Source organism: Magnolia sinica, chromosome 7 (assembly GCF_029962835.1).
Source record: "Magnolia sinica isolate HGM2019 chromosome 7, MsV1, whole genome shotgun sequence".
Classification (NCBI taxonomy): domain Eukaryota; kingdom Viridiplantae; phylum Streptophyta; class Magnoliopsida; order Magnoliales; family Magnoliaceae; genus Magnolia; species Magnolia sinica.
This window is the reverse complement of record NC_080579.1, coordinates 68,267,736-68,339,824: the sequence shown is the minus strand read 5'-3', so window position 1 is coordinate 68,339,824 and position 72,089 is coordinate 68,267,736. Positions and strand designations below refer to the sequence as shown.

At 39.9% G+C, this 72,089-nt stretch overlaps 1 protein-coding gene across 6 annotated transcripts; it reads right to left on the bottom strand.

Moving 5' to 3' along the window:
• Positions 1-37,398: 37,398 nt before the first annotated feature.
• Positions 37,399-65,149, bottom strand: LOC131251421 (uncharacterized). 6 transcript variants are annotated; one of them, XM_058252104.1, is made up of 18 exons: positions 64,912-65,149; positions 64,759-64,824; positions 64,008-64,178; positions 58,257-58,331; positions 58,050-58,176; positions 57,873-57,937; positions 57,715-57,788; positions 57,456-57,565; positions 57,108-57,145; positions 56,046-56,202; positions 55,754-55,963; positions 55,639-55,668; positions 55,391-55,471; positions 55,233-55,312; positions 55,005-55,058; positions 54,842-54,926; positions 38,004-38,311; positions 37,399-37,914 (listed from the first exon to the last, which is right to left on the bottom strand). In XM_058252104.1, exons 1-18 carry the CDS (start codon positions 65,134-65,136, stop codon positions 37,777-37,779), a joined length of 2,094 nt encoding a protein of 697 aa, XP_058108087.1. In that variant the 5' UTR covers positions 65,137-65,149; the 3' UTR covers positions 37,399-37,776. The 6 variants fall into 6 exon arrangements, with proteins under 6 accessions (XP_058108087.1, XP_058108089.1, XP_058108090.1 ...); XM_058252106.1 differs by having other exon boundaries at positions 55,233-55,297; XM_058252107.1 differs by lacking the exon at positions 64,008-64,178.
• Positions 65,150-72,089: the final 6,940 nt, after the last annotated feature.

The following is a 72,089-nucleotide window of genomic DNA, read 5'->3' as shown; positions in this document are numbered from 1 at the left end:
CGGCTAAATTTGGGGTGACCTCCTGGTCCGAGGTGACCCATCAAATGCATGGTGTCGATGTTCGAAACGCATCACGGTGGGGCCTGGCGCACAGTGCAGTAGCGCTTGCTGCACGCGTCAGCGACAGCAGGTGATTCTGCTTATAGTCAGCTGCTGCTACTTGTTTTTTAAAAAAAAAAAACATGAAATTCCATGGTTTTTCCCCTGCAGGGCCCACATCAGATGAATCCATTCCAACCATTAGATTCCACGGTCCAAGACCGACCAAATGAGTCCAATATGCAGCCTGTTTTTGGCAAATAGAAGGATCAAGGTGCGTTTCAATGGTAATACCGCTATTTCCGATGGTATGGCCCGCCCGAGAATCAGATTGGTCCCAAATTTTGGCTCAACGCCTAAAATGATCTGAGGAGAAGGATGGACGGCTTGGATTGAGCACATACATCAAGGTGGGGCCTGCATGAGTGGCCAAAAAAATATATTATTATTTTTTTAAAAAGCTGGCTTATGCACCAGCATCAGTTCACACGTCTCTGTTTGCTACACCACGTCCAGCGTCCAGAGATGCTGGACGGTCTACATATAGCACAAGCAATGTGGTGGGTCCCACTTGGACGTGGCCCACCTATATGTACATATATATATATATATATATATATATATATATATATATATATATATATATATATATATATATATATAATATGACATATACCCTTAGTCTAGTGTGGGGATCTCCACATTCCCAAATAATGGATGGTGTGGACCACCACCTATAACAGGATGGGCCACACCATTTGATGGACATCTATAACACACATTTGTGGGGCCCACTCCCATCATAATAGCTAGAGAGAGAGAGACGCGAAGGGAGAGGGACCTCGCCACTAATGGGCCCTCCCTTGTATAATGCATACATCATTTAGGTCTCACAACAAGTGGCCCTTAAAATCGAAAACAACGGTAGATCACCCACCTTTAGGCCTTCTCCTTGCTCCCTTAGGCTCCTAAGCTCCTTGCCTTCAACTTTAATGGAGGTTGATGGGGTTTTGATGGTGGGGATGAGAGATGAGAGGGTGGGCCACACTTGGAGTTGAGAGAGAGTGTTGGACGTGTGGAATTTCTCATGGGATTTGGATATTTGCTAGAGAATGAGAGAGGGAGATAGAAATAATGGGTGTAAGGATGGATGGAGTGGTGTTGTAAGGATGGGAGATGGATGGGTATAGGTGAGTTTTGAAAATTTGTAAAAGGAGTACGGTTATGTTTGAAAATTGTAAAAAGGAGGAATGGTGAGGGGAGAGAGGTTTGACTTGTGGGAAAAGGGAGAGAGGCCACTTGTACTTATTGTTGGGTGAGGTGGCATGGAGGTAAGGTGGTGTACTTGTCTTGATTTGATGTGACATTCCGTATAGATTCCCTCGAAGTCTGCAACGCGCAGCATTTCTTCGAAATAGACGCAGGCCCACATCTCCTGGCCTAGGTATCGGTTCGGTGCGCGAGTCACGGCATTGGAACTGCGGCAACAATGCAGTCACTATGATACAAGTTTCGGTTCGAGCCAACTTCGGTATGCGAGACCCGGTTTAGGATCACAGGCAAATGTCAGATATGGTGCAAAGGTTGCCGGAATTCGATCGAAAGGACCGCGGAAGCTAATGGAACGGTACGGACTAGGACACAGGTCTTACACTAGATATATCATACATTAAGGTGGCCCACAACAAGGAAAGAAAGAGAGAGAGAGAGAGAGACGACGTGCGATGGAGGGACCCTGACACTATGGGCCCTCCCTTCCATGCATTTTAAAACATACATCAAGTGGGTCCATCAAAATCAATGATGGAGATCCCTTTCCACTATTAAATGCAAGGTCTAGATGACCATTTACAATGGGAAAATAAACATCATGATGGGGTTCATGGAGAATGGCCTCATCATGGGATGATCATACGAATCATGGTGGGCCATTAGCCACACCTAGGGTCCAAAGTGAGATCTATACCATTAATTGGTAGGCCCCACTTGGCCCATCATTAAAAAATGAAAATATAATCATATAAACACCCACCGATTTCTAATCTTCTTGGTCCCTTGGCTTCCTTAGCTCCTTGGCTTCTTCTTTAATAGTGAAAGATGAGAATTGAAGGGTTAGATGGTGAGATGAGGGGGTGGGAAGATGGGTCCTCTCTTAGCTATTTTCTCTCCTTAGGATTTTCTCTCATAGAAGCTTAGGAAATGGTGGTGAGAATGAGAGAGGAGAGGGTGTTGTAAGAAAGATGGGATGGGAGGAATGGATGTTGTAAGAAAGGGAGGGTGGAGAGAGAGAGAGAGAGAGAGAGAGAGTTGACTTTGGGAATGGGAGAGAGATGGGTAGGGTATGGGTGTTGTAAGGGGAGTGATGGGATGTGTACTTGACTTGAGGTAATTGATTGATGTGATGGGTTATAGAGATTCTCTCAGAATTCGCAACGCGCAGTGTTTCTTCAAAATGAAAGTGAGCCCACAACTCCTAGCCTAGTTATAGAATCGCGAGCAAGACACGACATTGGAACCTCTGTGACGGCACGGTCACTAGGGTACAAGTCTCAAGTCGAGTCGACTCGAGATGACAAGGTGCGAATTGGGTCATGCGCAAATGCCGATTACAAGTTGCGGGTTGCCAGAATTGGACAAGGATGATCGCAAAAGTCCACGGAACGGTACGGACTAGGATACGGGCCTTACAGTCTGCCACTATATTTTCTAATCCTTTCTTATCTCAAATTCCAAGGTCGAACTCATGGAGTGGAAGGATCCATCTTAACAAACAAGGCTTAACATCCTTTTTAGAAAGAATATACCTCAACGCCACATTTTCAATGAATATAATGATCTTGGATTTATCAAGTAGGATCTAAACTTGTCTAAAGCAAACACTACACTAGGAATTCCTTTTTTGTAGTGGAATAGTTCACTTGGGAAGAGTTTAGAGTTCTACTCGCATAATAGATGACATAGGGCTTCTTCTCTTTTCTTTGTCCTAGTACCGCCCTAATTGCATAATCTCTCACATCGCACATAATTTCAAAAGGTAAACTCTAATCAAGTAGTTGCATGATAGGAGCGGTAGTCAACATGCCCTTAAGCTTAGTGAAAGATTTTTAGCATTCCTCATTCCACTTAAAAGGAGTATCCTTCTGAAGAAGGTTACACAAAAATGAGAGATGAGACTAAAGTCCTTTATGAACCTTTGATAAAATTCGACGTGTCCTAAGGAGGATTGCATGTTACGTATATTCTTGGGTGGAGGTAGGTTAGAGATTAAGTCGATTTTGGCTTTGTCTACCTCAATTTTGTTGAATGATATGATGTGTCTAAGGACTATCCCTTTTTAAACCATGAAATGAGAACTTTCCAAATTCAACATAAGGTTCTTTTGTTTGCATCTCTTCAACACCAATTTTAAATGCTCAAGTCACTCGCTAAAGGATAAACCAAAGACAGATAGGTCATTAATGAAGACCTCTAAAAATTTTCCCACCATGTAAGAAAAATACTCAACATATATCACTAGAATGTGTAAGGGGTATTACATAGTCCAAATGGCATCCTTTGGTATGTGAAAGTATCAAAAGAACATATAAATGTGGTCTTCTCTTGGGCTTTAAGGGATATCTCTAACTGGTTGTAGTTGAATACCCATTAAGGAAACAGTAGTAGGAATGACCCACCCATTAACTTTTCTAAGATCTTATCAACAAAATGTAAAGGAAAATGGTCATTCCTTGTGACAGTATTCAATTTTTTGTAGTCAATGCATATTCTCCACCTAGTTGTGACTCTGGTAGGCACGAGTTCATTATCCGCATTAGCTACAATGGTGATCTCAGACTTTTTGGGTACCACCTGAGTTAGACTCACCCATTAGTTATCGTATATAGAGTATATGATACCCACATCTAACAACTTAACGCCTCGGCTTTAACCACTTCTTTTATGTTTGGATTTAATCGACGTTGTGGTTGTCTAGATATTTTCACATTATCTTCAAAGTAAATGTGATGAGTACAAATCAAAGGATTGATTCCCTTGAGGTCCGCAATCGTGCACCCAAGGGTTCCTTTATGTTCTTTGATAGTAGAAATAAGCATACTCTATTATTCTTCATCTAAGTGGAAAGAAATCACTACTGTATATGTTTCATCTTGATCCAAATAGGCATATTTAAGATTAGTAGGCAATAGTTTTAGGTCAAGCTTTGGTGCCTTGATACTAAACGATAGAGGCTTTACATCAGTTTGGGGTAATCTTTCAAATTCAGGCCTTCACTAGTTAGTTTCAACTACCAACGTGGCATCAAGTAAGGCATCCATCTCCTTAATAATGCCATCATCTAAATTAGTGGAGTGGACCAAGTACATCTCTACAGTGTCGGAGTACAAAGTCAAAAGTGACTTATCTTCCACAAATGAGTTCGATCACATTTATTTCATGGACATCATCACCATCCTTCGGCTATTTGCACATGTTAAATATGTTCAACTCAAGTGTCATGTTCCCAAAGGATAGTTTCATAATCCCATTCCTACAATTGATTATGGCGTTTGATGTGACTAAGAATGGTCAGCCAAGGATGATAGGAATTTGAGAAAGTGATACAATCACAAGAAAGCCATGATGTTCTCAAATAATAAATGAATCAAATTGTTAATCAGATCTATTTGTGTGTCAATGATCTTGGTCATCCATATTAAAGACCATTGATCGAATTGAATGATATTTTTTAGATTGATGTCATGCTTACATGGTTGCCCATGAAATGTGAGTTGGACCTAATTAACAGTGAGATTAAAGGATTGGATAGTCGAAATGTCCCAATGTAACAACTATATACAAGTTCAAGCACAATAGCTCGTAATGTGTGTGCATGTGCGCCTGTGGACCTAGGTGTGTGCATGTGGACCTGCTAATGTGTGGTTGTATCGTGCATGCACAAGTGCGTGCGAGTGCATGCTTGCTTTCCATTTCTTCCTTCCAAATTAAACTATTTATTGTATATATAGTTATGTTTTCATTTTTCCTCTTTTTATATTTACAACAACAAAGCTATCTCGTCAGAAAAGGAAGGTTGCTTGTGATGACATGCCATCATCTATCCCTGCTATAACTTCGAATCCATACTCTATAAGTGCTACTAAGAAGGCGAAGTGTAGATCAGTGACTGCACAAAAGGTCAAGCCTAGTAAGTTTAGAACAGCAGATCCAAGACCTGAGTCAAATGGCTGTGCGCGAACGTCCATCAATGGCTGGGAATGGCATCGTTGGTCACGGAGTGCATGTCCTGCAGACAGAGCTCGTGTGAGGGGAACCCACTTTGTTTACCCTCAATATTTAGGTTGTGAAATTAATTCAGCTCAGTGTTCCAATGCCAAAGGACTTTCTGCAAGAACAAACAAAGTTAAGCTTTGAAACCTACTAGTTGCTACGAAAGGTGCTGAACTGCTCAAATCCACATAGTTGAAGGTAAGCAATTCATGGTTTTGAGTTATATGGACTTTTTACTTTTTGTTTGCTTGGACTATTAGTTTAAGACATTCCGTCATTTCTTTCCAGGCAAGGAAAAAGTGCCTACGCTTTCAAAGAAGAAAGATTCATGATTAGTTGTAGCCCTAGTTCAGGAAGGCATTATTATTATTATTATTATTATTATTATTATTATTATTATTATTATTATTATTATATAAAGATAGTGGCTACGGATATTGGCCGTAGCCCTAGTTCTGGAAACCATAGTTGTTGTAAAATTCAGCCTACTGCTACGGATCTCGTTCTACTTTTACCTACAAATATTATCCATAGTTGTATGTATGTTTCGCTACAGAATGTATGGCTACGGATCTAATTCGTAGCCATTGATTCTATAACTATGGATTTAATCTGTAGCCATTGCTTTAAAAGCAACAGCTATGGTACCAATGGCTACGGTCATGTTACAAACTATAACCATAGCCATAGATCTTTAGCTACGGCTTTTATCTATAACCTTTTACCCTTTTTTGGTAGTTGAGCCAAGGGTACCTAGATCGCAAAATTTTCTTTATCATCATGTGTCCATTCATGTGTAGCAAACACCATCATGGACTTCTATTATGATCTTAGCTACCTCTATTTCATCCATGCATCACAACAAAATTTCATTGAAAGATTGTTTGTATAGGACACCGCCACTGATAGTAAACTGTGTGGTTAATCATTGAATAGTGTGGCAATCAGCAAGCATTGCATCTTTAAGGTACGTCCAGTCTTCCACATATCACTTGATATCAACATGCATGAGAGATTATCAGGAAACGACTTAGTTCGATTTTCTAGGTATCTGTAAGACCCGTATCCAAGCCCGTACTGTTCCGTCAACTCCCGTGATCCTTCCCAATGAATTTCGGCAATCCGTGACTTATAATCGACGTTTGCACGTGACCCTAAGTCATATCCTGTAGAATTGAGTCGACTTAATCCGAGACTTGTACCATTGCGACCGCACTGTCGCCGCGGTTCCAACGCTGCGTCTCACGCAGCGATCCGATACCCAAGTCAGAAGGTGCGAGCTCGCATTTATTTCGAGGAAACACCGCACTTTTGCGATCCTAAGAGAATCTCTACAACATATCCCATCAATCAATCAATCAATCAATCAATCACCTCATGTCAAGTAAAAAGCAACCCATGCTTTCTTTCTCCACAAGTCAAGCAACCACCAAGTCAACCCTCTCTCACCCTCTCTCTTACACACCCATACACGTCAAGTACACCATCACCTCACCCATCACTCACATCCATCATTCTCTCTCCTTACAACTCTATCTCTCTCTCTCTCTCATTTCTCAACACAACTCCCAAGCTAGCAAGAGCATCACACGTCCAAGCTCTTCCATGAGAGAAAAGTGCATGTGTGTGGCCCACTTTCCATCCCAAAAATCCATCATCCTAGTCCTTCATTGCTCATCCTCTCCATCAAAGTGAGACACAAGGAGACCGACGTCTCAACGGACTGAGAAGATCAAATGGTGGGTGCTTTTATAGGCTTAGATTTTATTTTTTAGATGAAGGGCCAAGGGAGGCCTACCGATTGATGGTATGGATCTCACTTTGGACCCTAAGTGTGGCCGATGGCCCACCTTGATCCTCATGATCATTCCATGATGGGGCCATTCTCCATGGACCCCATCATGATGTTTGTTTTCCTTATATGGATAGGATCATCTAGACCTTACATTTGGTGGAGAAAGGATCTCCACCGTTGATTTTCGATTTGATGGGCCCATGTGTAATGGGACCCACTTGATGTACAAATGCTTGCAAGGGAGGATTCATAGTGGCGGAGCCCTCCATCTCACGTGTCCCACTCTCTTTCTCTCTCTCTCTCATCCCCTCTCTTTTTCATATATATATTTTTTGTGTGATGATGTGGTCGTGTGGCCCACTTGGATGGACCCCACCTTGGTGTATGTCTTATCCTCACCATCCATGCATTTGGTGGCCCACCTGAGCAAGGCTCACCTTGTACATGCGTTATGCCCAGACCGTCCACGTCCAGGGACGTCCTTGGACGTGAAATGAAAACACAAATATGAGCTTGTTTCAAGCTCTTAGGAAGAGCGACTTACATAGGCCCCATCTTGATGTATGTTTGTAATCCAAGCCGCCCATTTCATTCCTTAGATCATTTTAGGCATTGAGCCAAAAAATGAAGCTGATCCGAATTTCTGATGGGCCATAGCATAGCAAATAGTGTTTTCCACCATTGAAATTCACCCTGATATTTTTATACGCTGAAACACATCAGATATTGGGCTCGTTTGGATGGTCATGAGCCATAGAGTGCAATGGATGGGTTGGATTTAGCTGATGCGGGCCCCACGTATGAAAAATCCCGGGATATCAGTTTTTTTCAAAATAAAAATAAAAATAAAACATACAACAGCAGCATTGCTGCTGATGCTATCAGAGGTACATGCAGCGCCTGCTGCTGATAAGCGAATGAGCAGGGACCCATGGTCCCAGCCGTGGGCCCCACCATGATGTGTGTATGTCATCCAAACCATTCATTAGGTGGGCCCCTGCTTCAAGTGGGCCCCCTCCAAAAATCAGTCGCATCCAAAGCTCAGGTGGCCCACATCAGAGGAAATGATGGAATTGAACGTCTGCCCTTGAAACCCTTTCCTGGGCCATAGAAGTTTTGGATCAAGATGAAATTTGTTTTTCCTATTCAACTAGGTCCTTGCGACCTTATTAACGGGTTGGATTGCGTATAAACATAATGGTGGGCCCCACGTGGGACTCACAAGGATGTATGTATTTGTTTCCCACCATCCAGGCAGACGGTGGAGCCCACAATGATATATGTGTTTTATTCCCACCATCAAGCGGATGGTGGAGCCCACAATGATATATGTGTTTATTCACACTGTCCTCTGTTTGGACAGTGGGACCCACCCTTGATGCATGTGTTGCATTCAAACCATCCCACCACTTGGCGAGCTTATCTTAACCGGCTTAAGACTAAAAATAAGTTAGATCCAAAGTTCAAGTGGACCCCACCATTTAAAGCAACGATCAATGACGTCCACCGTTCAAAATTTCTAAGGGCCATAGTAGCTCCCTATAAAGCTGATATTTGTTTCCACTTCATCTAGCACTATGTTAATTCATGAACAGTTTGGATGGAAAATATATGTAATGGTGGGCCTTAGGAATTTTAATGGTGGAAATTATTATCATCACTTTATTTGGGTGTGGCCCATTTGAGGTACATATGGGGCTCATATTGATGTATTTGTGGCCGTTAGTGTGGCCCATCTGATATACATAAGGCCCATGTTATGAGGACCATGGTAATGTATTTCAAAGGCCCATTGATGCGGCCCACTTGATTTATAAAAGGCCCATATGATGTGGCCCATTTGATGTATCCAAGACCCAATGGTCGAGGCCCAATGGGATGTCCTTAAGGTCCATTGCAATGTGTGATTCCCCCATGATTTATGTAACGATATTTATGGCGAGCCGTGCCTAGGAAACAATGTTGGTTTGACGTGCACATTATAAGTACAATGTTGGTTAAATATCCGCATTGTAACTCTCCTTAGGGCCCATTGATAGGCCCATACTTATTGATAATTCATCACTTTATAACATGCTTAGTATAGCTCCATGATTCATGCCCATACGCATCATATGTATGCTTGATATGAGGAATGTTTGATCATAGCATAAGTCGTTGGGCTGAGACATTTATAGAACTCCTTATGAGACGGAGTACCCCCACACGAGTGTGTGGTACGTGCAGGATTGTTGCATAATTGTACGGTGTGACTCATGCATCTCCCACATGTGTGACTTGATCATTGCACGCCCTAACGACATCAGGGTCGTAGCCTCCACAGACACATTGTGGATGGTCGTATTGGATATTGGAAATATTGGCTCTAGCAATGTGGGTACTTAGGATGTCCTTGGGTGAAAATCCTAGAACCTTTTTGGTACTAGGAGTTGCTTCAACGTCTAGACCGAGTGGATACACGAGCACCCGAGTGCCGAATACCAGTAGGTTGTGTCTCTTATTGTGTCATGGTCGGTTGGAAGGGGGTGTGGCCTTATCCGCCTGAGTGAGGGGGCTATAAACTAGGCTGAGTTTGACCAGCTCGCAAATGAGTCCGCTATCAACGAGCCGGGTAAGTATTAGCAGACTACTGGTCAGGTGGATAGTATGGTCTCTTCCACTTGCTTGGCTGTGCAGCTAGGGAGGAGGCAGTCAGTGTGAGTGTACTAGACCCCGGTGATATCCAGAGAGGAACTGTACTGATATGTGTACTTGATGAGTACTGGCACGCTTGCTTTGCATCTCACATATAACATTTGGCTACATAGGCCTCGCATCGCATGTCCTGGTATGGCCGATAGCATTCATGCCTTGCAGCACATAGCTTTGGTATAAGTGATAGTATTCATGGACTTACCGCATATTTCTGCATTACTCTGATATTATACACTTGGCACTCGCCTTACACACACTTTCACCACCCTCTAAGCTTTCTATAAGCTTATGCACGATGGATGCATGCAGGCGGCGTTAGATTGCAGCAGCGTTGAGCTCGGAGCGTGTAGCCGAGTTTCTGGAGTTTTTATTACTTTCATTATATTGCATTTCCCTTTCATACTCATTGTACTTAAAGTTTTTGATATAATGGATATGTGGTGATGTTGTTTTGTGACTTGATTATGCTTGTGGTTATGCTCCATTACAAAAAAAATCATATTGAAAATTCTCCTTATAGAATCCCAGGATCGGAATCTGGCATGTAAGTGTCGGAATCCGAGAATGGGGCACTACGGATGCTGTAGGTGCCAGATTTGGCGATCGAAAATTTTATGAGCCCGTTTTTCGAGTTTAGGCTTGACAGAAGTTGGTATCAGAGCATAACTTGGAAATACCTGAGATCACATCACATATTTGCTATAAACTTGGAGTGGATAGGTTCCGAGTTTGAATAACTTAGCGATTTTCTGACATAGACCCTTAACATTTATGCCTTCGAGAATTCTCAAGGCTGATAGGCCCTTATTCCTTCCTATAGGATGTAATGGCTAAAAGAGCGACCCGAGCGAATCCCGCTCCACCACCTGCGACTCCCGCTCTACCACTGGATATTCCTGCTTTCCAGCCCGAGGATGCTACTCATTTACCTGAGACCGATGTGGATCCGACCGTACCTGTGAGTGTCACCCAGGTGCAGCAGATGCTTAGGCGATGACCGCTATTCTTCAGGAGCAGAGTAGGCGTCCCACTGTTACACCAGCCGAGGCCGAGCAGGAGTGTGTGAGCGCCCTTCTCAAGGACTTCCGACAGCACGATCCTCCGCATTTTCAGGGCGAGCTAGACCCTATTGCAGCAGAGATATGGTGCTCCAAGGTGGAGAAGATATTCGACACCATGAGATGTACGACCCAACAGCGAGTTCCATTAGCTGTATTCCTTCTCCAGGGTGAGGCTCAGTATTAGTGGGCATATGTTGCCCCATCGGTAGCGACTGATTTTGAGTTGACCTGGGAGGACTTTGTAGACCAGTTTGACCGAAAGTTCTTTCTCGAGCATGTGCGACAGCAGTGCGCATTAGAGTTTGAGACTTTAGTCCAGGGAGACATGACGGTATCCCAGTATGAGGCACATTTCATCGCACTGTCGAGATTCACGACATACCTTGTTGATAATGAGGGGCAGAAGGCCCACCGTTTTGAGAACAGTTTGCGTTCTGCCCTCAGGAGTCGTGTGATCGGACACATGCTTCCGACATTTGAGCAGATCGTGGAGAGGGACAAATCTAAGAGTCAGATTGGGCCAGTTTGCAGAGAGCCCGTGACCTAAGGGGAGATTAGAAGAGGAAGGAGCCCTCCAGTAGCTCCCAGCCACAGCAACATCATCCACAGCAGTGACACATGACCCGCCCAGCATTCTGAGCACTAGTGGCACCCCCAGCACCACCTTTGGGACTGTTCGCAAATACCTGCTTTGGATGCGGTAGGTCAGGACATCGCATGCATGAGTGTCCCCATCTACAGTAACAGCAGTCGAGGTCACCACATCCACTTCCGCGACAGCCACCATAGGTGCAGCAACGACCGCAGCACCAGCCTCCGGGACCTCCCCCGCAACAGCAGAGACCTCAAAGGGGACCTGCACCTCCCTAACAGGCCCAGGGCAGATTTTATGCCGCCCAACAGGACCCTCAGTCATCAGGAGCAGTCATCGACGATTCATGTGACTTGGTCCCTACACTGTCTTGCTAGATTGCTCATGAATGATGCGTCTTGGGAGTTAGAGCTTAAGATTCGTGGACATTGTCCCCATCTCTTAAGTATTTGATTATGATGATATGTTGTGTTTTGACTATATATGACATTATGTTCCCTATTCCCTTATGAGTTATGCTTAGTGCGATAGTAGTAAAAATTTTGAGGATGAAATTTTTATTAGGTGGGGAGAGCTGTAAGACCCGTATCCTAGCCGGTACTGTTCTGTCAACTCCTGCGATCCTTCCTGATGAATTTCGACAATCCACGACCTATAATCGACGTTTGCACGTGACCCTAAGTCGTATCCTGTAGAATTGAGTCAGCTTAATCCGAGACTTATACCATTACGACCGCACCATCGCCATGGTTCCAACGCCGCGTCTTGCACACCAATCCGATACCCAGGTCAGAAGGTGTGAGCCGGCGTTTATTTCGAGGAAACACCGCACTTTTGCGAACCCAAGAGAATCTCTACAACATGTCCCATCAATCAATCAATTAATCAATCACCTCATGTCAAGTACAAAGTAACACATGCTTTCTTTCTCCATAAGTCAAGCAACCACCAAGTCAACCCTCTCTCACCCTCTCTTTTACACACCCATACATGTCAAGTACACCATCACCTCACCCATCAGTCACATCTATCACTTTCTCTCCTTACAACTCTATCTCTCTCTCTCTCATTTCTCAACACAACTCCCAAGCTAGCAAGAGCATCACACGTCCAAGCTCTTCCATGAGAGAAAAGTGCATGTGCGTGGCCCACTTTCCATCCCAAAAATCTATCATCCTAGCCCTTCATTTCTCATCCTCTCCATCAAAGTGAGACATAAGGAGATCGACATCCCAACGAACTGAGAAGATCGAACGGTGGGTGCTTTTATAGGCTTAGATTTCATTTTTTAAATGGAGGGCCAAGGGAGGCCTACCGATTGATGGTATGGATCTCACTTTGGACCCTAGGTATGACTGATAGCCCACCTTGATCCTCATGATCATTCTATGATGGGGCCATTCTCCATAAACCCCATCATGATGTTTACTTTCCTTGTATGGATAGGGTCATCTAGACCTTACATTTGATGGAGAAAGGATCTCCACCATTGATTTTCGATTTGATGGGCCCATGTGTAATGGGACCCACTTGATGTATGAATGCTTGTAAGGGAGGACTCATAATGGCGGAGCCCTCCATCTCACGTGTCCCACTCTCTTTCTCTCTCTCTCGCTCTCTCCCCTCTCTTTTTCATATATATATATATATATATATATATATATATATATATATATATATATATATATATATAGATATATATATATATATATTGTGATGATGTGGTCGGGTGGCCCACTTAGATGGACCCCACCTTGGTGTATGTCTTATCCTCACCATCCATTCATTTGGTGGCCCACCTAAGCAAGGCCCACCTTATGCATGCGTTATGCCCAGACCGTCCACATCCAGGGATGTCCCTGGATGTGAAATGAAAACACAAATATAAGCTTGTTTCAAGCTCTTGGGAAGGGCCACTTATATAGGCCCCATCTTGATGTATGTTTGTAATCCAAGCCGTCCATTTCATTCCTTAGATCATTTTAGGCGTTGAGCCGAAAAATGAAGCTGATCCGAATTTTTGATGGCCATAGCATAGCAAACAGTGTTTTCTACCGTTAAAATTCACCCTGATATTTTTATACGCCGAAACACATCAAATATTGGGCTCATTTGGATGGTCATGAGCCATAGAGTGCAATGGATGGGCTGGATTCAGCTGATGCGGGCCCCACGTATGAAAAACCTCAGGATTTTAATTTTTTTCAAAATAAAAATAAAAATAAAACATACAACAGCAACATTGCTGCTGCTGCTGTCAGAGGCATAAGCAGCGCCTTCTGCTGATGGGCGGACGAGCAGGGACCCATGGTCCTAGCCGTGGGCCCCACCATGATGTGTGTATGTCATCCAAACCATTCATTAGGTGGGCCCCTGCTTGAAGTGGGCCCCCTCCAAAAATCAGCCACATCCAAAGCTCAGGTGGCCCACATCAGAGGAAACAATGGAATTGAATGTCTGCTCTTGAAACCCTTTCCTGGGCCATAGAAGTTTTGGATTAAGATGAAATTTTTTTTCCTATTCAGCCAAGTCCTTGCGACCTTATTAACAGGTTGGATTGCGTATAAACATCATTGTGGGCCCTACATGGGACCCACATTGATGTATGTATTTGTTTCCCACCATCCATGCAAACGGTGGAGCCCACGATGATATATGTGTTTTATTCCCACCGTCAAGCGGATGGTGGAGCCCATAATGATATATGTGTTTATTCACACTGTCCATTGTTTGGACTGTGGGACCCACCCTTGATGCATGTGTTGCATTCAAACCATCCAACCACTTGGCGAGTTTGTCTTAACTGGCTTGAGACTAAAAATAAGTTAGATCCAAAGTTCAAGTGGACCCCACCATTTAAAGCAACGATAAATGACGTCCACCGTTCAAAACTTCTAAGGGCCATAGTAGCTCCCTATTAAGCTGATATTTGTTTCCACTTCATCTATCACTATGTTAATTCATAAACAGTTTGGATGGAAAATATATGTTATGGTGGGCCTTAGGAATTTTAATGGTGGAAATCATTATCACCACTTTATTTGGGTGTGGCCCATTTGAGGTACATATGGGGCTCATATTGATGTATTTGTGGTCTTTGGTGTGGCCCATCTGATATACATAAGGCCCATGTTATGAGGCCCATTGTAATGTATTTCAAAGGCCCATGGGATATGGCCCATTGCAATGTACATAAGGCTCATTGATGCAGCCCACTTGATTTATATAAGGCCCATATGATGTGGCCCATTTGATGTATCCAAGACCCATGGGTCGAGGCCTAACGGGATGTCCTTAGGGTCCATTGCAATGTGCGATTCCCCCATGGTTTATGTAACGATATTTATGGCGGGCCGTGCCTAGGGAACAATGTTGGTTTGACATCTACATTGTAAGTACAATGTTGGTTAATGTAACGCCCTGAAATTCGGGGGTTGAGCATAACTCAGCTCCCGAGTTCCAAAACATCACTTATGCAACATATTTAATGAAGGATGTATGTTGACTGTATTAGTGCATAAAACATGGAATAGATTAAGCCAAAACACAGATATGATTCAGGGATAAGTGAATAAAGCAAGCGGAAGACTTATAGTAAAATATGTGTACAAGTGTAAACCCCTGAATTACATATACAAGCCAGATCGTATGAAAGTGTTATTTAACAAAATTATAAGTATCAAGTTACATCATTTGAGTTCCCAAAATAATCCCAGAGATCCCGCGCATCAGATCGAGGCTCGCTAGAACCCGTCTGAAAACTGCATATAGGAGAAGGCAGCCTCGTCGTCATCCAGCTCCCGCTCTGCCTCAGACGTTGCATCCACATCTACAACATCAGAGCCTAAGACAGAGTCTGGTGGGTGTTTAACACCGTCCCAGAAACGTGGGAGTGAGTGATCAACTCAGTGGAACAATAAGGCACTGGTTAACATGTTATCAGTTCAATCAAACAGTAATGATAAAGCAGGACAATTAAATAAATCCTAAGTACTCTTGTTAATGCAAGAATGAATGCAATATGATGCATGCCCTCACACGTACACCCTCAGCGTCTTCATCTTACGTTACGCATGACATCGCCTCAAAGTGCGCCACATCTACAAAGCACATGCAAATGCGGTGCATGGATATGATTACCAAGTTGTTATTAGTCCATTTCACACAGCAGGATTGGGAAGCTAAGATACCTTCCTCATATCATCATCCAAACAGTGATCCATACTAGGGTCGTCAATCCTAGACATCTCATACGGTCATATGTTTGAGGTCGTATCAAAGGGCTCGTCACCAATCAATATACGCCGTTCATGCCTTTACTACCACAGATCGGCTCGTCACCTCATTGCGATATCCAGGTATGCTCGAGGTCACTACAAAGAGCTCGTCACCAATCAATGTAGGCCGACAGCACGAATATAGTGTCCCATACCACCATAATCGGCTCACGAGTTTTGTTGCTCATTGGTCACTACGGGGAGGCTCGTCACCCCAGCGTAGGCCGACAGCTCGACCACGGTGTCCCATACCACCATGTCTGGCTCATGAGTCTTAACGGATCAAGTACCATAGTTAATAGGATGTCACTGGTAAGTTCGGTACCCTAGATTTAAGCAATAGCGTCCATACATGGTAAACATACATTGGACAATCGGGTTACTTGACGAACTCGACTAGCACAAGCGCACGTTGAATTGAACGACATAGAGTGTGCAAACACTCCGCGTGGCCAAACCACTGCCGACAACTCTGATACGACTCGGGTTCGTCCAATACGTCCTACGTGGCGAAAGCAATCTCAACCACGAATATAGGGTCAATTACCGATTTCCTGGACTAAGGCATAGTCCCAAACACCTTACGCTACTATAGATATTTATATGGAATGTAAAACAGTAATGGAACAACAACTCAAATCATGGTACATACGCATCTGAAGAATATCAACTTAACATAAATGTAAGCATAGGAAATGCTTGAATTGAAATAACTTGGAATATAACTGCATAAAGGAAATCATGCGCATCAATAGGAGTGTTGAGAATCACCTCTCAACGCCCACTACTAGTGTAATAAGTTACACTTTAGATCATTCATGCATTTCTACAAACACTTAGCATACATGGAACAACATATATGACGTATGTTGGAATACATGCACTTAGACAATTCCTTTTACCAAGGAGTCGTCATACATGCATCTAGCATACATACATGACAAATAATCATGGCAAACACAAGTGCATAATTTATACGTATACGGTACTTTATAAATACACTTAGAATACACAAATCTCAATATAGCACATGCATATCAGGAAAGCAATGTAAACACAACATTTGGCATGCAGAATCTCATCCATAACAAGAATAAATCATTAACTGGGATTGCAAGCCTTGAAAACCATAACTTATACACTTAAAGTCCGCACCTTAAGCAAAAAAAGAACCACCGAACTGATTTAGACGAGTTGTCTTCGTCAACGGCGATAGAACACCCTAAAATAAGGATAGAAATGAGATACAACAACTCCAAAACTAATCTAAGCTCTAACACAGGTTAGGGTTAGGTTAACTTACCCCAAAAGGAACTCAGAACCGTCAGAAGAAGGATTCAAAGTGAAGGTTCAAAGATGAAGAAGAACAAGGAAGAATCCAAGATGATTCACCAACTTATCTCTCTCACTTTCTCTCTCTTTTCCACTCTCTTTCCAAGCTAGGGTTAGAGAAAATCGTATGGAAAAGAGAGCTAGGGTTTAAGGACTATAAATAGGCCTATTAATGATGAAAATAACCCTGGGGACAAGGTATACTTAGGTTATAACCAAAGTAAGCCTCACTCGATCCAACGAAGCACTTCTGGTGGGCCTATAACCACGAAAGGTCGGACTTAAGCTCACTGACCATGGATCTAGGTCAAGCTAAGTTTTCGTACTGACCGGCTCTTCAGATCAGCCGTGGCGGACCACACTCAATTCAACGGTCACAGAATCTCGATCAGGTCCACAAGCACTAGGATATGCCTGGGCCACCTTCCCTGATCAGAGGGTGAAATTGGGTCAGAATCCAACGGTCAGATGGCTTAAAATCGTCGCGCAAGCGACACGACTCAAATTTCATAAAAACTTCTTAAATTCCAACCGTTCTCACACTCTTCACTCCGAACTCAAACAAATCGACCCAGAACTTCACATGGACTTGATTTTTGAGGTGATAGTCAAGCCCAACTCGGTGACCGCAACAGCCTAAGATCATCGCTATCGGACTTTCGACGCGCGGTCCAGGTCCGATCCAGATCTTCCAAAAATTTCCCAGAACAACTGGATTTAGCGATGGATCCCAGATTTCAGAGTAACGTAGCGCTCACTAATCTACACGTTTAGAGCCATGCAGATACAATTTAAAGTGATTGATGCGTATTTCACAAGCAATCGAGTAAAGCGTTAATTACCCCAAAACAACTACTTAAGGAAAGATTAGCACAAAAATTCCAAGGTCGTTACAGTTAAATGTCCGCATTGTAACTCTCCTTAGGGCCCATTGATAGGCCCATACTTGTTGATAATTCATCACTTTATAATATGCATAGTATAGCTTCATGATTCATGCCCATATGCATCATCTGTATGCTTGATATGAGGAATGTTTGATCATAGCAAAAGTTGTTGGGCTGAGACATTTACGGGACTCCTTATGAGATGGAGTGCCCCCACATGAGTGCATGGTATGCGCAGGATTGTTGCATGATTGTACGGTGTGACTCATGCATCTTACAGATGTGTGACTTAATCACTGCATGCCCTAGCAACATCAGGACTGTAGCCTCCACAGACACATCATGGATGGTCGTATCGGATACCAAAAATATTGGCTCTATTATTATGGGCACTTAGGATGTCCTTAGGTGAAAATCTCATAACCTTTTTGGTACCAGGAGTTGCTTCAACGTCTAGACCGAGTGGATACATGAGCGCCCGAGTGCCGAATACCAGTAGGTCGTGTCTCCCACTGTGTCATGGTCGGTTGGAAGGGGGTGTGGCCTTATCCGCCTGAGTGAGGGGGTTATAAGCAAAGCTAAGTTTGACCAGCTTACAAATGAGTCCGCTATCGACGAGCCGAGTAGGTATTGGCAGACTACTGGTCAGGCAGATAGTATGGTCTCTTCCACTTGCTTAGCTGTGCAGCTAAGGAGGAGGCAGTCAGTGTGAGTGTACTAGACCCCGGTGATATCCAGAGAGGAACTGTACTGATATGTGTACTTGATGAGTACTGGCACGCTTGCTTTACATCTCCGCATATGACATTTGGCTACATAAGCCTCGCATCGCATGGCCTTGGTATGGACGATAGCATTCATGCCTTGCATCACATAGATTTGGTATAGCTGATAGCATTCATGGACTTACTACATATTTTCACATTACTCTGATATTATACACTTGGCACTCGCCTTACACACACTTTCACCACCCTCTAAGCTTTCTATAAGCTTATGCACGATGGATGCATGCAGGTGGCATTAGGTTGTAGCAACGTTGAGCTCGGAGCATGCAGCCGAGCTTCTGGAGTTTCTGTTACTTTTATTATATTGTAGTTCCCTTTCATACGTATTGTACTTAAAGTTTTTGATATAGTGGATATGTGGTGATGTTTTTTTGTGACTTGGTTATGCTCCATTACAAAAAAAAAAATCATACTAAAAATTCTCCTTGTAGGATTTCAAGATCGGAATCTAGCATGTAAGTGCCGAAATCCGAGAATGGAGTACTACGGAGGCTGTCGACGCCAGATTCGGTGATCGAAAATTTTATGAGCCTGTTTTCTGAGTTTGAGGCGTGACAGTATCCCTTGATATCAATTTATCAACAATGATCTTGTCGAAAATGCACAACGAATATCCTTAGACTAAGTTCAACACTGATCTTGTCGAAAATGTACAACGGAGATCCTCTGACTATGCTCAATGGTGATCTTGTGGAAAATGTACAACAGAGATCATCGGACTAAGTTTAAAATATACAACATGATAGTTGTTGAGCTTAGACTGACAATCTCTATTGTGCATTTTCAACAGGATCATCGTTGAGCTTAATATAAGGATCTTCGTTATGCATTTTCAGCACAATCACCGTTGAACTTAGTCTAAGGATTTCCGATGTGCATTTTCAATAGGATCACCGTTAAGCTTAATCCAAGGATCCCCATTTTGCATTTTTAACAGGATCACCATTGAGTTTAGTCTAAGGATCTTTATTATGCATTTTAGCAAGATCATTATTGAACTTAGTCCAAGGATCTCCGTTGTGCATTTTCAACAGGTGATCACTGTTGAGCTTAGTCTGAGGACCTCCTTTGTGCATTTTTAATAAAATAAGTATTAAGCTTAGGCCAAGGATCTTCGTTATGTATTCTCAACACGATCATCGTTGAGTTTGGTCCAAGGATCTCCATTGTGTATTTTCGATAGGATCACCATTAAGCTTAGTCTAAGAATCTTCGTTGTACTTTTTTGACAAGATACCATGAGCTTAATCTAATGATCTTTGTTGTGCATTTTTAATAGGATCATCTTTAAGCATACTCTAAGGATCTTTATTGTGTAGTTTCGACAGGATCACCATTGAACTTATTCCAAGGATATTCATTGTACATTTTTTACAAGATCACCATTGAGCTTGATCTAAGGATCTTCAGTGCAATCAAAAGATGGGTCTGAAATGTCTATAGCCCAAAGTCATTTGAAATTTTATCAAATTATCTTTCTAACAAGCACAAGATCACCCCAATTGGTCATGTAACGAGGGAGTTATAATTGTTTTCATGAGATCACTCTCACTCTCATTTCCAGGTGTGATCATTGCCATAATGAACTTTGGACCCAATTTTGGACTATCAAATGCTCTTCAAATAAGATAATTCCAAATTCATTTGAAATTTTATCAAATTATCTTTCTAACAAGTATAAGATCACCCCAATCAGACCTGTAACGAGAGAGTTATGACGTTTTCATAGGATTACTTTCGATCTCTTTTCCAAGTGTAAACCATGCCATAATGGACTTTGGGCCTACTTTTGGGCATTAAAATGGTATTTAAATGAAATTATTCTTAAACCATTTGAAATTTCATCAAATTATCTTTACAACTAGCATAAGATCATTCCAATCGAACCTGTAACAAGGGGGTTATGACTATTTTTGTGGGATCGCTCTCGCTCTCATTTGAAGGTGTGATCCATGTCATGATGGACTTAGGGCTCTCTTTTGGGCAATCAAATAATTTCCAAATGATATTATTCTAAATTCATTTGAAATCTCATCAACTTATCTTTCCAACGAGCATTCACCCCAACCAGACCTATAACGAGAGAGTTATGACCATTTTCATGAAATCACTTTTGTTATCTTTTCCAAGTGAAATCTATACCATAATGAACTTTGGGCCCAATTTTGGGTATTTAAATGGTATTCAAATGAGATGATTCCGTATCCATTTGAAATTTTATCAAATTATCTTTCCAATAAGCACAAGATCACCCCAATCGGACCTTTAACGAGGGAGTTATGGTCGTTTTTGTTGAAAGTGGTACAGGTGTGATCCCTATGTCCCAAGCGTGATCCCTATGTCCTAGGCATGATCCACATATCCCAGGGAGATCCCAATGCCCTAATTGCAATCCACATACCACAAGCATGATCCAAGTGTCGTAGGCATAATTCACAACCCTCGGGTGCAATCCACAGCCCCAAGTGTGATCCTCTCCCCCACCTCTCTTCCCATCATCTTCCTTTATTACCTCATCCTCCTTAGCTATCTTCTTCTTCGACCTCTCCTCCCTATCCATCTTCCTTTCCGGCCTCCTCCTCCTTATTCATCTTCTCTTGCGGCAAGGCCCCACAATAAGGCCCTTCGTGGTAAAAGATGTCATTTTTTGACATGAAAGTTTATATGGGTCCCACAATGAAGTGAATAGTTATGGAAAAAAACAACTCAAAAAAGTTGCCGAAAACACACCAGAATAGAGAGAATGTCATTGGAAATATGTAGGAATTTCGAAGGAATGGGTATCAAGGAGGTCATAGCAATGTCCAACAGTCCAACGGCGTTCTGCGGTGGTCCCCTCTCTCTAAACAAAATCCAAAAAAAAAAAATCAAATAGGGTCTAGGCTTCGGACTTGGCCTTACATATACATTTTTTAATAGGTTTTGTGGGTCCACATGAGTTCTTGCTGAAATCCACTCTAACCATTCGAATGAGGATTTAATTTTAGGACATGGCCTTAAGAAATAGGGAAGAAGACATCACAGGTCGATCACACCAAAGGAAACAACTTGGAAAGAAAGGCTAGCATTATCTCCATTTGGGAGGCCACTCAGAGCTCAGATTAAGATGCAATCAACACCTTTTGAGGTCCGAGAATGCAGCAAATAAAATGAACAAATCGGATCTCCCGTATAGTAGGTCCAATCCTCATTTAGTGGGACTCACTCTTTTTTAAGGAGGGCTTTTCGACTTCCAAGACAAGCAACTGTCCAGACACTGTAACAGCTGGCAAAGGGCATTTTGGTCCCAAAAAAAATCAAAAGCTGCCCAAGATATATATATATATATATATATATATATATATATATATATATATATATATATATATATATATATAAAAGGCCAAAATCTTGCAAAGATCGAATCTTAGAGCCATTGTTATATTAAAAAAAAAAACACCTCATATATGAGAGATTAGGTTAGCGACCAACCCTAACACCTGAGTTATAGGTTAGGAATTTCCCAAAAACATCTGCCACATCATTGTACCTTTGAAAGCCTACACCTTTATGGGAAGTTCGATTTTCTTTTATAACTTTTGTAGTAGTTTCCAAAAAATTTTGGAAAGTGTATTATTGCATTTATTAATATGTTTTTGTTAATTTTTTATGAAATTTTGGGTATTGCATTCATATAGAGTAAAAAAGCATGTGTACGCATGGTATTGAGAAAGCATGTTCATCGTAGAAAGTTTTATGAGAATTTTATAGAAAGAGTTATGAAAAGTTGATAATGAATAGTGGTGTATGAAAAGCATGTTACTTAAGAAAATTATATTTTAAAAAGTCAATTTATGAAAAAATTTCATACATGATTGTGTATGTGATTCAAGAGGAATTCATACATTTGAGTATCCCAGAACACTTGCAAACAATTAGGTAAATTGATGTCCCATGGGTTGAAAATTCTTAAAAGAAAAATACGTGAGGCTCGGTGACCTTTAGGTTGAAAGACCTTAAACCCCAATCGGTACCTTTTAGCTCATCTTAGTTTATATGGAGTGTAATGTATTAGGATTGTGGTACTCTCACTAGAAAACGGATCTTTTAACTTGACCATGCTAAGTTGGTCCCTTACCTTGGTCCGGGTGGAATTATGCATATCAAGATTGCAAACTAACATAGAAGGACAAAGTTGTATTGTAGGGTTTTAGCTTACCGCTAATAAAAAGGCCTGAGTGTTCTAATGATTGATGTGTTGGAAATGAAGACAATCCAAATACATGTATAGATGTTGCATCCATATTTGAAAACATATTTCTTAATGAAATCAAATTTGATCTCTATTTTATAGTTATTTCTAATTGTAAATGTTATGCTTTTTAGATGTTGGAAATTTGGCTAGTTTCTCAAAAAAACTGCTATATTTGTAAACCTATCATATTTGAAAATTACTATTTTTTTAAAATGCTATATGCTTATACTGTTGTTTGATTTAAAAACCTGACTTATTTGTAAACCTGCCTCATTCGGAAACCTACATTATTTATAAACTTGTCGTATTTGAAAACCTACTTTATGTGAAAATTATCATTTTTGTGCAATTATTATATTTGTAAGTTGTTGTTTTGAATGATTAGGATATTTGAAAACTTACTATTTTGATTACCTGCTATTTTGAGAAATTGTTTATTTTTGGAAAATGTGTATTTTAAAAAATTAATAAGAATCTTCCTCATTGGGCTTTGTAGCCCTTTTGGAAATTTCATTTTTTAAGATGAGGACCAAGTCAAGAGAGCGAGTGGAGCAGAAAGTTTCGTTTCCTTTTAGATGAGTAATTAAAAAAGAAGTATTATGGAAGAATGATCAAGTTTTTCGCTAATGCTGATTGGATGCTTTATTGTATGTATTTTAAAAAAAAGGTGTATGTGATGTGGAATGATAGTGTGGTTGACATATTATACTGTGGCTTATGGTTCATGTTTATACTGTATATGAGTTATGTCCTAGGATGCGGGATCAGGGCCTGGCCAAAATAAGTGTCAGATTTTTAGGCGTGACACAACATGTTTGTTCCTCGGGTCAAACCTCATAGCCAGATGGCCGACAGAATCTCTAAGCGTGTAAGCAAGAAGGCCCTGCTAGCCTTTCATTCGATGCTAAGAGATCTTTCTAAAGGCCTGGCAGCGTGGCCACGAAGATAGAGTAGTAAGCTAACTAATTCTAAGCTAATCAATCCATAATGGTTTTCTGCATTCTGCTGGCTAACAGTGGATTTAGGTTAATTCTCCATAGAATATGGAAGATAAGCAGCAATGTGCTGAAAAAATAGTGTCATGTTGACGTGGGCGCAGAGCACTTCATTCTTTGTTGAATTTATAGAGGTGTAAAGCGGCAGCAAGAGACTCGTATTGGAATTGATCTTTTCACGATCTTCTCTGGATTAATTAGCAAATTAACAGGCATGCCCTATTATACTTCTAATTCAAGATGAATCTTCAAGATCTTCGCATAATTAAACTCGTCTCCAGAAGTGTGTGGCCAAGTATGTTCTTTCATGTGTCATTGAATACTACTGCCTTAGACAATAATGTGTTTTAGGACATTCCATTCTCACTTATATGTAGGTCTAGCCACTTGTTTCTTGCCATGTGTCATAAGAAGTATACCGCTAACTGAAAAAGTAGTTGCGCACGTTCTCCTTAGGCCATTACGAAGCCTGTAGCCTCTCTTCTTGGCTACATGTCAACGCGTTCTCCTTAGGCTATTACTAAGCCTGTAGTCTTTTTGGCTGCATGTCAACGTGACATCTTTCACTCGAATTCTTTTTGGGAGAGTGAAACATTTCCTGACAATAGCCTTCCATGCCTTCCACGATCTCCTATTGCTAATCACATCGGCTATAAGGGCCTGTTTGATTTTCCAAATTCAAGGATAAATGCCCCGTGAAAAGTCAATTATTACAATTTCACCTGTTTGAAAATCCAAAGGTATTCTGCTTTGAAAAATGATCCAAAATGGCTGTTACAAATTTGTGGGCCCCACCATCATGTATATGACATATGCACATCGTACATCTGTTTTACCAAAACATTCCGAGGCATGAGCCAAAAAATGTGGAAAATCCAACATTCAAGTGACCCACACCAAAGTAAACAGTGGCCCCAAGAAGTTTTTGATGGTGAGTGTTCGATTCCATTTTTACAGTGGTGTGGTCCACTAGAACTTTGAATTTGCCTCATTTTTTGGCTCATGCCCTAAATTCAGTTGGCATTAGAGGTCGGCATCGAACCGAGTCGATTCGAGGTGAGCCAAGCTTGGCTCAGCTTGTCCATGATGCACTCAAGTTCGAGCTCGAGCTCGAGCTTGGCCTCAAGCTCAACATTGAAGCTTGGCTTGTTTGCCAAAGCTGTTGAGTCGAGTTCGAGTCGAGCTAGTGGTTCAAGTCGAGTCGAGCTTGAGCTTGTTGGGTGAGAGAGTAATGGATTTTGTTCTTGATCCTCCTCCATTGATGAAAAATTCAAAAATATTAGGAGAATCAAAGCAAAACCTGATGAAAAAACCAAACAAAGCTTCGAATCTGATGAGGAAACCTGTAAGAACCAATCTGTTCTTGATCTTCTTCCACCAGCAGAAATCCAAGTACTAGAAAAGAAATAGAGCAGAACACAGATCAGAAAACCAAGTAAAGAGCTCTAGCCAATTAGATCATTGGATTTCCTTGAAGCTCTAACAAATCTAAGAAGAACCCATCTCGAATTTCTTGGGTTTCTCGCCCAAGAAGTAAATCTCAAGAGATTGAAATCATACTATTGTAGAACTGACATGAAAATTGGTGGTGGTGGTCCGGGCAGGCATGCGACTGGCAGCGGGTAAAGAAAGAGAAGAAAGGAAAAGTGAAAGAGGGTGCGTGCGGTCAAGTATAGACTCTAGGGTTTTTTTAAAAAAAAGTTAAAAGTTAAAACTTATATTAATATAATATATATATATATATATATTATAATATTTAATATTTAATATATTTATTAATCGAGCTCGAGTTCGAGCTTCAAGTCGAGTCGAGTTCGAGTCGAGTTGAAATGCCCCCTAGTCGAACTCGGCTTGAACTCAACTCGAGCTTTAAATAATTAGCTTGGCTCGGCTCGAATTAGCCATTCAAGCTGAGTCAATCCGAGCTGACTCGAGCCGAGTCGAGCGAGTTTTTCAAGCTAGCTCGACTCGTGAACAGCCCTAGTTGGCATGACCGATGGACGGTATGGATAATCCACATACATCATGGTGGGCCCCTATATATATTTGGCGGCATCTCCGATTTTAGCGTTGAAAAAAGTATGAGTCAAATCAACACAGGAATGATGCAGTAATTACCGAGGGGAAAAATTATTGCCCCACTGCACTTACATTTACTTAAGAAAATCAAACATGCCCTAAAGATATCACCCCGATTTTCTAGATAATGTTGCTGCCATGTCAGATTCTTCACCATCAAACCTCACAATGTCAGATACGGTGTAAACACTTAGGGTGTGTTTGGCCAGTTGGTGGATATGGTATTAAGAGGTAATAGGAAGGTTTTAGCCGTCGATCCCATCCCGCATGCTATTTGGGATGGCTGGTGTACTTCATCCGTTGCAGCCCTCGTAAACACTGCCTGTTATGAAGACGAATTCGGTGAATCCCTCTGATATTTCCCCCATCCCTCGAAATCCCATGGGATTCGGGATGGGATGGACGATCTGTTTTCAAAAGGCGGGCGCAAGACAGCGGACAGGTGATGGAAGAGACGACTCCATTAGAAGGTCTACGTGCATGTCCATATAAACGGTGCTGCTTGGCGAGAATAGACAGAAAATCCCTTACTGTTGGTCGTCCGTCTTCCTCACTAGCCTTGATCAAGGTGTTGGTCATTCGTCTTCCTCATCGGCATTGATTAGGTTGTTGGGCGTTCGTATTCCTCACCGGCATTGATCAGGGTGTAGGTGATTCACCTTCCTCACCAGCATTGATCAAGGTGTAGGTGATTCGTCTTCCTCGCCGGCATTGATCAGGGTGTAGGTGATTCGTCTTCCTCATCGGCGTTGACTAGGGTGTTGAATCTCACCGTTTACAGGTAAGTACCCGATACGACCCATGGAAAATGGGGATTTTCAGCTTGTGTTGAGTCTATTCCTGGTTTGTAATGATGAAGATGTGTTGAAATGGGTATTTTCGTGGGTTGACTGGTGGATGGGGATTTGCAGGTTGGATCCTCAGTAGCATGGATGTTTTCACTGTTTTTGAAATTTGAATGGGGAAAGAAGGTGGGTTTGGTTTCTTGACCCACCATATGCATCGATGGGGTGTGTGACTTGTAGGGCAGAGGATCGGTGAAATTGAAAAAGAGATTTTCAATTTGGAGTGAGATCTTCACTTCCAAATCCATAAGCTTCGTTTGGGTGTGTTGTAAGGGAGAGGATGGGTCTTTGACTTGCGGATCCTCAACGCACACTCAAATGCCCCAATTTCACCTCAGGAGCTATTGTCAAATAAGCTCTATCTGGTTGATCTATCACTAGATAGAGCTCAAAGCCATAACTACTGATCTCATACTGAAATTAAATTTGTATGCATTATGTAGATATCAAAATGTATGACTATTACCTATCTCCTTATGCTTGCATAACTACTAATCTCATACTATATTTTCTTGAATAAAGAAAGGAACCCCTTATTTGACATGCTCACCAATAACTCCTTGTTTTATTTTACCTCTTTCTCTGAAATGTTAAAACATATGAATAGACATTAAGGCTTAATCCTCAATCCTATTTTTTGGGCCCCCTAAATTCTCAAAATCCACTATTTTCGCAATGGCCCACCAAAGTTAATGATTATGTGTTAGAGATGAAGATCTCTAACACATAATTACTGTTAATTTAAAAGAGATCAACTCATTTTTAGCACCTACTAAACAAGGCCTTAGTAGTTTACATATGTAGGCCCTCTTGCATTTGTTCTGTATCCAGCCTTTGTTGAAACTAGGATTGGCATGGGCTCTTCTATATCAGATTAATGGCCCCAGCCACCTCTGACTCCACTCACAAGGATGCTTTCTTCTATCTCATTTGAATTGAATTGGCAGCCACTTTCTCTGCCAAACCAAACTTATAGCCTTCTTTGAGTTCTACATTTCATTACATTGTTGGCGTCAATCTTATGAGCAGTTACAAAACAAAATGTTAGAAGTGGTTCATTTAATTAGCCCCTCCAACACCCATTACCAAGTCTAGGGACCACTGTTTTAATTACAAAATCCAATCAGCTCAAGTTCTATGCTCGATGTTAGGTCTTAAGGTAAAAAAATCAGCTGGCTCTACAACTCAAATGGACCACACTGTATGTAATAGTGTGAATGGGATGTTGACCATAGGCTTGTGTGTGGGCTATCATGTGGTGTATCTTTCAACAATATCTTAATCAAGCCTAACTTGCCCTGATGAAGAGAAGATACAAAATTCTACCTGTTGAAAAGCCCATGGAATCTCTGACTTGTGTACTCATTGTGGTTAATAAGTGCTCTAATACCTTTGAACCATTGTATATGAATTATGTATTCTGATTTTCTTTTTTCTTTTTCTTTTTTATAATTGAAAATGTTCCAACATCTGAGATAAGACACTTATTTGTTAAGTTCATTATCATCCATTTCATATATAAACATTTGTAGCACATGTATGGGTTATTGACTGGTCATACATGTATTGTGCCCTCCAGTCTAGCATTCACCCCAAAAATTGCAGAAGGTTGATGCTTTCAGTTGCCAATTCAAAGTTGTTTTGCCGGTCTAGCATTCACCCCAAAAATTACAGAGGTTTGATGATTTCAGCTGCCAATTCAAAGTTGTTTTGCCTGTTGATTGATAATAAAAGGCTTGACAATTTCTAACTACATCCTTCCAATCTCTGAATCTCTACCAAATAGTCGTTATGATCATTGGAACCATGTATTTTTTGTAGTGTGGCTTGCCACTGTAGTGCCAGCACATGAGATAGCAGTCACATGTTAATGCAGATGTGCGGTGATGGCAAGCCTGATAACTTAGATACAGGCAACATCAGAGGAGTCACCATTCACACGGCTCCACAAGTGTGGTGTTGGCATGCCTGATAACTTAGATACATGCATTATACCCTGATACTTTCATATTTAGTATACTCAAGGCCTGTTTTTTTATTTTTTAATCCATGCACCGTAAATGAAATGCAATGAGCATTTAGAGACTACACAGTGTAAATGTCAGACTTCATCATTGCTACTTTCACTCGTTTGAAATTTTTGAAATTTTCGTGAAACAAGATGCATATCTGTCTATTTGTTTTTCTAACTATGTGCAAGGATGGAAATATTCTTGTTTTTTTTTTTAGCCTGAGGAAGTTGGATTAAACTCGCTACATTATCTCTCTGTCACCATCACCTTTCTATCCATGCACTGTATTGTTTTTGGGCCAGGAATGATCAAGGTTTAGTATTTTTTTTATTTTTTTTTAATCCACATTGCTTGCTCACAGCAAAGAGTACAGAACTTGAAAGAACATGCGTATGGCACATACACATAACTGAAATCACAGGCCTATTGTCAGCAGCAAACTAAAGTATGACAGACACATGTGTGACAGGAACTTGATATGCACACATTTCCCAAATGCCATACCTAAGGAGTTGTACTGAAGACAAAGGTCGAAATACCATGTGGAACATTTAGTACTCACAATAAATATGCACATCCACATGGCTTCATTTACTCACCACAGTTACCACTCTTTTCATAAATTTCCCCCAGTCAGAATCGATCACCACTGCTCACTCTCTTGATACTATTTTTTGCCTTCTTAGTATGCACTCAGCAGTACCATTGAATATTTGGAATGAGTTAAAAATCCACCTCATGAATGGTAGCTATCATCCCAAGCAGATCCATCATGTGAAATCACCTATAAACAGGTCCGCATCATATCATATGTTACCTTCTCTTTTCTTCGTTCTGTTTTTTTTTTTTTTTTTTTTTTTGAAAGATGATGATTCATTTATTAAACAAGAACAAAAAGCTGTGAATATGAAATTGGGTCTGCCATGAATGGATAGGGGTTCACGCACACTATCCTTTCTTCTTTTCTTTTATTGGGTCTGCTATGAAATTTTTTATCAGTTCCTGTACTGCAATCATCTTATGCTTGGCCTAGAGGCATCGCTTTATATCACAATATGATACTTGAAAACATGGATTGACAGGCCCCGTGCACCTGAGATATAGATCTGTTTTATTTTTGGGATCATACAGCGAAATAGGCTGAAAAAACGGATAGACGGAGTTGACGTATAATATATACTTCAATGTGGGCCTCACGGTAAGGACCACACCTAATCTGCTACCAAACAAATGCATTTTGTTGTAAAGAATTGACTACTGATTACCTATTACTTAGTAGCATTATACCTGCAAATGCGTCTTTCTGAAAAAAAAAAAAAAAGAACGAAAAATGGGTTGGATGAAGTAAGCTCTGTTGAGGACTAGGTTTTATGTTTACTGCTATAGGTCATTAGGAATACTGTGGATTTCTATTAAAGACACCTCCAGACATCTAAGTGTAGGTGATCCATTCAAATGGAAAGCGAAGAGGATGAAGATATTGCGAGGTCCATTGTTGTTCAAGCGGTGGCAGCTTGTGTGGTCACGGTTGAATAATACTGTCCAGTTTACATGTTCAAACAACCGGCACGTTATGAGGATGATGAGCAGGCGAGGTTCATCAACTCGATTATTTGGGCTAGTGACTGGGACTATGTTACTCAATTCAGGATGAGTCGAGAAGCATTTTTTCTACTATGTACTAAAATACATGAGAAGACACTTCTTCACGATAGTCGTAATGTCAGTCTCAAAGAACAACTCATTATTTTTCTATACACAGTGGGTCATAATATTCGCAATCGTGTAATAGGACATCGATTCATTTGATCGGGTGAAACTGTTAGTCGTCATTTTTACCGTGTACTAAATACCTTGGTATCGTTGTACCTTGAGTACGTTAAACAGGTCGGACAAGAGATACCATCTGAGATCCAAACAAATCTAAATTGGGCTGTATAGTTTCAGGTATAATTTTATCTGAGGGTCACTTTGTATATATTATTATTCTTGTCCATCTATTCACAACTATTCCGCCCTCTAAAATTCCATGAAATGCATCTAGGGTTCTGTCAGTGCAATTGAAGGGACATACAATTTTGCTCATCTACTAGCAGCTGACCATGCGAGCTTCCACAACAGGAAAGGGGTATTGTCTCAAAACGTACTTACGTTCTGTTGTTTTGATATGAAGATTTTGTATCTGCTAGCTGGTTGGGAAGGTTCTGCTTCTGACGTGAGGGTGCTACACAACACGTTGACCTGAACTGATGATCCTTTAACTGTCCCAAATGGTAGTTCTTGTTCATTCTAATCGTTGCCCTAGAAATCAATTTACTAATGAATGTTTCGAATGGAACTCTTAATAAAACATTCATTCAAATTTGTGGGAAAAATACTATGTTGTCAACGCTGGATATGCTCATTCATCAGGATTTATGGCTCCATACCACGGTGTTCGATACCACTTGTAAGAGTATCGAACTGGGAGAGCACCGGCGAATATGAAGGAGCTGTTTAATTATCGCCATGCCCAATTACGTAATGCTATCGAACGTTGTTTTGGCTTAGTGAAGGGTAGACTTCCGATATTAAAGATGGCGATGCAGTAACCATTCAAAACACAAGTGAAAATTGTCATTGTTTGCTTTGTTTTATATAATTTCATACAATCGGATATTAAGTATCATGAAGATCTATAGGATGCTGGTATATCAGTAGCCGACGTGGAAAGTAATCCTACACCGCATAAGGTCTTCACAAATGATGAGTGACAGTGGTTATTTCAATCAAATCAACGGGAGAAAGAAGAGTGGGTTAGAGCACGTGATGACATTGCACATCGAATGTGGGCAGATGCGCAATGTAATAGTAGGACTAAATAGTGTAGTAGATGGCCACAACATTCTAATTTCCTCTTCGCAATTGTTGTCTTGAAGTAATGAATTATTTTTTGCATTAATGGAGGACTATTGCTATCAGTTGATGAACTGTAGAATTAGAGACGTACTTCTAATTTGACCACGCATTGAAATAAGGTGTTACGACCATTCATTAGACCGGCCCATAATCGTGTGTTTTATGTGTAGGTGCAATGTCGAACTCTTGGGTAAATGATATGTCCACACCAATACAATCACTAGTTAGGTCTCCTGTGTTACCTACTCGATGTTCACCACGAGAGAAAACGATCAAATCCCTTGCAGAGCTGCTCTCCCGGGCAACAAAGATCAAATGGAGTAAACTAATGGATCAAGTTCTATTCGACACATTGCTGGAACAGATTGCATTGGGACAGAAAGTCGACAATGGCTTCAAGAGAGAAGCGTATCAAGAAGTTGCTGAGGAAGTGACAAAACAAACAGAGGTTCTAGTCAACTGGCAGAACATACAGAACCGGTTGCGATATCACAAGAGGGAGTATAATGACGTCAGGGACATGCTTGCTGCTAGTGGATTTGGATAGGATAATGAGCAAATGGTGGTCACGGCACCTGACAAAGTATGGGAAGAGTATCTCAAGGTAAGAAAACCTAACCATTTGTTTTGTTTGTACAATTTAGTACGCTTTCATGTGTTAACCACTAATTATATAAATATGAATATTTGGAATTACTTACACCGATTCGTTTGTTGTAGTCACACTCGCGCACTGAGAGACTACGGGGCAAAAGAATCGACAGAATAGATGATCTAGCGATTATCGTCGGATCCGATCAGGCGACTGGACGTTACGTGCAAGGAAGTAGGAGTATGGCTGCATCCTCCTTCGGGTTCAATGAGATCTTAACGAGACTTGGACGGAGCTCGATTACGATCTTGAAGATTATGTTGACCTCTCAAAGGATACTTTAGGGGACTCAACAGGGACAATTAATTTTCCTCGGACACACCGACCATGGAAAATCGATTCTTTTGTAGCACTCTCAATCGCATGTCAGATTCTAATAAGGGCCATAGTACGAGTAGCACCAAGAAGCGAATGCAGCCTCCTCGTCCCTGTGATATACTTGGCATATCTCTTAAGTTTATTGTGGAGGCCAAGCATGATTTTGGCCTAGGAAAAGAGGTCAACCGAACTAGTAAAGTTCTAAATGTCCTCGAAGAGGTGCAAGGGCTAACTAATTCTGAGTTCATTGAAGTTGGTCAACTCTTAAGCAGGGACGAGAAGTTCGCAGCATTCTTTGTCAGTCTATGAACTGAGCGCCGTGTCAATTGGTTAAAGAAAACCCTCCGTGATAAGTTTGCTCAAGATGTTAGTGGTTCCGTATGATAGGGATTGTCATATGTTTGATACACTTTGATGTTTTTGGACTTGTAATAAAATTTCTTATTTTGTTTGGTTGTTTTGATTGTTTTATTTTGGTTTATATCTTGGATACAACGTACGATACTTTCATATTTGAGATGACATTAAATTCGATATTTATAGATTAGTATGATCGTTTGATATAATCAGATCATATAGACATTCCTGATATTACCGTAGGAGAAAATCTTACGTTGAAAATATTTATGCTCTACTACAGTCAGACATAGCCAAAGGTACGTTTTCATATTCATTTTAATATATTGGAATAGTCACAATACCCGTCCTAAAAAATATATCCATGTGAGATACATTAGTGTATTATTAGATAAATGCATTTGTAAATTTTTTTATCCCATTCAATGTTTTTCTTTTTTTAATATTTGATTCATATGCGCTCATTTTCATTCCTTGATTGACATGTTAATGTAGATGGGGAAAGAGAAATATTACGTCGTACTAATTGGTCACCGACTGGGGATCTATCTTTCTTGGGATGAGGCCAGATTGGAAGTAGAAGGCTACAGCGGGAGTAGACACCGGGCCTTCAAAAACTAGAAAGAAACTTTAACTTATTGGGACAGTCACTACAGTACCACAATTGCTCAGCCAACTATAGGACGGGCCAAATTTGAAGGATGTGCATCCGTTTCTTGTGATGAGCTTGCTTCACGGAGGACTTCATGGTCATCAACCCAAGAGACGACCCAAACCATGGTTTCTCGAGCTACTTCGACAAATGATGCCATCATCTCTATTGGTGAGAGAGTAGCTGCAATTGTAATAGGTCTCGTGGTTTTGTTTTTCGTTTTGTATAACATCATTAAACTCTAGTTCTATGATGGAAACACATATTACTGTTTTAATTAAGCATATCATGATACTCTTTTTCATGGTATGCAATATATGCATTAGGTTCCTTGCTAGTTGATTGCTTATGTTTAGTGAGGTATATAGGATAAAAGTGAGTGTATGCATTTCTGTGTATGTCAACACAATTAGACGACAGTGATCGGTCCACAGCGACACCCTAGATGGGCCTGATTTACGGTCAGGATCTCACAAATTTCATTTCATCATTAGACATTGACATGTTGTGTCTCACGCTGCGGTGATTGAACCGTTCACCTTATGGAGTCCAATGTAGCGGACACTGAACCAAAAATCTATCCAAATGGAATGTCGAAAACGTAGTTCCAAATCTGGGACATTCTTGAGGCATGGATCGAGGTACTGTAGGCTACGTATCCCAGGGTACTACCAAGAACAAATCCAATCAAGAACGCATGATGTGGTTCCCATGGTCTAGGATGATCCAAACCGTTGATCTGATAAGCCCACAATAAATGAACCAACCCTTTGAAATTTCCCTATCAATTAGAACCCCTCAACACACAGCCTTCACGAATAGAGGATTAAGAAAAGAAATACAACAACAGTCTATACTTAACTGAAAGAAGGCCAATAGATCGGACCATAGAATCTTCCAATAAGATCAACGGTTGTGTGTATCAAGCAATCTGTTCCCGTTTTTCCAGAAGCGGATTTCCTGCGAAAGCCTTTCGCAGGAAGTTCCTGCACAAGGATGGTAGGTGGGGCCTACTACAACGTATGTGAGAAATCCATTCGGTCCATCCATTTTGAGAGCTCAATTTAGAACTGTGTGATCGAAAATTAGGTGGATACAAAACTCAAGATGGTCACACAAAGAGGGAAAATTGGGGAAAGAAATTCCTACCATTGAGACCTTCCTAGGCTCCACCTTGATGTTATATGCTATCGAAACCGTTTATAAAGTCATTCTTAATGGGATGAAGTGAAAACACAAAAAATATAGCCTGATACATAAGTTTTATGGCCAATATACTGCTTTTAATGGTTCTTACTGAATGTCCACTGTTTCCTCTCGTGTAGTCCATTTGAGTGTTGAATATACTTAATTTTTTGTCTTAAATCCTAAATTGATCTCTAAATCATCATGGACAGGGTGGATTTCTCAAAAACATCAAGGTGGGCCCCACCCGGCATCCTCGCATTTGGAACTTCCTGCATAAGGCTTTCGCAGGAAATCCGCATACCGGTTTTCCACTGTCAGACAAAGATCCACCCACCAAAAACACCAAGTGCAGGATCTCTATACAACAATCCCACAGCTGCCAAACATGTCAACAGGTGTTGACGGTCACCGTAGCCAAACCCAGTGACCGTCCAAACATGATGCCGTATAGCCCATGGGCTATTGCAAACCCATGGGATCAACAAACAAACATCTGAAACCTTAAAATTGATCCCATTCGTGTAACCCCGTGTAAGTCTCCTACCCAAACACGCCCTTAGCACCAAAGATCTCCCTTGTGGCTACTCCATGGAGAGGTCCAGTAGCAAAGCCTGGGGTGCTTAACCCATTCCGAACAGGCACTAGCCTCTGCGCCAGTTTGCTTGCTTTCCAAGATCGACGGGACCAATGCTTCTCTCCAATCAGGGGGGCGTTACATGTCCATGACCACCTAGCGTATCTTTAGGTTAGAAAATCAAGGACCTCAAAGGCTATAAATACCCCCTAACGCTCTCTCATGAATTCGACTTCGAGACTTCAAGCACTTATGCTCATTCAATTGAACTTCACTAGTCTGAGAGCTCCCACTCCCACTAGGAAGACTCTGCGCCAAGCGCTATACCACCTAGGAAAAGCCTTGGCATCAGACGCCACCTTCCTTGGTGATTGTTTGAGGACAATAGGCAACATGGGATAAGGTCGGTCTTTATTCAGCCTGACTCCCTCCACCAGACGCAAAACCCTTAGTGCTAATCACTAAGTACCTTGTCACTAGATGGCAGGGACTAGCATGAAACTGAGCACATCATCTCTAGCATATGAGGCTTATCACAATGCTGGATGATTATGATTATGTGTACACCTTTCCCAGCATACTAGATGAATTGGACGCTCTAGAGACGAAAGAAAGTAGCTTAAGAATTTAAGCATCATTTGCAAGATACAACTTTATACCATGTAACAGACTGGTTTACTCTGATTTTTTACTTTTCAATCAAAGGTTTTTTCTCTCTTCATGGGATGTAACTAAGAGTCTATGCCAAACCACAGGCTAGAATGTATTTTGTTCTCAAATCAATGAAAGTGTCTCAACGTCGCATATTTGAGTGCGTATCCTAGCAACAGAATCATTAACCATTAATAGTCAATCTAATATCAACTAACAAACAAGAAACCTTTTTTTTTCTTTTTAATAAATGAAAAGTCAAATTACCTAAAAGAGCTCCTAGAGTGTTCTTAACAGTTAGATTAATACATTGGCTTCATCCTCGCCATTAATGCAAATAAAGAAGCTAGAATGTTTCTAGGACGATAAATAGGTGAGACCTTCTCGTTTGGTAGATGCCTTAGAAAGTGTATCTGAGCCCTTGGGCAATAGAAGTCCCTTTGCATTCAGTCTCTTGCCTGCGCTCTTTCCTTCCTAGTAGCAAGGATGAAGATTAGGTAGTTGGGTGAGTTGTCCAAAAAGGGTTTGTGAGTACATGTACCACACGGTCTAAACTAGGGAATGCATCAAGGCCATTAAACGATGGAACAAAAAAATTGCTAAGAACAACTACAAGGCGGTATTTCTGCCAACTCCATCTATTGAGCCTTGGTTATCCATTTAAGCTATTTGGATGGCAATAGAATATGGAGAATATGACTCAAGCTACAAATAAATGCAGTTCAAATGACTTTGCTTGCCTTGCCCCACATGATCTAAAAACAAAAATCACCAAATGATTGAACATCCATCTGAGAAAATAGAAATGTTCCAAATGTTGGAAACAAGACAACCTTACAGTGGAAAGTTTACATTACACCACATTTTGATTCTGCTTTGTTCAAGGGAACCAATCTTCCTTCGCTTGGGATGGCTTCAAGAGAAGGAAACCGTAATAAGTGGGTTACTACTTCCCAGTTCTTGTACCCCAAATTGCAAACAAGATTTTATAAGAACACATCCCATCCGCTTTAGAAATCAGAAATTTCCAAAACCATCCTAATGCTCCTTGGAAATTTTGAAGCTAGGGTTTGTGGGGCAATAATCCTCATGTTGAATTCCAAAGCTAAGAGATCTACCAGGATTCCCAGAAATGAAAAACACAATTGGAAAACACAAAGTGAACCTTGCAAATTCAATTAAAAACAAAATGTAAGGATGATTCAGAATATGAAAAATGTAGATTTTGAGACTTGCTCTTGCATCACAGTATACATTGTTAATTTGGCATAGAACTGGTCAAAGACAAAAACTGTGATTGATCCGTGACAATTAGTAATATGGTATCAATACATTGAAAACATGAAATTTGGGTTCGGTTCCAGTGAGTGATATGGTGAGATGCCTCATGGTGTGGTGCATTTCAAAGGGACCCCAAGGATGGGGGTCTGCTCTTTTGTTTTCACATGGGTTGGCCCTTCTTAGATGACCAATCAGAGGACCACCTCTTTAAGGCAACTCATGAATTTGTCATCTCACCATGTCATTGCCTTTTGGTTTTATATACAACAGAGAAACTTAGAGAAAGGGTGTGGAGAACCATGCCAGATCAAGCGAGTATTGTCACGATCCGTTGGATAAGGTCTTCCTTTTTGCCTCCTACCTTGGCTTTTTTTGCACCAAGGAAGCTCTTCAGCTCAGGAACCATGAGGGATCCCAGCTGGCCTCTCGCATGGTAATCAATTACCTAACCAAAACCGGCATGATTTCAAAAGGTTCTGATCTTGCAAACAATAAATAAATAAACAAATAATACCCATGAAGCTGCAAACTCACCTTTGCAATAATATCAGATGAATCAATTTGATGCTTTGTCCATTTCTTTTGTGGATTCTCCTCTCTGTCTTCTTCTCTAGCAGAAATATCAGATGGTTGCTTTGCTCGTTTCTTCGGCACTAGATTTTCGACATCTCCAATGGTAATTTTCGATGGTTGCTTTGCCTGTTTCTTTAGCATGCTCTCTTTTGTAGTTGCAATGTCGGATAGTTGCTTCACCTGTTTCTTTGGCATGCTCTTTTCATTCTCTTTTCTAGCTGCAATTTCAGACAGTTGCTTCCCCTGTTTCTTTGGCAAATTCTCAATATCTTCTCCAAAGTGAATTGCGGTCAAAACAATATGTCAGCTTTCACTGAGAAGTAATTAAAATAAAAGATTGCAAATGTTTGTACAAAATCCATTCTAGAATAAGAGTGCAAATAACTGCCTTCTAAATATGTATTGGGTGACCTGAAACTAATGTCTCAGGTGACCTGAAACTAATCTGAATTTAAAATAGAGCATGTGAGAGAGGCATTGAAAAAATCTAGTTTCTGAAAAAAAAAAAAAAAAATTTGAAAAGTGATGTGAACTAAATTATCAAAACAGAACTATTGCGTGGCGAATTTCAGAGACAGGACTCACAGGAGAGCACAATAGTGAAATCTATAAAAGAGGATGACATTCCACCAAGATCAGCATCCAGAGGAATTCTTTTTTGTACTGATGCAACATAGCAAGCAATAATATATAGATTGCAGTATTCTTCCTTTCCATAGACAAGGACAGTGAGTCAGTTAAATAGGCTGTCACAATCATCAATTGCTTCTTTGATAGACGACAAGGGGGCATCAAAAAATCCTCATTCCGATAGCATGAGAGTAACCATGCCTTCAACTTTCTCAGTTGAAAATCTTGAGATGCATGATATGCCCCTATAAACGTATTCTCAACAAGAGACGCTCACACAAGGTTAATATGCAACTATGGTACTTTATCATCATATTCTTTACTTCATCAGTCACCTTTAATCCTGAACCACATTTGAGTTTCAAAGAAGACTACTGTAGTTTTGTGTAGAAGAGAAATGAAGGAAAAAAGTGAGAGGAGGAGATAATAGAGAAAGGTGTCAGGGCTTGACCTCCACACCTTGCTTACATCGTCAAGTAATAAAAGCCAAAAGCCAAAACAGAAAAAAAATTCCCATCACATATTACAATATGAGTTGTGCACCTTAAGCGGTCCGTACAGCTATACGAACCTTATTACAATCATTGCTTAGCTTGGAAACACCCTTTTCAAGCATGCATTTCTCCCTTCTATTAGCATGTAGGTAGCCAAATACAATGGAGATGACATTTGGTTGCCAATCTCTTATCTATAATTTCTAAAATGGGCATGTAATCACGCTCTTTATAGGTGAAACGATCCATGATTTTGTTTATGCCCTCTCCATCACATCATAGATGTGATCCATTGTTGGCTTCTCGTTTCCATCCGCCAATCGCAACATAGTCACCAAGGGTTTCGATGATTTTAGTGCCTTTACCACTTGTGTCCAAAAAGATTATGAAATGATAGTTGGACTAGCTTCCCTTCAGCCTTCTTTAACCAAGGCTCATTATTCCTATGGGCCGATACTACTAAGCTTCTAAGACTGGCTTTCTTAGAATACAACCTTTGTAGAGTTAAGAAAACTATTGTGAATCGGGTGATAGATGCACGAAGCAAGTTACACCATATGTGTTTTCTCATTTGATTAAGAAGAATGACATGTTTGTACATAAAGATCGTGATTCTTCTAGCCTTAGTAATCACTTTAATGTACAACCTACCTATATCTTCTAATATTAGATGTATACAATGTGCCACACAAGGGGTCTAAAATAAACAACCATAAGAAGGTGACCGACGGCTCTATATAAGGCTACATTGTAAAGATCGTGATTCTTCTAGCCTTAGTAATCACTTTAATGTACGACCTACCTATATCTTTTAATATTAGATGTATACAATGTGCCGCACAAGGGGTCTAAAATAAACAACCATAAGAAGGTGACCAATGGCTCTATATAAGGCTACATTGTCCATGATAACTTGGACAACGCATTCATCTCATACTTCCTCAACTACACTATCTAATAATTTTAACAAATAACCGACCATGTGGAAATAGACCGATGAATCTATAGACTTGAAAACAATTCTCCCAGTTGGACAATCCAACAGAAAGTTTATCAGTGTCCGACCAAATTTATCGGTCCATCCATCGACTAGAAGAATAGAACCACATGTTTCCATGCTTCTTTATATTCAGCAAGGAAGCTTCTAGTAAAATCAACCTCAGTTTTGAGGCATGTTTCCCTCACTTTGTGAAATGAAAGAGGCTTAAGCCCAGGTCCAAGTTGATACACTACTTCTACCATAACTTTAAAGCTTTTCAACTTAATAGTGCTAAAAGCAACACCGGCTTGGTACAATCACTTAGTGATATATATGTATGTATGTATATATATATATATATTGAATCTTGGTTTTCCTATTTCTTTTCTTATAACGGCTTTCCAAAGTAGTTTGTGTGGGTTCTTTGCCCTTACCCCTTTAGTCAATCACATCCTCAGGATGTGGTCTACACCACCTATCTATGGGCCTATATGTAACTGCTATAGTTTATAGCCCTTTTTGTTGTCAAATTTGTGGTGCCAAAGACACTGTTATGTAGCTTGCATCTATGAAAAACAATGCTCTACTCAAGATCAGCTTTGTTTGACAAGCACTGTTCACAAGTCAAGAATCTCAAAAAGCTTTCAAGTTCAACCTTAAGATCTCAAGAAGCTTTCAAGTTTGAACTCCATCAAGACTTCAAGCTTTGCTACTTTCAAAGGTCTCTTGTCTCTAAGTTTCAATGTTCTTACTTCACTATTAAGGTATGACTGACCTTAGGTTGACCTTTAGAGTAGGTCATTCTGGATACATAATTCATATGTTTTATATATGTGAGTTTAGGTTGTTCTAAGACTAGTCCTGGACTTTGTTCGACTAGTCCTAGCACTGCTTTGACCTGTCTAAGAATTTCCTAGATCAGTCATAAGTTTGTTGCAAAATTCGGATATTTTCTGTTTGGCTTCGACTAGTCTTAGGGTTTGTTCTACTAGTCGTATGAACAGTGTCGACTGTTTCTTCGACCTGTCGTAGAGCTACGACTCAATGTACAGCGTTGAAGATTGGCTAGCTTCAACTAGTCGTGTGAAACCTATGACCAGTCGAAGGGGACCTACGACCAGTCTTAGACCACCTACGACCAGTCGTGAAACCGTCAGATCTTATCGAGCCCGAATTTTCAAATATCTGTTGGTTCTAAGGCCAGTCGTAGCAATCTCTAAACCAGTCGAAGATACGATTTGTTCACCTATAAATAGAGTACGAATCTCTTAATATCGGGGACATCTGAATTAATTTAATTTGGCCTTCTGAGAGATAAGTATGTGCTCCATTTTAAGCTAAGTGTGCATATTTAATATTCTCTTTCTTTAGCTTTCCTTATTTGATTTTGTTCCTGTATTCCAATCTTATTTGAAAAGTAGAATTGCTGTATTCCGTCTTCTTGGAATCAAAATCAAATAGAGCTATGCCCAATTGGTTTAATTTAAAATCTGTTAGAACTTAGAACCATTACAAAGAGAGTATTGGACATTGAACTTTGACATTCAAATCTCTACTCCGACTTGGTTCTTCTGGGCTGCTACAACGAAGGAGAAAGTCAGGTATTTTACGTTTGAATAATTTACTTTCATTTGGTTTTCTTTTAGGATTTGCCAGAAAAATCTCATTATATTGGTTATCTGAGGAGAGCCAAGAAAACTCAGAAGAGGGGTTTTTTAATTGTATAAGCCTGCAGAGAAAAACACAATTGCGAAGGTTTTGGGTGAACCTGGAAAACCTATCTTTGATAGTGAACGCTGATATCCCCTGTGTGAGGATATTAGGAGTGGAGTAGTTTTGTGTGGCTGTTGTTAAACAGTTGGTGTACACACAAGCGAACCACTATAATTCTTTGTCTTGCGGTTTGAATGCTTGCTTAAGTTTTATATCTATTTTTGTGGAATGTATGTGTAGATGTGAATGTTGTAAAATTTACATTTCAAGCACAGTGGGAATGTTATAATAATTTAGTTTTAAATTCCTGCAATTTATTTCAATTCCTTGCTATTTATTTATTCCTCTCCGGTTTGAGTTTTTGATACAAAGGACGTTCTAGAAATAAGGTTGTCCTGCCATAAACCTTTGGTTTTTATGGTGTAAGGTTGTCCTTAGAACTGAATTCATATCAACCTCTCAATACTTGTTTAGTGAGGTTGTTTTTATTTCAGCATTGTGATTTGATTTAGTTTATTTGGCTATCTATCTTTCTTTGTTCCGCTGTTAAAGTTTTATTTTGGCATCGTCCTTTTACCCCCCCCCCCCCCCCCCCCTTCTCTAGGACGTATAGCTAGGCCATTTCAAGTGGTATGAAAGCCTAATAGATCGCTCTTATTGCTTTTTATTTGGATTTAATTCCTGAGCTAACGATCTAAGCTATATATAAGATGTCAAATTTTGATAGCCTATCAGTCACTAGGCCTCCACCCTTTGATGGCTCCAACTATGCCTATTGGAAAGCTAGGATAAGGATCTTCCTCAAATCAATGGATGAGAGTGTGTGGCAAGCCACAATGACTGAATGGAACCCACCTATCACTGAAGTGACTGGTATTGATGGTTCAAAATCAATGAGAGTAACACCATATTTCTCATGGACCACCCTTCAAAAAAATAAGAGTAGTGCCAATGCAAAAGCACTAAATGCAATCACTTGCGCACTATCACCGGATGAGTTCAAAAGAATCATATCCTGTGATACTGCAAAGCAAGCCTGGGATATATTAGAAGTGACACATGAGGGTACTACAATTGTCAAAAAATCTAAAGTCCAACTCCTCACAACCAAATTTGAAAAAATTCATATGGAGGAAAATGAAGTGTTTATGGACTTTTACACTAGATTAAATGACATTGTAAACTCAATGTGGGGTCTTGGCGATAAAATCTCAGAAAGTAAAGTGTGTGCAAAGATACTACGCTCACTTCCTGAACGGTTCAACTCTAAGGTAACCGCGATCCAGGAACTTCGTGATACGGACAATATGAGGGTAGAAGAACTAGTTGGTTCTTTACAAACCTATGAGTTAAACTTTAAAGCTCCTAAAAGTAAATCTATCGCTCTTAAATCTTCTAAAGAAAACTCTGATTCTGAAGATGATATGACTCTTTTAGCGAAAAAGTTTTACAAGATTTTCAAGAGTAAAAAGAGGCTTGATTTTCAAAAATCAAATAATAAGAAAAGATCAAAACCCAAATCTAAAACTTGGAAGTCTTTGAAAGATAGTCAATGTTACAACTACCAAGAATATGGGCATTTAGCAAACAAGTGTCCTAAAAAGGACAAACCCAAAAAGAAGGGTATGTTGGCTACTTGGGATGAATCATCTGATTCTGAAGCTTCTTCTGAATCAGAAGATTCTGAAACCGAGTCGGGCAGTGAAGTTAAAGCCCTTATGACTCTAGCCAAATTCACTTTTTCAGATCACGATGATTCAACTAGCGAAGAAAATCTGAATAGTGATTATGAAAATGAAGATGATCTTCAAGATGCTTACAATGCCCTATACAAGGAAAGTTGTAAAATTGCTGTCAAACTTAAACTTCAAAAAGAAAAGTTTTTTAAACTCAAAGAATGTTTTGAATCTCTTGTTTTAGAAAAATCTCAAATTTCAGATTGTTTTGAAAAATCAAAATGTGATTTAGAATTCAAAACCTCCCTGATTGAAAATCTGAAATCTAAAAATGAGAGACCTAAAAATGAAGTATCTTCTCTTCTGAGTTTAAAGGATACATGGAGGTATGCCCAAGGAGATCGAAAGTTAGAAAAACTTTTATCTGGATCTAGAAAATGTGGCGCAAATCCGAGTTGGGCTATGATAAAAATGTTCCTCCTAAACAAAAGTATACTTCTCCTAAGTTTGTGAAAGGAGAGTCCTCTAACTCAAAAGGGAAAAATACTAGTCAAGGTTTTTCTAAAAATACAAAAGCTTTTCAAAAACCTAAAGGCAACTATGTCAACTTCAAAAATCAGAACAGAAACCCACTAGCTGAAAAGATAGTGGATTTACTCAAGGAGCTCTTAAAATCTAACTCAGTAGGTCATTCTTATAACAATAGTCAGAAGAAGACCAACTATACTCCTAAACCCAAAACAGTTCTGAAATGGGTTCCTAAAGTTGCCTGCTTGGTTACCCACACCGCTTTTAAAGCAACAAGCCATTCAAAGCGGTACCTAGATAGTGGATGCTCCAGGCATATGACAGGCGACAAGGCCTTATTCACCGATCTTAAAGATATGACTGATGGGTCAATTACTTTTGGTGATGGAAGCAATTGCAAGATTATGGGCCAAGGTACGGATCAACTCTATAACCTTCCTTTGTTTAAAAATGTTTTGTATGTTGAAGGACTGAAACATAATCTTCTAAGCATATCACAAATTTGTGATAATAACCATAGTGTTCGGTTTTCTAATCAAAACTGTGAGATTCTAAACAACAAGGGTTCAGTAATACTAACTGGACGTAGAACGTTTGAAAACTGCTATATTATTAGTGAATCCAGCTCATCTAATCAATCGTGTTACATAGTCCATACAGACGAGACTGAATTGTGGCACAAACGTCTTGGACATGTACACACCGAAATCTATATAGATTGAGCAAATGAGAACTTATAAGAGATCTACCCAAACTACAAAAGTTAGATAAAATATGTGGTGAATGCCAGATTGGCAAACAAACGAGAACTCACACAAAAAGGTGAATTCCAATACCACATCAAAACCACTCGAGCTTCTCCATATGGATCTTGTAGGACCTACCAAGACAGAAAGTCGATGTGGCAAAAGATATATCTTGGTAATAGTAGATGACTTTACCAGATATACATGGGTTGTCTTCTTAAGGGACAAATCAGAAACCTTTGAAGAAGTGAAAAAGGTTCTTAAAAGGATTCAAACTGAAAAAGGTTCTCAAGTCAGTAAGATTCGTAGTGATCATGGATCTAAATTTGAGAATAGCGGTTTTAAGAAGTTCTGTAGCGACCAGGGAATATTACATGAATTCTCAGCGCCCAAAACTCCACAACAAAATAGAATAGTTGAAAGGAAAAATAGAGTGCTTCAAGAAATGGCTAATGTCATGTTGAACAGTATGAAGCTCTCTAAGAATCTTTGGGCTGAAGCAGTCAATACAGCTTGCTATATCATTAACCGGGTTTACACTAGTAAAGGTAATAATAAAACGGCTTACGAATTGTGGTTCGATAAAAAGCCTACTATCAAATACTTTCGAGTTTTTGGCAACAAGTGCTATATTTTACGAGATCGTGAATATCTGGGAAAGTTTGATACGAAGAGTGATGAAGGGATTTTTTTAGGATACTCTTTAAACAGTCGAGCTTATAGGGTTCTGAACAAAAGGATTGTGTGATTCAAGAGTCTATCAATGTAGTCATTGATGATCACTTAAACACACCACTCTCAAGTTCAGATAATGATGAAGTACTAGTAATTGATAAATTCGATACTTCATCTAATCAGACTGATTCTGAACTAAGGATTGTTAAAGATCATCCAACCACACAGATTCTTGGAAACCCTCTCACTGGTGTTCGTACCCGTAGACTACTTGAGGATATATGTAATTACCTATGTTTTACATCTCAGATAGAACCATCTAACGTAAAAGAAACTCTTGCTGATGAAAACTGGATTGTTGCGATGCAAGAAGAACTTAACCAATTCGTGAGAAATGATGTTTGGTATCTCGTACCTAGACCTAAAGATAAACACATCATTGGAACCAAATGGATTTTCAAAAATAAGTCTGACGAGCTTGGCAATATTATTAGAAACAAGGCTAGGCTAGTGGTACAAGGTTACACTCAAATTGAAGGCATTGATTTTGATGAAACCTTCGCACCAGTAGTACGTCTTGAATCAATTAGACTCTTTATATCCATTGCGTGTGTTAGAAAGTTTAAGATTTACCAAATGGATGTGAAAAGTGCTTTTTTAAATGGTGATCTGCATGAGGAAGTCTATGTTGAACAACCGATGGGTTTTGAAGATCCCAAAAATACTGATCATGTGTATCGCCTTAAAAAGGCACTTTACGGTTTAAAACAAGCTCCTACGGCATGGTACGAGAAACTAACAAATTTCTATTAAGCCATAATTTTCAAATGGGATGTGTTGATAAGACTCTATTTATCAAAAAACATGATGATCACATTTTAATAGTACAAATTTATGTTTATGATATCATTTATGGATCTACCTGTACTCAGTGTTTAAATTATCGGCGATATTATCGAATTATCGCCAATAATTTCGGTATCGCTAGAGTTGCGACACCGAAACTCCCCTTTTTCGTCTCTTCCTAATATCGCCGATTTTTCGGCGATTTTATCGATTTTTTGCGAAAAGTCCAGTTGTCACTCAGTGTTCGCAATATCGGCCGATATACTGGCTGATAATGTCGGTATCGCAGCCCAACGATATGAAACATGTCGGAAGAAATATTCCAAAAAAATTGGAAAGAGAGAGAGAGAGAGAGATAGAGAGAGAGAGAGAGAGGGAGGGAAACTTTCAATAAGGTGGATTTCCGCACCTGTAGAATAGATTACCCTGATTGGAAGCTGTATTTAGTGGGCCATTTGAATCGAAGCTCGCCATTCGTAGGTTACCGTAAAGAAAATCTCAATACCCTTTTCTTCTTTCTTCTATTAGATTGTTAACGGAATTAATTTAGGAAGAAAATGAGAAAAAAAAAATCCAGAGAAATCCGGAGATTTGGGGAAGAAACCAGGGTTTCAGGGTCTCTCGGATGAAAAATGGGTTTGGAGCCCTTTTTTATCGGGCGCGGATATGCTACTGACGGGTTGAGTAGCGAACTCGCTACTGAAGTGACGTCACCAAGTTCTGTGGATCCCACCATGATGTATGTTTTGTATCCACACCGTCCATCCATTTTGAGAGACCATTTTAGGTCATGAGCCAAAGAATGATTCAGATCCAAATCTCGAGTGGACCCCACCACAGAAAAAGTGGAGAGAGTGACGCTCACCATTAAAATTTTCTAATGGCCATAAAAGTTTTCAATGAAGCTGATATTTGTGTTTTACCTTATTTAATGTTTGTGTTAACTTATGAACAGATTAGATCTCAAATAAACATTACGGTGGACCTTAGGAAGGTTTTAATGGTGGGTGTAACTCACTCCACTGTTTTCCGTGGTGGGGTCCATTATAGTTTTGGATCGGCCTAATTATTTTGATCATGCCTTAAAATGTTCTCTCCAAATCAATGGGCGGTGTGGATACAACACATACATCATGATAGGATCCACATAACTTGGTGACGTCACTTCAGTAGCGAGTCTCGCTACTCAACCTGTCATATAGCTAATCCGCGTCCTTTTTCACCGGGCACGGCTACATGAGGCATGAACGCATCTTTTCACACGTGTAGTGGGCCTCCAATCTGAACTGTTCATGTGATGTGGCATCCCATGAAACTCTCAGGAACCAAATTTTACCCTGATCTAAAACTCTAGTGGGCCATAGCAAAGAAAGATGCAAATCAAGGGAGAAATTTGTTTTCTTTTATAATGGCCCACTGAAGTCTTAGATGAAAGCAAAAGTTGAACCATAAAAGTTTCATGGAGTGCTGCATCACTTAGACCGTTCAGATTTTGGACTCACATCACATATGATGAGTTCTCAGAAAGTTCTCAGGTAACTCTGCTGCTGCCGGGAAAATCTGCATTGGCGCGGATCAGGAGCCTAGAGATGGATGGTCTGTCAAGGCTCTGTAAGGCCCACCATGATATATTTGTTTTATCTACACCGTCCATCCATTTTGATATGTTATTCTAGGGAATGAGCCCAAAATGTAGCCAGATATGAGGCTCAAGTGGTCCACACCACAGGAAGTTGTGGTGGGAATGATATCCACCGTTGAAGCTTTCCTAGAGCCCATCATGATGTTTATTTTCCATCCAATTTGTTCATAAGGTCTAATAGACTTGGATGAAGGGAAAACATAAATATTAGCTTGCTCCAAAACTTATGTAGCCCCCGTAATTTTTTTAATGGTTGTCATTCAATGATCACCTTTTCATGTGGTGTGGTCCACTTAAGATTTGGATTCATTTCATTTTTTGGCCCATACCATAAAATGATTTGTCAAAATGAGTTAACGGTGTAGATACCAAATCATTTTAGCTTATTATCCAAAAAATAAGTACATCCAATTATCAAGTGGACCATACCAAAGGAAAAAGTGGTGATTGACAATTAATGGGCCACGAAAGTTCTGGATCAATCATATATTTGTTTTTTTCTTTAAGTTCATTTACTTTTACGTGTCTTAATTAATGTATGCCAGCTGCATTTGTAATATATAAACTCATTTTTGTTGCTATTAAAGTGATTTTTTATGGCATTGCATGCTTTTTAGGTCCTATTAAATGAAAACTTATTATGCAATGTATTCTTTTTGCAATTTTTTATTCCTAAATATGTAAATATGTGTATTTAGCCATGTCTTGAAGTTTCACTGAAAAATTCTATCATTTTCCCCAAGTTTCCCCCCTTTTTCCCAGCATTTCCGGTTATCAGCGATATTATCAGCGATAACGATATTATATCTTTATCTCTGGCCAGCGAAACTTGTAGCGATACCGACAACTCGAACACTGCCTGTACTAACATGACTATTGAGTTTGCAGATTTGATGAAATCTCAGTTTGAAATGAGCATGGTTAGGGAATTGAATTATTTCCTTGGGTTGCAAGTAAAGCAAAAACCTGAGGGAATGTTTATTTCTCAATCTAAATATGCTATGAATTTGATTAAGAGATTTGGATTTGAGAATGGTAAGAACTTTGATACTCCTATGAGTAAAACTTTGAAACTCTCAAAAGATTCTACAGGTAAAAATGTGGATCCGAAATTATATCGTCGTATGATTGGTAGTTTACTGTATTTAACTGCTAGTAGACCTGATATCGCTATAAGTGTTGGTATTTGCGCTAGATATTAGTCTGATCCTAAAGAGTCACACTTGACTGCTGTCAAGCGGATTATGCGATATGTCGCAAGTACTGTTAATCTCGGTCTCTGGTATCCACATGAGACTAGTGTTCAATTAGCTGGGTACTCGGATGCTGACTGAGCTGGTAATCTTGATGATAGAAAATCAACTAGTGGTGGTTGTTTCTATATAGGAAACTATTTAGTTTCTTGGTTTAGCAAGAAACAAAGTTCTATATCACTTTCAACAGCTAAAGCTGAATATATCGCAGCTGGTAATGCGTGTACGCAGCTTGTTTGGATGAAACATATGCTAAGTGACTATGGAATTAAACAGGATTCTATGTTATTATATTGTGATAATTCCAGTGCCATAAATATTTCGAAAAATCCAATTCAGCATTCTCGTACTAAGCACATTGACATTAGATTTCATTATATTCGAGAATTAATAGAAGAAAAGGTTACATCTTTGGAATATATCCCTACCGAAAATCAACATGCTGACATTTTCACTAAACCGCTCGACAAAAGCAGGTTTAACAAAATGAAATTTGATCTTGGCATGTGCATTTTAAAGTGATTATTTATACCTACTTGTATCATAGTGTATATAATTGCTTGATTTATTTTCAAATTTTTGAATATAATGCTGGAAATCAGTTTTTCTGGCCAATACTCGACCGGTCGTGAATCTACACGACCAGTCGTGCTATGACCGGTCATGTACATCCACGACCAGTCGTAAATCGCGTGAATCTCAAAATGGTTCATCTTCTTCATTTCTTCTTCTCTCTCCTACGAGCCGACACACGACCAGTCGAACCCATCCTTCAAGATCTTCAAGGTTAGTGCTCCATTTGCATTTTTCTTGTAGATTTGTGTCTAGATTTCTTCTATTTGACTCTTGAAGTTATCTATTTTCAAATTTCGTTGAGATTTGGAATTTTTCTTGGGTAAAATCTGATTTGAGAAAACCCACTTCTCAACCCTTTACAACTCTCTTTTTTCTTGAAATCCTTGTTGCAAATGGCATCTAGAGGAAGAAAAACAACATCCCTTGGTCCTTCTTCTTCCTCCAGATCAGCCCCTATTACTAAGTGTCATCTTCGGGCTCCCGAGGATAATCCATCCTATGTTCGGGACATCAAATTACGTAATATTATTGTTGAACACCCTGTTGATATTAATCATGTTGCTCCTTTTGATATCCTTCCTATGCTCCAGGCTATAGGTTGGGATAACTTATTACATTGGGGTGGGCCAGCATACCGGTCCATTGCCCAGTCCATGTTTGCATGCATATGTGATTTTTCATTGGAAAATTTATCTTTTAAGATAGCCACAAGAGAAGGACCATTTGACGTTGATCGTCATTTGATTTCAGCTCTTATGGAAATTCCTGTGAATGATGAGGGCATTCATATCCATAACTTATCTGAAAAACCCTCAGTATCTGAAAAACGTATACTCACAAAAGATTTATGTAATTTGGATGTTCAATGGACTCATAAAGGGAATGCGCTTCCTTCAAAATATTTGTTACCCAAATAAAGAGTTCTTCACAAAATCTTTGTGTCTAACTTGTATCCTCGATCGGGTAATAAATCTGAATTGACTTCCTTCATGGTCCGTATTCTTCATGATGTTGCTAGCGGTGCTCATGTTTGTCTACCATCCTTGATTTGTCACTCCATTATTCAGTTTGGACTCCATCCTGGTCACAGTGACATTCATTTTGGTTATTTGATGACTGTGTTGGCTACGCATATGTTAGTCGATATGCCGGTTGGAGAGGCCCCTATCCATCATTTGATATTTAACAATTCTAATATCAATAAGATGAAGCTTGATTTCCTTCCTGGTCAAGGTGTTGGTGGTGGCAATGCTGAAGTTGAACATGAGGAAGAAGCTAGTGATCATCCTCCTGCTGATATTAACATGGATGATATATTTGAAGAACTTGAATCTGATTCTGGAAATGATCCAGATTATGAGCCTTCTGAGTTTGATGCACGTTTACGTGTATTGGAAGATAAAGTTGAGAATATGAATGTTAAGATGGAAAACATGTCTGTTGCCCATGATTTACAATTCAAGTATATACGCAAATATCTTAGGCGTTTGAACAAGGGCTTCCATCGACTTGATCCTTCCATCCCTGCACCTTCATCTGGTTCTGATTAGATCTTTTAAGTTAGCTAATCTGTTATAACTTTATTACTCTTGTGTTAGCTTTACTGGTTTTGAGACTGTAGCTATTTTTGACTTAGCTCTGTATATGAATTATGTGGGCTATTTATGCTAGTTAATCATATCATGTCTTGTTTCCACTCATATATCTCTTTCCTTATTTCTCCTCAGTCATCTGTTTTATGCTTCCTTTGTCCTATTGTGACAAAAGGGGGGAGAATGTATATGAATGTGATGTGTCTAATGATTATGTTATGAGGGAGTAGCATTGTATGTTACTCAAGGGGAGTATGTGCAGAAGTGGACTGTATGTTATATTGATTTACAGGTTTGCAGAATCATGTTCGTATGCCAGTTGATAATAACTGGTACATGATATAACAACTGGTGCATGATTCTTTAATCAGATATTCTGTGTTATGTAACATATCTTGGAAGTGTGTTTTGTCTCTAATTTGACAAAGGGGGAGATTGTAAGTGCTATAGTTTATAGCCCTTTTTGTTGTCAAATTTACGGTGCCAAAGACACTATTATGCAGCTTGCATCTGTGAAAAACAATGATCTACTCAAGATCAGCTTTGTTTGACAAGCACTGTTCAAAAGTCAAGAATTTCAAGAAGCTTTCAAGTTCAACCTCAAGATCTCAAGAAGCTTTCAAGTTTGAACTCCATCAAGACTTCAAGCTTTGCAACTTTCAAAGGTCTCTTGTCTCTAAGTTTCAATGTCCTTACTTCACTATTGAGGTACGACTGACCTTAAGTTGACCTTTAGAGTAGGTCATTCTAGATACATAATTCATATGTTTTATATATGTGAGTTTAGGCTGTTCTAAGACTAGTCCTGGACTTTGTTTGACTAGTCCTAGTACTGCTTCGACCTGTCTAAGAATTTCCTATGTCAGTCGTAAGTTTGTTGCAAAATTCGGATATTTTCTGTTTGGCTTCGACTAGTCTTAGGGTTTGTTCGACTAGTCGTATGAACTGTGTCGATTGTTTCTTCGACTTGTTGTAGAACTACGACTCAATGTACAGCGTTGAAGATTGGCTAGCTTCGACTAGTCGTGAAAAACCTACGACCAGTCGTGAAACCGCCAGATTTTATCGCGCCCGAATTTTCAAATATCTGTTGGTTCTACGACCAGTCGTAGAGGTATTTAGACCAGTCGAAGACGTGATTTGCTCACCTATAAATAGAGCACGAATCTCATAATAAAATAGGAAATTGAAGCTAATTTAATTCGGCCTTCTGAGAGATAAGTCTGTGCTCCATTTTAAGCTAAGTGTCCATATTTAATATTCTCTTTCTTTAGCTTTCCTTATTTGATTTTGTTCCTGTATTTCAATCTTATTTGAAAAGTGGAATTGCTGTATTCCGTCTTCTTGGAATCAAACTCATAGAGCTACGCCCAATTGGTTTAATTTAAAATCTGTTAGAACTTAGAACCATTACAAAGAGAGTATTGGACATTGAACTTTGACATTCAAATCTCTACTCCGACTTAGTTCTTCTGGGCTGCTACAATGAAGGAGAAAGTCAGGTATTTTACGTTTGTGTAATTTACTTTTATTTGGTTTTCTTTTGGGATTTGCCAGAAAAATCTCATTGTATTGGTTATCTGAGGAGAGCCAGGAAAACTCAGAAGAGGGGTTTTTTAATTGTGTAAGCCCACAGAGAAAAACACAATTGTGAAGGTTTTGGGTGAACCTGGAAAACCTATCTTTGATAGTGAACGCTGATATCCCCTGTGTGAGGATATTAGGAGTGGAGTAGCGCTCTGTGGCTGTTGTTGAACAGTTGGTGTACACACAGGCGAACCACTATAATTCTTTGTCTTGTGGTTTGAATACTTGCTTAAGTTTTATATCTATTGTTGTGGAATATATGTGTGGATGTGAATGTTGTAAAATTTACATTTCAAGCACAGTGGGAATGTTGTAATAATTTAGTTTTAAATTCCTGCAATTTATTTCAATTCCTTGCTATTTATTTATTCCTCTCCGGTTTGAGCTTATGATACAAAGGACGTTCTAGAAATAAGGTTGTCCTGCCATAAACCTTTGGTTTTTATGGTGTAAGGTTGTCCTTAGAACTGAATTCGTATCAACCTCTCAATACTTGTTTAGTGAGGTTGCTTTTATTTCAGCATTGTGATTTTATTTAGTTTATTTGGCTATCTATCTTTCTTTATTCCGCTGTTAAAGTTTTATTTTGGCATCATCTCCCCCCCCCCCCCAAGGACGTATAGCTAAGCCATTTCACTATGTCCACGAGCTGTTTTGGCGGTAGGTGATCTAGATTGCTCTGTCGAAGTGGGGGGTAGGTTTATCCACACCAATAATATATATATTCTCATATACTTCTTGTTCCATATACTCTTCTCGAAGTAAGGTGCTATTGTGTTTTCTTCTTGATTATTTGTCCATGTACTCCATGATTTCCTTTTGGATTTCTACGGTAATATTGGGACATGCTCTTGCATTTGATTCTGGCATTTATGCAAGGTGTTGCTTGTGCCATGCAATACCACTGGTACTTACAAACCCACACAAGTCACACGATGTGTAAGTCTTTTCGATAGCACTACGATAATCTCCATACTTCCAACTCGGGTCATTCGACTTGGTTTTCAAAGAAGAAGACATTATCTTGTGTCTTGAGAAGAGAGAGAGAAAGAGACACACACACACACTTACACCTTTAGGATATAGAGAGAGAGAGAGTGTGTGTGTGCGCGCGCGCGCACGTGTGTACTACACTTGCACTTGCAGAGAGAGTTACACACTTGTGAAGACTAGAGAAAGAGAGTAAAATACACTTTCACTTACACTTGTAAGAGGGGAAGAGAGGGGGAGAGAGAGAGAGAGAGAGAGAGAGAGAGAGTTCTAGTCTTCTTGAATCTTGAACTTGTGTTGTACTTGTAGTCTTGTACACTTGTAGAGCAGATGATGGAGTAGATCAGAAGCAAATACGCTTTGATACCATATGGATTAATGGCAAAGAGAAAAGAAGGAAAAGAAGAGACAGAGTGTGTTAGAAAAGAGAGTGAGAATAATAGAATTGGGTTTACATGCTCCCACACTCTTATATTTAAGTTATAAAAAAGCAAAAATGGCCAAATTCCCCCTAATAACATTAACATTGTGACCTTCCCATTCTAAGATTATCTAATTAACAAAATACTAAGAAACAAGACTCAAAACCAAGACTAGGTGAGCCGTACCACCGTACAGCCCCTCAATTGACCAATCCAGGTGGGTCGCACAAGGTATGGCAGTTATGGCCCACATCCATATTCACTAACAATCTTCATATTGGACATAGATTTGTTCACAAACCCTAGTTAATCCTTCTTCTAGAGAGAGAGAGAGAGAGAGAGTAAACTCATCTTATCTTGGTTATCAGAATTACTAGACATCGCAAATAAATCAAAACTAAAAGCATAAACTTATTCTCATGAAGAAAAAAAAAAAAAAAAAAAACTAACCTTTCCTGGTGTTTGATAAGCCCTTGTTAGATCCCTTATCGAGAAAAACTCGTGCATTTTCCTTGTTTATTGAAGTTTGGGAACTCTAGAAAAATATTTAAATATAACTTCGTCATTACAATGCTGACATTATCAAATGAGCCCCTCTGGTTGAATCACTTACTATGTGCAAATTCATCCCATCCTTTGGCACTGCAGCATCTTCTTTTGGGTTAAGCTGATTATTTCAATAAAACATACTTTAGTTCATCAATCTAAATACACAACTATTGTCCCTTAGTCAATTAAACACTCTGAATATAATTCTGAACCCTCTCATTAATACAAGTCATTTCTTTTGTAAGGCTGTTTTACTACGATCAGAAAAGACATCAAATGAACTTAAACTTACATTCCTCTTGAAAGGTCTAAGAGCGCCATCCTTTTCTATTGCAGCATTGACTTTGAGTACAGGTCCTGGATTCAAACAGCCTAAAAATCAGATAAACTGCAAAGATTTGATTATTTAATAGGAGATGAATTGGGTGTGACAGCCAGTAGAATCTTTACTTGGAAGTGGCTCATCCATGTGAAGATCTGCCCTTTTACTTTCAGTGACTGTCAGTAGACAAGCCTCATTTTCAATGCGACCTGCAATGGATTTTATTAGTGTAAAATTGAAGTGTTTTCATTATAAACTCAGTTGTGAGCTTGGTCAAAAAAAACAGGTTCCTCTTATCCTTGGTAACAATTGACGAGTGATGGAAGCAATATCTATCATCGAAAGGCAATGACCAAGCTGACAGTTAATTACCCACCACTTTTTGGGGAAGAGGGAATCCTGTTGCCTGTAACAAGCAAAGTCCTTGGTTACTTATAACTGGAAGGAGAATAGAAGCTCAATTTATCATTTTTCTTAAGAATCCAGATCACCTGACTGAATAGTTTTCTTCATAGCTTTGCGGCCCTTGAAAAGAGGTCTAAATTTAGTCGTCATGTTTATAGATAGAACATCCTGAACGCACAAATGTGTACCACTTTGAATGCCTTTGCTTGGAAATGCAGTGCTTCCTTGGATGTGAATATGCTCTGATGTTTCACTGTGAGAAAGGAGACCCAGAGATGGTTTGGGACTGCGGAAATCTGGTCATACAGGCCAAAACATTTTGAATCAAGCATAAGATAATGTAGCACTTAACAGAAAGTAATCTCCTTTCAAGCATACCGTGATTGGACAGGAGGCCTCTGAGAAAGGAAATCTTCCCACTGACAGTTGCAGGTAAACAAGTACCATCATTAACAGTCAGAATATGATTGTCAATGCTACACGTAGCCTTTGCCCATACAGGAAGGTCTGAACTGATACCAAGCCGACAAGCTCCCTGTAATGTTTTGCATTTTAGTGACATCTTTAAAGTCCCCATAAAGTGCTTGAATGCATACATATTTGATGCGCAGAAATCAGTAGCATTAACAATCAACTGTTTACAAATCGGACTTTTACAGTCCTATTTTGAGTGGAATCTCTTAGTAGCAGCAAGAAGGGATATCAATGGGTGGACCAGCCACCAGGGCTTCTGGGCCCAGCAACCATGAGGCAGGGTCAGGTCTCACTTTTGGATCAGCAAGGCTAAGCATGGGCCTAAACAGCAAATAAACAGTTAGGCTCCAGGGCCTCATTTGGAAACATCTTCTACTGACGCCCAGTGACCCAGACAGAGCATGAATCGAGCCCATTTATGACTATCATAGACAGCGAGCAACCTTTTCAGGCGAATGGGCCAGATTGGCCTGTATAGCAGACCTGAAAAAAAAGACCTGGCTCCTGTGGGCCGAAAGTTGCCTCCCAGCCAATGACAGATCTAGTAGCAACACAGCAAACCATTTTGTGATAAGCTGTGATATCAAGGACAAGTAGCTTTCCAACTCTGGAAAACTAAACAAAGTTCTAGCACATCATTAATTAATATCTCACAGATGCAAATAAACATTCATCCCACAAGATAAATCAGAAAGAAAGAGTGTTTTCTTTACACATCCTAAAAAGGTATCGTAGCATCAAGAACTCTTCGTCATAGCAAATACCACATACTCGCTACGATGAGGATTAGAGTGAGAGGAATTCTGATGGGTTGAACCAGTTTAGGAGGTTGGGAATATAAGAGCTTGGCATTCCCAATTAACCATGCAATAAACATCACCTTTTAGAAATCAACTGGGCAATCAGGTAGCTAAAATGAAACATCCACCTGGAATTTTCATCTAGTCATCCTAGAATATTAAGTACCTTAATCCTCAGAAGGCCTCCATCAAAGAAATCCCAAGCTGCATTAAGACAGAAAAGCTCACTCTCAAAATAGTAATAACTTGACCCATTACCCACATCAATCAGCCACTTGAAGTAACCAAGGCATAGAATCCAGACATCAATATCGCATGAGCTTTCAAATTTTAGGGCTCATTTGGATATATCCCAAATCCCCATTTTATTGGTGGTTTCAGCAGCCACAATATGCTTAAGGTTTGCAGCAACCAGATCACATAGGAGATACCATGCTTATCTCACTTGTGAGATCTTCAACAGCAGGAATTCCCTAAACCTTGATCGCAAAAAGGGTTGGTATTCAATTCTGACCTTCAATAATCCTCATAAACGATTCCAATGCAAAAACAGCATTCGTAGCTCTAATTGTTCGTGGAGCTGGAGTCAACCCTGAACCTTGCAGAATGAACGAAGATGGAAACCTAGAACACATCCATTTGTGACAGGAAAATAATAATAAATAATTCAGATACTAGATTCTTACAGAAAGTGGAAAACATAAAAGACGGAGCATTATATAGTAATTGGATGTATAGAAGATTGGCTACTAATCCAATGGAGAGAAAACAACCAATGCTTATTTGCACAGCCTTCATCGGTGAATAGGATGTGCACGAAGTAATCATTCGGCAGTACAAGACCATGCTGCATGTATATGTATCTTTGTCAACAGAATAGTTGTTGCAGCAAGGGAGTATAGACTGTAGGAGAAGAGCTCAAAATGAGCACCTTGAAGGACCAGAGCTCTCCCATCTGTTCAAAATCCTCCCCTCCAGGGAGGAGTCTGCTGAGTCCTATCATAAGCACCATAAGAATCCTTCAAGCCCAGGCAAACATTTCGAATGCGAAGCCAGATCAATTAACAATTTACAAATGCTACAATAACAAGGAGGAAGAACCATTTACCTATAACGTGCCCTTCACAGAGAGAGGGAAGAACAGAACATGATGTTGCAAAGCAATACTCATCCACGACAACTCCCTCACCACCATGAAACCTTTCTTTCATTTTAGGGCCAAGTAAATCCATGATCTGGTATAGACAGCTATAATGTGAAAAATCTCAACGAAGAAACTATTCAGGTTCATGGCCAGAACTGAATAAGAAAATACCTTCAGTCGACTGAATCTAACCACTTCTGGAGAAACAAGGAACACAAAACCATCATCTGTGTCTGCTTGCACTGTCTGCAATTGAAAAGTCAAAGAAAGAATGTAATTACAAAGTTCTTCACCAATCACCCCAACAAGCTAATAGCTCAAAACTAAACTAGAGAAATAATCTTCTGAAAATTAAGATACTCCAGAGTTATAACTAAAACACCACACCACTTACAGCCAGCAAAAAATAAAAAATAAAACATTGATACAATCAAGATTTAAAAAAACATAAGACAAAAGGGCTAACCTCATTCCCACCCTGGATGTTTTTAAAATCATCAAAACTGCCTCAAGTTTTGAGTTCTTGTTTGCAAAATTAACTATCAATCCAAAAACCACAATAGGGAAAATCACACTTTTTTCAATTCTATCCATGAAACAAACATCCTTACTCTCGGGAAGAGCACTTTTCAATGAAAGCAACTGTGTAGAATTGGCAGATATGATAAAGATGAATCAATCACTGAGAAAACTGAAACTTCACTAGTTTATATATCCAGGCCAAGGATACTTGACAAATGCATATAATAACAACCTTCACCCTTGAATGGCCAAATCAAGAAAAGTAATTTTGTCAACTTTGTAGTTTGTGACTATCCCCTAGTGGCCTGAAGGTATAAAGTCCCTGAAGTTTTGAGCCACCTGAGACCCCAGATTAATTGGATTAAGAATTTAATTCTGTAATTAATAACAAAAACCAAACACTTAGCACATTGGTAGAAGCACTTTCGGTGAAGGGTGAGATCAGAGGATCAATTCCTATAGTTGCGGTATTAAACTTTTGCACACACCTATAAAACCTCGAAGGAACCTTCTAAATCTAGGGCTTTCTCTCTATCAAAGGGAATCGTAGTCGGTAAGTTTCTAAACCCTTCTCGTATATTTTTTTTTTTTTGTGCTTTTGATTAATAATTACCGGATCTACACCATGAATGGGGAGGGTCGTCCTTTTGTTCATAGTATCAATCCATAGGAAGTTTTGATGATGAGAGGAGGGCTTAGAGCGAGAACTTTTGTCGTAGAGATCGGCTTTGGACCATCTAGCAGCGTCAGTCCAAAACAATTTGGATCATGGGTTTCTTAAGGCCAAAACATACTAGGGCCCTGAATTCTAGAGTGATCTAACCGTTGGATTGTCCACAATGATCTATGGATAGCATTAAGGAGAAATTATGATGTAAGACTGTTGTAGATCTCAAATAGTCCGGATTTGAGCAATCCTTTGGTTTTTCTAAACTTTGATGTAGGACATGAATTTAAATATGATATGCAAGATTTCAGGCTTAGATCATATCAATTCAGAAACAATCACACAAATTCCTCATCCCACATGAAAATCCAAACATTCAAGTAAAAGGAAATTTATGCGGGTCCAGGCCTACACATGTTAGGCTAGATCAATGAAAATTATGAACCAAACAATACTCAAGAGGAAATAGAAATCAACCACACATGCATAAGAATCAGTCCCTAATCCAAGGGATTCCCTAATCTCAATTTAAGGAACCCTAGGGTGAGAAAATTGGCAAATAACTTAGGGAAAACGTAATCTAGAGATAGGATTCATGAAAAAAAAAAAAAAAAACAGCTATGAGAGGATAAAAGAGGATAAAAACCTGAGCCAAAAGACAATCCCTCGTATGGACAGCTGGCCTGGGCCGCTCGCACGTGCGCAGGTACCTGGCCACACGTGCGAGGGGGCATCGACTGCGGAAAAGCCCTCCTTGGCCCTGGTTGGCCAGGGGTATGCTCCAAAACCCCGAAGTTTCGGGTCGATCTTAGCTACGGCTTGTGCGTGGTGCTCCGCCGAAATTTCAGCCCTCCTGCAGGTCGAAATCTGGAAACCTACTGTAATAAAGAAAACTAATGCAACAAAGGACGATTCGAAGTATGGATGGTGGTGGAAGATGAAAAGGAGATGATGGAGGATGGGAGTGAATCGAGATCGATGTGGCTTCGCACCACGGTAGTTAGCCCTTCGAAAAGGGAGGGCTTCGCATCCACTTTTGAATTCTTCCACAACTCACGAAAAGAGCAGAAAAATAAAGCAGGAATTTTTTTATTAAACTTAAATGAAATCAAAAGAACTACAAGGGGTGCCTATTTATAGGGAAAACCCTATACCCCAAAAACTCGCACTATGTGCGCAACCTCTTACTTGGCGATGAAGTAAACTAAAATAAAAACTAAACAGAGAAATCTAAAGCGTTCACGATGTTCTAAATAATAACAATAAGCAAAACCTAAAATATAAAATCAATCCGACGAGTGGGCCACGATCATGAGATCCCCTTATGGGCTTTTCTTAACTATCGGGCCCACTTTTTGAACCAAAACTTGTCTTCTACCTAGGAGGCCCTCCTTGGACGTCGTCATCGAGCCAGATCAATTGTGGGGTCCTCTTGCGTACGTACGTGCATAGGGGTGGTGGTGTGCGGGCGTGCGTGTGCACGATGTCCTCATCAAACTTGGTGATGGAAAAATCATTGGATGGATTGAACCTAACCTATGAATATGATAAATCCATGAAAAATTAAGAAAATAGAGAAAACTCTAAAAATTTCAAAAATCAGATCGTGTAGCAGAAATCATTCAACTTTGATTGATCAATCGATTGATCGAGATTAGGCTTCAATCGATCAATCGAGATTAGGCTATGATCGATTGAACAGGTCAATTTTTGTCCAACAACCAAAAGATAAAATTCAAAATTTATTCCACTGAGCAATGGCTAGTTTTGATTGATTGAGGGTTCCTCGAGCGATCTCAATCGATTGAATGAATTAATCGAAGATGGTAAAAATAGTCCAGTGACCAAATTGAATTAATTTTAATTTTTCTCGATCGATTGACGTGTGGTTTCGATCGATCGAAAATTTCAAAAAGTGTCCAGAGCCCTAATTTGTAAAATTCAAATTTTCTTAATTTATGTTCAATCGATCAAAGGGATCGATCACGAGTCTTCGATCTGGCTCGATCGATCGACTGTTTCGATCGACAGACTCCCACATTAATCTAACAAATTTCGAATTGTGATGATGAGATTAATATTTGCTTTAAATTATGTATTAAGGACCCTAGATTTAAACTTCCATGATCGTTCGATGGATTTATCTTTACTAAGTACAAGTGAGTGAATCCCAACATGTCTCATATTTGTCCGGTTAAGATAAATTGTTATGTTTGTCATGAATGATATGTGGTTGTGCTACCATGCTAAACTGATTGATTGATATATAATGATGAAAGGCTATTTTCTGTGAATTGTATAGGTGGAAATGTATGTCATTACATTCATGAATTCATTGTTTCCTCTCATATGGAGATATATATATAACGATTGTGTATGTTAATGCATAATGCATCGAGCATGCATTACATGCATTATATACTGCTCCTGTATTGATTCCTAAAAGCCCGCTCTAGATGACGACATGCACACCTCGTGTCTGGGTTCGTAGGGGATATCCCTGGATGGTTTCCTGGTAGAATCATTACTAGATGTCCGCAATTAGTGGAAGCCTACTCAAGGAGTAGATGCGGGCCTTGCCCATGCCTACCTGATATGGTAGAAGCCTGCCAGATGCAAATATGGGTTAACGGATATCCAACCCAAGCAACTAGATGGTTATCCCACTTGGCATGCATTTCATGACATCCCTGCATACATATTCATATCTAAATACATGTATTTGGATGTTGGTGGTACTATCTTATTCAGTCACTAGCTTGGCCAGCTAACATTTGTTGAATGACAACCATACAGAGAAGATCAAGACAGGAAACGTAAGTCAGGTACTAGAAAATGAGGCCCGGTTGGCAGATGATTCATAGGATCAATGGTCATATTTATCGAAATATGAAATGGTTGCATTAAACTAATGGATTATCAATATGAATTGCTGTCTAGAAATTAGATTTCTTCCTTGTAGACATGATAGTTAAGCTTTGCTACAAAACTTGTTTTCTTTTAAAAACATTTTTTGTTGAATGATACTTGACATTAGGATTGAATAAAGTCCCAAATGGATGGGCTTAGTTAATTTCAAATTAGATAGTGTGGTTTTGAGAATGTGATAGTAGTAGCAATGAAAAGCATTTGATTGTGTGGCATATGTGGATGTAGGAATGTTAAACTTGGGTGTGAACTTAAAATACATTTAAACTACACTTCCAATAAATTGTATTATATGTCAGTTTATATACACTTGGTGTACGAGTCATGAACCGTAACTCAGATCTAAGGGTGCACACTCTATATCCGAATTGCGGGGCATGACAGAAGGTATGATTTCACCTTCATGAAACTAGAAGTTAAAAACAACTTCAAAAGAATAAGAGTTCACTAAAATCCATCATGGATATTAGAGAATGAAGCATGGTTCGATGAAGAAAATTGAATTTGATAAAAATCAGATGAAAAAAAAGAAGAGAGAGAGAGATTTGATGATATCAATAAAATTTTAAAAATATGGAAACAAGAAAGGCAAGACAAATCCCAATAGTTTCTGACTGCTCAACAAACAATAATCTGATGTTAGAACTCTTTGAGTTTACATGGATAATAAACATAGAAAATCAACAAAAATCAAATATGAGTTGAAAATATCAGCATAAAATCGGAGTCTAAAATCAACACATGTTGAAAAAAAAAAATCAGATAAATCTGATTGTGATAATTTTGATAGCGAAATCAGATCAGTATAGCTACAACAAATCAGCATAGCTGTTTATCCAACTTCAACATCTGAAATCAGAGTTTGATAGCCAAAATTCAACAAAAAAAATTTGAGTTCAAGACAATAAAAATCATTTATGATTAGCTTTAAGACTCAAAAGTGTGAAGACGGATTCAATGATGTCCAAAGTTTAAAAAAATCTGCACAATAAAAACCCGCAAAAGTCCAACACATGCAGTTTTTCCATTTAATTTTGGGAGAAAGTCTAACAACTCACAACCAAATTTTGGGAGAAAAATTTCAGCACGTGCACAGAAGATCAACAGTACAAAAAACAGAAAAAAAACAAAAACAAAAAAATAATAATAATAATAATTCAGGTTGTTGAAAAACTGAGCTTGGGGTGAATAATGGTAGCTCGTTCGGCAGCCCAGGTCAGTCAGGAATAGGCGTGATTCAAAATGAGCTTGGGGTTGTCAAACAAGCCTTCTCCAATCCAGTTGGCATTGGAAATTCTAAACATGCCGAACTGGAAGCTGTTCTTGTTGGAATTACGTTAGTGCAGGAATCCCTCTCTGGTCTTGTGGAAGACTACTCAAGAAGCAGTGTCTCCTGAGCTACCGCTTTGTACCCAGACCCATGGAAGAGGCGCTCTTGAGTCAAAGAGATTAGAGCTGTGATCAAGGCGTGGCCTACTACTTTTTGCATGTGACATCCACCCCGTTCAAAGACAGTGTCTAAAAGCCGTCTATTGACATTGCCAATTTCTATTATTTGCCTTAATCGTAGTAGGTTCTTTCCATCATTTGTTTCGTAAATTTTCAATATTCTATCAAATAATAATAATAAAAGGAAAAAAATAATAATAATAATAAAGAATAAAAATAGTATCTAGTGCAAATCCTGCAGTCAAAGATCATCTAATCCTCATTGATTATAGCAAATAAACCACCAATAGCACTTCATCATACTGAAAAGAGTTCAATGCATGAATTATTCATCTTCAATAGTGAGCAGAAGTTACCACGTGAAAGGCATATAGGTCATTCTTCTCTTCACTGCTAGCAAAGCTTGAATTCACAATGCAGCTATTGCCAACACATCTCCAGCCATTCTCAAGTAAAACGGATCTCAGACTGCAATCGATGGCTTTCGCAATCAAAGAGCCCAACTTCACCTCTTCATCAGCCACAACCTTCACCACAGAACCCACCTTTTGAAATTACTTTCGGCAAACAATTGCTCAGCCCCAAAGGCTTTCTGCAACCATGATCCATACATTGCCAGGAAGCATCATACCATAGTATTGTGGTAGAGCATGGCCGACCCAATAAACTGGGATAAGGCTGAGATGATGTTACAGTAGAATGTGGTGGAACCAACTCATACATCACATCTCCACCATATGAGGACTGCCTACATGGACCAGACCGTAAGGTGGCTGGACCATTCATCGAGTGAGCGGCAATGTGGATGCCCCACAGTTCAAAAAACCACTTCTACTCACACTTCCCCTGCTTAATGTCAACCGTTAAGCATTTTTCTTCGTCTATCATCCATTCAGAAGCCACCAGGCCGATGGCTAGGATCATCAGATCAGTGAAGTTTTTGAACTGAATTCCACCTGCAGTGCAATCCACCAGATGGACGGCCCCAATCCTCCCCACCCCAGCCCCCACACACAACATTCTAGACCGAAATCGAACTGTTCCAAGCGCAATTCCAGCATTCTTAGCCTATAAAAGTAAAAAAGGAAGAGGATCGAGGAATCTTACGTCACTGACTGGCAGGCATTCTCTGAGCTCTTTAACCACATGCAATGCGGAATCGGATTGAGATTTCTGCAGCAACAGACAGATGTGAGCGGAAATGCAGAAGCGGGACAAGAAAGAAAAAGAAAGAAAAGGGAAAAAGAGATTAAAACAGACCTGATAGATGATGTAGATGTCGGTGGAATCCGAGAAGCAGGCAAGGCGCGATCTGCGGGAGAGCTTCCAGCAGAGGGAGTGGAGCTTGAGAGAGAGATAAGGATTCTGGAGTAGGATCAGATGGAAATAGTAGAAGGAAGAGAAAGGAGGATCTGCTCGCACCAGGATCTTGTTCTTCCACAACATCTGCTTCTCGTTTTTCTCTCTTCGCTGCAATTCCTTCATCTCTGGTTTAAACTTAAAGAGAGTTTATATCGGAAGCAGATTGGCTGGTGTGCCACACACAACGATATAGCGGATGTGTTGACGTCAGCATGTTCTGTGGGTCCTATCATAAGGCATGTGTTATATCCAAACCGTCCATCTATTTGGCGAGCTCGTCTTAAGATTTGATCCGAAAATATGACAAATAGAAAGATCAAGGGGACCACACTGAAAAAGGCCGTGGGGGATTGAATATCTACCATTGAAATCCTTTTGGGATCACAGAAATTTTGGATCAATATGATATTTTTTTCCCTCTTCATCTAGGTATTTTTGACCTTATTAACAGATTAGATGGAAACTAAACGTTACCGTGGCCCTACAAATGTTTTAACATGAAATTCATTACCCCGCTGCTATTCGTGGTGTGATCCATTTGAGCTTTCAAATTATCATTTTTTTGGCTCATGGTCTAAAATGATCTCGAAAAATGGATGCACGGTGTGGATATCATAGACATATCGTCTTGGGGGCTATGTAACTGTGATCCTCTTTGAACTGTTGGTACAACTCGGAGATCGAGGAGCGTCGACGCTCGTCTTCGCACGACCCGTGCCCACACCGGCGTTTGGTACACCAACCAATCCGCCTCCTTTATATCCTATTCTGGCGGCGTATAACGCTTGATACGCAAGCACTCAGAAATTGTCCAAGTGGCATGTGTTAACTCAATTCAAACCTACTAGACTGTGCTTCCGACCGTCACCATGTCCAAATCCCAAGTTCAGATTGATCCATAAATCCTAACCTCTCATTCGTGGGGACAAGATCATAGGATTTTTATTTTTTTTAATGTCCAGTCAATGCCTTTCATACTTCTAAATTTTGAAGTCGCTTGTATTTGTACCGGTACTTTTGTTACAAACGTAGCCCTCTTGAATTGTTGCCGGATTTTGGGGGTAACCGTTGCAATTGTTCGTAGAGGTATTCTCGCCCGTAAAACTGTACAGACAAGGGAGATGAGATGTGAACAAAGACGGGTACCGATACCCGACTCTACCCTCTGTCCCCTTCGATGCCTAGGGGTCATTTGGCACCGAGGATTCGAGAATTCCCTGGTTATTTGGAACTGTAAAGTAACTGCGGTTTCAAATCCACCCTGAAAGCTTGGATTACATATAAATTTCTTCTGAGAGTTGCATGTGTATCGTGTCACTGTTAATCTACTGGACACATGGCCCACTAATGATACCCCAAATAATTAGATTATCAATTGCATCACTATTATTATTTTAATACGATGATCAATGCCGTCTAAACATTGTCCATGTAAATCAACGGTTAAAAATCATTGGTTAAGTGATCTTGTGCTTGTGGCCCATTCGAGACTTGGAAATTTATCATTTTCAGGCGAAGTATATATTTCAATGGACTCATTACAACCATTGTGTCAAACATTACATACATTCACTAATTAGAGATATTAAAGTTGATTTGGTAATTAAATTCAAACCCCCATAAATATTAGATGCATAGCTACTTTTGGATAAAAGTTATTTATGAATAAAGGGTGCCAAACACGATAGGAGTATTTAAAATGCAGAGGGTTTCAAATCCAGGGGGTTCCCATTCCAAGGGCTTCCAAATCCACACTCCCAAACAGGCCCTTAGGTTGGTAGACTTGGAAGAAGACTAAATTGTGGGTTTTGAGCTTATCTCCTTTTTTTTAGGGTAGATATACTTATAAGATCCTTGGGCGGTTCTAAAATTGTCGTGTCTTAATAAGATATATTAGGAAGTCCCTATTTGGATGAAAAATTGCTCCTGAAAATGTCGTCAAGCTCACCTCGGTCAATGTGATCTTTGATCAAGATTAGATTGGGCACTCCTTTTCAAGATCTAGGGCATACTCCCCTCCGAGTTACTCGTACCATATTAGTAGTGGTTGATCGAGTCAGCTTGGAATTTGAGGGAGCTCAGATCTCGAGCTCCTTGCCTTATAGGTCGTTTGCCTGCGTTGTAAATGCTCATGGTGAGATGAATCTTCTCCCACCGAGCTTTACTCAAATCGAGGGCTCATCTCTACGTCGGGGGGACTGCTTAATCTATCTCTAAGCCCTATGCTCTGACGGCTTAACTCGGAAACCCGTCCCAGACCTTCGATTACCCCAGTTCAAAGGCACTTCTCTCGTAGTTAGTCAGTAGTTCTTCCCGTGTGAGGGATCGATTCGATTTTCCCCACAATAATTGGCCCCACGTCTAAGCTCAACATGTACAAGATCGGGAGCTAAGATCTCAAACTTGTCTAAAAGAACAATAATTCAAATTTCGAGCAACCCAGTCTTTTTCGAATTTTAAATCGAGCATGAATTTGTCATTTACTAGTAGAGGTGGTAGCTGAAAGGTCAGCAGCTATGTGGAAGTCGAAAAGGTATGATTATTAACGCGGGATATGAGGGAATATGCATTAATGGCAGATCGTCGTTCAGATTCTAGACGAATCACAAGTTGGCAGCTATCACCCGAGCCATCATGCTTTTACTTAAGCGAAACCCTTCCTGCCATGTGGAAGGGTGTGCCAGTTGAATCATCACTTTGGGCTCCTGTGCTGACATGTGGCACCTTAGGGGAATAAATGTGCTATCAAGGGAATTTTATAAATACCCTGATCCCCCATCTTCTCTTCATTTATCACTTTGAGAAGTCTGAGCTTTACTGACCTGCGTCCAATACAACCTCGGCTTCCTATTCTCCAGTGTCCTCTAGTCCTTAGGAGTTCCTATGCCGAAGCAATTTTTCGGTACGCCCTTCTCATCTGGCTTCCTTCTCCCCCCCCCCCCTCTTTTCCTATCTCTCCCTAATGTCTTTCGATGAGGATTTCGAGGTTGCCACAATTTTCAACCACTTCTAAGAGGAGTTGGTGAACAGAATTTCTGACTTTAAGTCTCCGCCCCTCGCTGAGTCCTTTAAGTCTGGTCATAGGGGGCCTTCTTCTCTGGCCGAGGTGGCTGTCCAAGTTGAGGTGCTGTCCCAGTTCTTTAGTGACTTGGTCCTTACAGTTGACACCTCGTGTTGAGTTTAAGTGTGATTGATCTACATTCCCTCAAGTCATAGTTCATGATCCCCAGCTTGGTGACCTTATACTCTGTGTTCTTTTCTTACGACCCTCTTCTGCCTCTCCACCCCATAATGAGAGATGTCATCTTCAGGTCGCCCCGGGATAGCTAAACCCTAACGTTTGGTGGGCCATCTCCAACCGCTATATTCTCTGGAAGTTAGTCAAAAATTCTAAACTCATAATGAATGAGCTCCTTCACCTGTAATAAACTAAGAGTAATCCAGGCTCACACGGTTGGTACTATTTCTCCTCTTGACCAAGTAAAGGTCAAGCCACCATAACTAACAACCCGTCTTCCAACAAGAGCTAGAAGGACAAGTGGTTCTTCATGTCTGGAAAGTGAGAGGTTCCATTGACGGAACTAGAGGGTTTACAGTCTCGAGTCCCGACCTACTTTGCCTAGCCAAGTCGAAACACACACTAAACTGTTATACTCATTCTTCATTAATTCTTACTCTGGGTGTTGACGTCGTGCTCTTTTCTACAACCTTTCCTAAATCATTGCCCAACCTATCTATCTACCACCAACACTAGATCAGGATCGCTCGGGAGCGACCTATCGAGCAACGGAACCATAGAAAGTTGGTGATTGTTACACTTTTACATTAGTTCGACTTTGTTCCAACTGGTAAGTATTGTAAATTTTCACTACCTGGTCGATTGCTCTTTTGGCTACACTCTTACTTATCTTCTTCTCTTTTTTCCTTTTATAGAGATCTTTAGTTGCTCGTAGCTAAGGAAAAAGAAGATGCCAACTATGGCCAAGATGGAGTGGTTGAAGGTTGCCACAAAGAAGACAATGCTTGCTGTTACAGCTTAACCTTCCCCTATTGGTGCCCCTCTAAGCAGGTCTGTTGCCCCCACACCTGAATGGCCAAAGGTTGAGGTCATCATTGGGGCCACTCCCCCAGTTGTCCAGGCAAAAGTTGAGGCTACTGCTATCCCCACAAAGGGTCAGGTAGAGGCTGGTGGCGACGTTGCTGTTGCACCCGCCCACACCCCTCTAAGGGACGTTCGACCAAGGTGGCAGATCTCGACACGTCCTCTTCCTGGGTCGAGCAAGCTCGAGCCAAAGAGGTTTGGGGTAGGGTAATGAGGGTGCTTCTGACCACCAGAGCTCGGCCCCGAGGACGTCGCGACAAGGGTGGGGGCTTCTTTACTTCATCTCTAGGCACTTAGCTGTGCTAATGAACTAGGGTCGGAGCTATGTGCCCGATGGGGAAGTTAACTCGATATTGTCGCTTCACCTTGACCACCTCCTCAGAACAATGACTTCTTGGTACATCAAGGTAAGTCTTTTTTTTTTTGGAAGGTAAGCTTAGAATTTATTACTTCCAAGAAGTACAAAGTCTAAGAATACATAAAGGGAGCTGCTAGCACTAAGAAAAAAGCAAGGCAAAGCTTTCTCTTAAAACACTGGGAGAGCAAGAAAGAAAAAGCAAAATGCCTCACGTCCTAGTGAGTAGAATGAAAAGACAAGCTATTAATGTCCTTGGGGGGGGGGGGGGGGGGTTTGAATAGGATAATTACAAATAATCGAAATAAAAATGGCGGAATATATAAAGAATATAAAATCTCAATCGCCCAAGTATTGAAACCTTGTTTCCAAATAATTCATAGGACAATCTTCATATAAAATATTAGGCAGGACAACCTTATTTCATGAATGTCTTTAAAATCAATCTTTCAAACTAGCAAGAGAAGATACATTATTCACCAAAAAGAATGAAATAGAATTAACATTCACCACAAAAAAATAAAGCATTTACCATAGAGGCACAAGGAGTTTTAGTGGTTTGGTGCTTTAAAAACCACACCCACTCTACTCATAAAATTACTACCCTCGTAATTTTGGCTTTCACTATTTCAAGATTTTTACAGGTTCACCTTAACAACCTTATACAGTTCCTTATGATTTTCGCGGGCTCACCACAATAAAACCCCTTTGTGATTTTCATGGTCTATCACAAACAAAATTCCACTTTGTGATTTTCACCAGGGGGTGAATAGGATAATTGCAAATAATCGAAATAAAAACGGCAGAATATATAAAGAATATAAAATCTCAATCGCCCAAGTACTGAAACCTTGTTTCCAAATAATTCATAGGATAATCTTCACATAAAATATTAGGCAGGATAACCTTATTTCATGAATGTCTTTAAAATCAATCTTTCAAACTAGTAAGAGAAGATACATTATTCACCACAAAGAATGAAATAGAATTAACATTCACCACAAAAAAATAAAGCATTTACCATAGAGGCACAAGGAGTTCTAGTGGTTTGGTGCTTTAAAAACCACACCTACTCTACTCATAAAATTACTACTCTCGTAATTTTGGCTTTCACTATTTCAAGATTTTTACAGGTTCACCTTAACAACCTTATACAGTTCCTTGTGATTTTCGTGGGCTCACCACAATAAAATCCCTTTGTGATTTTCACTGGGGGGGGGGGGGAGGGTGAATAGAATAATTGCAAATAATCGAAATAAAAATGGTGAAATATGTAAAGAATATAAAATCTCAATCGCCCAAGTATTGAAACCTTGTTTTCAAATAATTCATAGGATAATCTTCACATAAAATATTAGGCAGGACAACCTTATTTCATAAATGTCTTTAAAATCAATCTTTCAAACTAACAAGAGAAGATATATTATTCACCACAAAGAATGAAATAGAATTAACATTCACCATAAAAAAAATAAAGCATTTACCATAGAGGCACAAGGAGTTCTAGTGGTTTAGTGCTTTAAAAACCACACCTACTCTACTCATAAAATTACTACCCCCGTAATTTTGGCTTTTACTATTTTAAAGTTTTCACAGGTTCACCTTAACAACCTTATACCGTTCCTTGTGATTTTTGCGGGCTCACCACAATAAAACCCCTTTGTGATTTTACGGTCTATCACAAACAAAAATCCGCTTTGTGATTTTCATGGGCTATCACAAATCAACCCACTAAGATTTTCACATGCTATCTTAGAATAACCTAATGTGAAATAAAGTAAAATACTTATCTTCAAATGTAGATTCGAAGATGCAATAGAAGATTATAGCAGAGATCTTCTTTCTTGTATGTAGAGGAGACAATATTCACTCAACATAAAGATTATAGAGACTATAAATATTCACTCAACATAAAGTTCTTCCCCAAGCACGTTCGTCAGTAACGCATGCTGGAGTTCGAGACTCTAGTCTAGGGGGATATGATTGTGTCCTAGTATGAGGCTCGGTTCGTCGAGCTATTCAGATTTACTCTATATCTTATGGCCGAGGAGGGGGATGACCCGTCGTTTTAAGGGTGGCTTATGCCTTGGCCTTCAGAGTCATGTCACTAGATACAAGCTTCCAACGTTCGAGGAGGATGTAGAGTGGGCCTAGATCTATGAGGCAGAGTGGACCAACACGCAGTGGATCTGCAGTCAGGGTGAAGACCGGAAGAGGAAGGCCGCCTCTGATAGCTCTCACCAGCAGCAGCTTCGACCACCACAGAGGCATAGTTCTTTTTGAAGATAGACCTGTGGTCCATTTATCACTAGGTTTGTGTCCGGGAGGAGAATATCCTGAAGACAGCATTTAGGATGCGCTACGGTCATTTCGAGTTTTGGGTCATGTCCTTCGGACTGACCAATGCGTCCGTAGTGTTTATGCAGCTGATGAATGAAGTCTTCCATCCGTATCTTGGATAGTTCGTCGTGGTCTTCATTAACGACATTTTGATATATTCAAGGACTCAGGAGGAGCATAAGCAACACTTGGTGATCACTCTGCGGACCCTCTATTCACACCAACTCTATGCAAAGCTGGAGAAGTGCGAGTTCTAGCAGGAGGTGAAGTTACTCAGTC

Bases quoted from the DNA above. Each gene is read 5' to 3' on its own strand.
- LOC131251421 (XM_058252104.1), bottom strand. From the start codon at position 65,136: ATGAAGGAATTGCAGCGAAGAGAGAAAAACGAGAAGCAGATGTTGTGG. The intron at 55,313-55,390 runs GTAAAGATTCTA...TCTGATTTTTAG, and splicing joins CATGGATGAGCCACTTCCAA to GCTGTTTGAATCCAGGACCT. The intron at 54,927-55,004 runs GTAAGTGATTCA...ATATTTTTCTAG, and splicing joins ATGGGATGAATTTGCACATA to AGTTCCCAAACTTCAATAAA.